General features: G+C 40.4%; 2 protein-coding genes across 13 annotated transcripts; both read right to left on the reverse strand.

Moving 5' to 3' along the window:
* Positions 1–5883: 5883 nt before the first annotated feature.
* Positions 5884–19200, reverse strand: LOC135227205 (tripartite motif-containing protein 5-like). Of its 6 annotated transcripts, none has more exons than XM_064288552.1 (8): positions 18996–19199; positions 17412–17911; positions 16718–16813; positions 13613–13843; positions 9192–9214; positions 7878–7978; positions 7585–7611; positions 5884–7316 (listed from the first exon to the last, which is right to left on the reverse strand). In XM_064288552.1, the coding sequence occupies exons 2-8, from the start codon at positions 17835–17837 to the stop codon at positions 6745–6747; spliced, it is 1476 nt and encodes a 491-aa protein (XP_064144622.1). In that variant the 5' UTR covers positions 17838–17911; positions 18996–19199; the 3' UTR covers positions 5884–6744. The 6 variants fall into 6 exon arrangements, 5 of the variants coding, with proteins under 5 accessions (XP_064144622.1, XP_064144623.1, XP_064144625.1 ...); XM_064288553.1 differs by having other exon boundaries at positions 17412–17914; XM_064288556.1 differs by having other exon boundaries at positions 7204–7316; positions 7530–7611; positions 18996–19198.
* A 15593-nt stretch (positions 19201–34793) lies between these two features.
* On the reverse strand, positions 34794–60468 carry LOC100666123 (tripartite motif-containing protein 5-like). Of its 7 annotated transcripts, none has more exons than XM_064288568.1 (8): positions 59959–60468; positions 51425–51482; positions 50043–50155; positions 48714–49284; positions 48043–48138; positions 47138–47368; positions 36467–36493; positions 34794–36148 (listed from the first exon to the last, which is right to left on the reverse strand). In XM_064288568.1, exons 4-8 carry the CDS (start codon positions 49134–49136, stop codon positions 35954–35956), a joined length of 972 nt encoding a protein of 323 aa, XP_064144638.1. In that variant the 5' UTR covers positions 49137–49284; positions 50043–50155; positions 51425–51482; positions 59959–60468; the 3' UTR covers positions 34794–35953. The 7 variants fall into 7 exon arrangements, with proteins under 7 accessions (XP_064144638.1, XP_064144637.1, XP_064144639.1 ...); XM_064288571.1 differs by lacking the exon at positions 50043–50155 and adding an exon at positions 38202–38224 and having other exon boundaries at positions 35971–36148; positions 59959–60466; XM_023540607.2 differs by lacking the exon at positions 50043–50155 and adding an exon at positions 38202–38224 and having other exon boundaries at positions 36032–36202; positions 59959–60466.
* Positions 60469–60948: the final 480 nt, after the last annotated feature.

Here is a 60948-nt window from a genome sequence, read left to right on the forward strand (position 1 = left end):
TCTAATGATGAGTGGGCATAAGAAATTAATTTTGGAAATTTTAAAACCTTTAAAGAAAGTTACGGTAAGACTGCAAAGTGAACAATTAACTGTGAGGGATGTTTTTGGCATGTGGGTGGAAACTAAGCTAAAATTAAGAACTCCTAATAATACATTTGGAAACACATTGATTGACAAATTTAATGTCAAGGAAAAAGTTATTGAAAATGACACCACATTAGGAGCAGATTATCGAGATTCTTGTTATCAAATTCTAATTAGTTCTGAACTTAAGGTAAAGGCCATATTACATTTAAAAAGCATTTAGGAAATGATAGAAAATCTGAAAAGGAGCAATACTGAAAGTGTAATAAATGAAAGCAATTCAGGAAATGCTCTCTTTTCAAACGATGGTGTTGATGATAGAATTATTCACAAAATTAAAGAAAAAACTTAAATTGAGATCAGGCTTTTTTTTTTTTAATTGTACTTTAGACGAAGGTTTGCAGAACAAACTAGCTTCTTATTAAACAACTGGTATGCATATTGTTTTGTGACACTTGTTGTAACCCCACGACATGTCAACACTCTCCCCTTCTCGACCTTTGGTTCCCTGTTACCAGCTTTCCTGTTCTCTCCTGCCTTCTCATCCTTGCCGATGGGCTGGTGTGCCTCTTTAGTCTCGTTTTGTTTTATGGGCCTGTCTAATCTTTGGCTGAAGGGTGAACCTCAGGAGCGACTTCATTAGTGAGCTAAAAGACTGTCCAGGGACCATACTCTTGGGGTTTCTCCAGACTCTGTCCGACCAGTAAGTCTGTTTTTTTTTTTTTTTTGTATGTTAGAATTTTGTTCTACATTTTCCCCAGCTCTGTCCAGGACCCTCTATTGTGATCCTTGTCAGAGCAGCCAGTGGTGGTAGCCAGGCAACATCCAGTTGTGCTGGACCCAGTCTGGTGGAATGTGCTATTAATATTGACTCTATATTAACAAGCTTTGATGATGTACAAAGGGTTGAGAGAAAGAAAAGTATTCTCGAATTTTGGGAAGAAAACACTTCACAACATCCCCAGTTATATGAAATTGCTATGGTAGTTTTGGGGGCACAAGCTACTCAGATCAGTGTTGAGAGAGCTTTCTCAGGTTTGAAATTCATCTTGTGAGACAACAGAGCTAGCTTATATGAAAAAATATTAGAGGACATTCTCGTAATTAGATATAATTATGATTTATTGCAATCACATTTTCTAAATGAACTGCGTAACTTCATATGAATTAAATATATATTTGTAAAAAAAAGTTTATTTTATGTAATGTTATGCCAATTGTTCAGCTTAGGACTGAGGTGAATATTAAAGTATAAAATATTTTATTGCACTTTGCCTTTATGTACTGATGCGTTAGGTATGATAGCACACTTTGTATTTCTAGTATTTCATGAATAAGTTCTTATCAATTTTACATGACTATTAAGTGTTAGTGGTGAAATGCTGCCCACATCAAAATCAAGTTTGTTTCCAGTGCATTTTATAGCGTTGAGAATTTCCTACTAAAAACCGTATTTGGATCTTCAATTTAATATTTACACAATGTTAGCAGTATTTTATCACAATACTAATGTCACTCAGTGCTGCAGCGAATTCTAGTATACTTAAAAATATGTAGCCTTTAAAAAATAATATATTTTACAACATGGTTTTTTTGTATTGAAATGTTTTGAGACAGTGACTAAAACTGAACATCATTGTTACATTAGATTTAATTATTAATAAATGTGCAGAAATAGTTTAATATTTCTACTTTCAAAACTAATTATAAAATCTTAGAATGAATAAAACTCAAGTTAATGTAAAAATGCAATATTATTTGCAATATAAGGAACAAATTTGGTAGCCATATTTCTTCAAGTGAAATTCCTCCAGGTTATCCACTTGCAGAATATAAAGTTGAGATTGAAGAAGGAAAAACCGGTTCGAACAGATTCAGTCACGATCAACAAAGCAAAAGCAGAGCAGAACAAAATTTTTTAAATTTTGGTGAAGTGGAACAATAACCAGAATGGAAAAAAATTACTGTTCGAAGGCTGGACAGCCATATGCCATTTCAATAATTTCTACGTGTACAACTGAGTAACATTATGTTCTTCAAATAGTCTCATCTTCTCTGAATTTTTCCAGCACATTTGACTTAGATTCACTGCTCACTAAGCTTCTCATCTAACTTTTTGTGTTGCTATTGTTAATTGGATCTCACACGGATAATTCTTTAAAAGAGCACAATGCTCAAGGTAGATATATTTTATTGAGATAAGCTTCAGTTCAAAGAAGACTTCAGGGGATAGTTTTGGTTTAAGTTTTAAAGTTTAAACATTATCTCAAGGAGATAGTTCCAGGGGTTTATCCAGCCTCAATGGCTCCAGAAAGTCTTACATTGAGAATTGAAAAATCTGTTCCACATTCTTACCCCTTTTGATCAGGATTCTTCCATAGACTCTTTGATCAAAAAAACCAGTAATGGTAGCTGGGCATCATCCAGTTCTCCTGTTCTCATGGCAAAGGAAGCAGTTCATGGAGATAACCAGACAGGTAATCCATTTCTTCCTTCAATTCTTGACTCTCCTTTTGCTCTGTTGCTCCTGTAGCCTGGATGGCTGCTTGCTAGCTTTTAAGGCCCTAGGTACTACCTTACAAACTAGGAGGCAGAACAGAAGCACTGAAAAATAATATTAGGCCAATCGATTGGAATGTTCCTCAAAACTATGACCCTAAGTTTCTAGACCAAGAAAACAAATTCCATGAGGTGTTTGGTTGTACTTAAGCAGCTTCAACAGCTGCTCTTTTTTTTTTTTTTTTGTAAAAATTTACATCATAACATTTGAACACTTGGCAATTTTTAACAATTTTTCAAATCTTTTCTGTTGAGTTCCTAAAGTATACTCAGAAAATTACTTCAATGCCTGGTGTTTAATTCATCTATACTGCCACACTCTGTTATCACATTCTTACTTTATTCCCAAGTGTTAAAAATCCATATACACAAAGGGAGCTATCTTTGTCAGATTCCTCTTCAACAGGAGTTTAGGGAGTGGAGTGGGGATGTGGAGCCCTAAGGAAGATTTATTATTCCTGGGTTCCTTAGAACATGGTAAACTGGTGGAGTATACCACTGGGCTCAGCACTGGAGATAAATTGAGAGTGGTAGAAAAGCAGCATGGTGCATTTGGGTTGCCTACTGGCCCAGACTATATGGTGCCTTGCTATGCCCTGATTTCCCCCACTGGTTTGTCTCAAATCAAATGCATCAGAGGATATTCCCAGAGCATCACCTCTTCCCAACCCATTTATCAGTAATGAACCAGTTTTCATTTATAATTTTTTGTGCTATCTTTGTCTTTAGATTTGTGCAGAATGATCACATTCTTTCTACCATAAATTATTTTATTTGCTCTTATATTCTTTCAAAGAGCAAGTTCGCTTTGTATGAGGAGAGACAAGAAGGGTTTGGGATAACTCCCCAAACCTGAAATCCTTGGACCGACTGCAAAGTACACATGCTACTGCAGCTGCCTCCACCTCTAAAACCACCCTATGGTACTTTGATAGCAAAAGACTTAGAGGGAAGGAGCAGGCTCAGGGGAGCTGAGAAACTACTGAAATGGCCAAATAATCTATCAATCACAGCCTAGAGGCTTTCAGTTTCCAAGCCCCATAGATGTCAGTGCAGACTAAGATATTTTGAACTCAGCTGTGTAAAGCAGAATCAATGGTTTAATGAGCAGGAAAACATGAGGACTCCGAAAATGTGAGGGCACAGACACCAACTATTAAAGCAACTCTTTAGCTTTTTTTTTTACAACATACTAAACACGAAAAATGCAGTCTTATCCCATAGTAAATACAAATATTCTAAATTGTATGAGTTTATTAACAATGACTGCTTGGTATAATAGCATCTTTGACAAAAAGATAACTTGAAGACGATAAGTTTTGTTATTATGTCTCCAATATTCTCAGGACCAACTGAGATCACTTACCAAACCAAACCCACTGCCGTCAGTTCAGTTCTGACTCATAGCAACCCTATAGGACAAGGTAGAACTTCCCCACAGGGTTTCTAAAGCTGTAAATCTTTGTAAAACAGACTGCCACATCTCCCACAGAGCAACTGGTGGATTGGAACTGCCGTCCTTTCAGTTACTAGCCAAGGGATTTAATCACAGTGTATGAGTAGGCCACAGTGAAAAACCAATGCTGAGCAGAAAAATTTATGCTGTACTTCCCACCCCAGAAGGAATTGATGAGAGTCACCAGGAATCAGAGGGTGCACTGATCAAGAGAGGAACAGTGGAAGTGAGAACAGGTTGTCCGTACTGAGATACAAAAGATCTGATATGGAGAAAAGAGGAGACCAGGATGAAGAGACTGCCCAACTGTCCACAGGCAAAATGGAAGGTCACTGGAATCCCAAACCAGTACAGATCCTGTGTCACTATTCAGTGAGGATGTCAGATCCCCAGATTGAGACACTTCTGATCACCATCTGGTGATGACTCTAAGAACCTCACCTGTATGTTTCCATGGATGATCCTGCAGGGAGAAGACTCCTTACTACCTGGGATTCTCCTGAGCCCACCCAAATATCTCACTGTGGACATGCACCTAATTAACATTTCATCGCAGTCCTTTTGTTTGTTGTTGTTAGTTGTCATCAAGTCAGTTCCAACTCATGGTGACCTTCTGTACAACAGGGTGAAACATTACCCGGTCCTGTGCTGTCTCCATGAGTGTTGGTATGTTTGAGCCCATTGTTACGGCTATTGCGCCAATCTCTCTCACTGAGGGTCTCCCTCATTTTTGCTCAGGAATATAAGATAATGTAATTGCTACTAAGAGCTTATAAGGATATGGGGAGGAGAAAGCACTAGTACTGATAACTGGGTGGAGCAAACCTACACATGGTACCTGCTGGACTTTTGAGTCCAGGACCCCTTCTTTCACCTCTGAGAAGAGGGATGTAACCGAAACCAACTTATAGGCTTCATACTCTTTTTAGCAGAGAGCTTCACTTCTTGAGCCAGAAGACACTATTAAAAATAGGATGCCCGTCAGTGTGTAGATCTCTTCGGTTGTGTATATAACCTATGTATATACATACATACAGTTTCAGGTCTTTACATCCTGTAACCAGCTTTCATCCTTAGGTGAGAAATGGTCATTCCAGTAAATGAAAAAAATATGAATATCCCTGGAGAATCACTTGTCAATAATTCAAGGCAGCACAGATTGTGCCTCGTGAGTAGTGTCTCTGTCACTGTAGTAATGCAGTGGCCAGAATGCAGGGGCTAAACGGAAAATGTATAGGAATAGATTCCCCCCAATTTCCTCAGATGAGTGCTGATACAGGAGAGCTTGTGTATACACACAGAAAGAGACTGGAAATATCCAACATGGAATCCCTTCTTTTCTGAAATGTCACACAAAGATAGGCAAGTTGAGAATTCCTGTAGCCACCCAGGGGCCAGATTAGAACCACTTGGCTAAGCATCATCGATAATTCTTTGGGAAAGAATTCAAATAAAAATGCCAAAAGACAAGGGGATACCACCAAGCCATGCATCAACATCCCCTGCAGAAACAATTCCCCGCCTGTCTCACTGAAAGGAGAGAACAGGTTTTCTTCATTCCTAGGAACTACCATAAAAAAAAAATAGCAGTCAATTAAAAGCAGAGCTGGCTTAGTCTTGGCAGTAGTGTCAGGGACCTGAAAAATACGTTTTCAGAAGAACCAACTATGGTTTCCCTGAAGACACAAACCTGTTCAATGTGACATTGCTCTTGCTGACACAGCTTATATTTTTCAGTAATAAGTAGGGCAAAACTTTATTGAAAGTTAAGAAACTTATATAAGTGCTTTACATTTAATGATATTTAATTTTTCACAATGATATTACATATTAGATGAGCTTTTATACCAAAATTATTTTGAGAAAATAAACAGAGCCATTTAGTAACATTTTCAAGGTTACACCACTACTGAATGAAGAGACAGGATTTAAACTCAGTCTGGACACCAAAAAAAAAACCTCTACTCTTGGTGCATATACTATTTATGGTCTTTTTCCTTGGCTCCTTTATGTGTATGGAATCATGCGTAAACTGACAGAATGCTAGAGACTTCTTATTTAGTGAATGACTACTATATGCTGTTGCCGTCAAGTCGATTCTAATTCACAGCAACCCCATAGAACAGAGTAGAACTGCCCCATAGAGTTTCCAAGGCTGTTGTCTTTATGGAAGAAAACTGCGACATCTCTCTCCTGTGAAGCCACTGGTGGGTACGAACCACTGACCTTTTGGTTAACAGCCAAGTACTTTAACCATTGTGCCACCAGCATTCCTTAATGACTCCCATGCATGGTCTTTAATAATACAGAAAAGTTGTTGAAAATCTTTGCCTCATCTTTTCAGGTCAGTGGCAGAGGGAATGAAGAAACGATGAGTGGGTGGGTGTGTTACCCAAATGATAGCAGTCATTTTTCCTAGGGAATGTGGAAAATGATAAATACGCACTCTCTGCTAATGCTAACAAGATATTGGAAATAATAATACACAATGAAAATTGTATATTTTATTGATGCGTGAATGATGTTTGAAAGGAAAGAATAGAGGCAAAGAAGAGAGAGTCGGAGCGGAACAGACGAGCTCAGGTTCAGGAGATGCACGGCAGGGCAAGGGCAGTGCATAGAAATAGGTGAGGGTATAAGATAGTTCAAGAGTCTGGTAAACAAAGAGACATGGGTAATGTACATTTCATAGGATTGAAATATGGAAAAGTAGGCTTAGGAAAGCGACACTTAGAGAATTTGTAGATGAGAAACCCGTGGTTTGTGACATTAAAAAAAGACAAAGAGCCAGCCTCATAGTCTAGGAAAATGCCAACACGGTTGGGAGGAACAGTCAGAGGGAGGGTTAAGATTGAAGGATTATTCAAAGATGAATTCTCAAATGTATTATACATAGATCCATTCTGTAACCATATAACCCAAAAGCCACATTGAGGACTGTACCGAGAATAAAGAGTTCGATGATCAGCATATGTAGCACGTGTACGGCAATCTCTAAAACATACCCCCAAGATCCACTCAGTTTTGTTAGACACATCTACCTCCCAGTAATGTTTCCCTGACTCCATATACGGGAAGCCCAGGACACCATAGTTATCATAAATGCCAATATTAAATGATTCGAATGGCATCCGGTAGAGCACCGATCTCACTTGTCTCCAATCATCAGTAATCGTCACGTTGGCATTAGGCATCATTGGTCCCAGTGTTAAGGAAACTGTAGGAAAATAACAGGGTCAGATGAGGGATATGAGTTAGGATTATTTGTGACATTAAGAGAGGGATTTTGAGGAAAACTTGAGAGGGAATTAAACAGAACCTTGTTCAGGGGTCATAGGGAAAGGTAGAACACTCAGGAAATGTAATATGTAGGTGGTCACTGGATGAGGACACATGGGCATCAAAGACTGTGACCTACTAGAAAACGTACAGTTATGAAAGGTGGTAAGAATGGGTGGCTTGAAGATACCATGATTTCTTCTTACCCCAGTAGTTTTGGGCATCTGTCAGCTCTGAAATGACAAAAGATACCATGATATTGAATATAAGCAATAGAGTCAGCACTGACATCTGTCTCTCTCCAGATTAAGACAGGGGACTATGATGAGACAATGAACTTATGACTGACAGCAATAGACATCTGACCATTCCCCTTCAAATATGACTACATCATGAGCAAACATTATCGCTCCTCCTGCATCTCCTCTGTACCCTGTCTCCCACTTAGCCCTTGCCACCAAGAATCCCACATCCACACCCTTCTCCCAACTCTCCTCACCTCTAAACACCTTCAGTATATCCCTCAGATCTGGAGCTCGGAATGTTCTCCTTGGTTTCTTGGGAAAAGTTTTTGGCCTCTTCACGGTGAAGGTCTCACTCCTAGGGAAGACAAAAGTTGACTCCCTCACCTCTGACCTTATCTCCTTCCAACACTACTGCCTTCCTTTCTTTCCACCGTATTGATGCTCTTGAAGAACCCTTGATTCCTTAAGAGCCTGAGAGGGGAGAAAGGAGACAATCGACACTAGGCTAGAAGACTTGTGCTCATGTCTACATTATCATTTACTCTTTGTAAGACCTTGGGAAGGTTGACCTCTCAGTTGTATAGTGCCTTCCTTCTAAAATGAAATTATTAACTCTTCTCTCTCTACCTCCTAGAAATCATATGAAGTTATATGAAGCAATGGATCAAAATTAAAAAACAAAAAACACTTTGGTACCTCTACAAAATAAAATTTAATATGTGGAAAAGTCATAGCCATGGATGTGAGTTCCCAGGGAAATGGTCAGAAAGTGAGGTTTATACAACCTGGCTCCTTGGGGTTTGGGACATATGAAGTGTGGCAATCCTATCTGATGAGGCCCAAGAGTCTTCAAAGTCTGTTCCTCCAGTAGGAAGGCCCTCACAATAACATTTGAGGTTTCAGGTTCTCTGGGAAAAAGTTACAAACACTTGGGAAGGAGGAAATTATGAACACCAGCCAAACTAAGAGTGGTCTGAATATAATTTGCAATAAGCTTGATGCCTTCAAATAGCTGTACTTTATCGGACACGAGGGGGCTACCTTGCCATACAGACTTCTAAGATAAGTGACCAAGATTGATCAATTGCTCATATCAAGCCAAAATAATATTTCCCTAGTCTGGCAACTGTTTTTGAAAATCTAAAGGAAAAATATGAATGAAGTGTCGGCATGGACATTTTGGAGATTTGGTAGGTAAGGAGGATAGGAACCTACTGTGAAAAGGCAAGCACCAGTGAAATATGGGAACTTGAGCTGGATGCAGAGACAGAGGTGATAAAAATGAGTGAAGTCACAGGGGTCTAATATTGCAACATCTTACCCCTATTACCCTTACCGGCTCAACTCTATGACCCCCATATCACACAAATTCTTTACCATAGAATCTAGTCCATTCCCAATAGTTATGGAACACTCAAACCTGATTTGTGACTGGAAATTTAAGATAAAACTACATCCAATTTTTCCTGTTTGGAGATTTTTCATTCTTCTTGACCATCACACAACTTTCATGGTTACAAGGCTTTCTTCACAGCACAAAAGGATCACTCCTGGTCACCCAAACATACCTTTTTATAATGTCATTCACACCCTAGGGAGAGGGGAGAAAACTTTGAGTCAAGGAGTGATGGGTACTCCCCATTTATAACACTTCATCTCACCCCCAACAACCCCTGATGTGACAGAAATAGAGAAACGGTTCCAGAATGAGGGCTAATACCTATAAGTAAGACCATCAATGAAGATTCACGGGAGATTGTCAGATTCCTTAAACTGTAGAAATAGTTTTAACTCTTGTAGAAATACTGGAAGACGTTTCCAATACGAAGTGGAATACAGTACGAAAAAAAAACAAAAGGCCCATCATTCTTTTTTCATCCCAAATGCTTATGGTAGGTACCTCACACGAAATGACTAGAATAATACTTTGTTCTCTCATTTATTGAATACACATGCAAACTGAAACACTATGATTTGCTACATATTATACTAGGCTTTAGGAGCACTGGTGACACAACGGTTAAGCAATCAGCTACTAACTGAAAGGTTGGTGGTTTGAACGTACCAGGTGCTTCATGGGAGGAAAGACCTGGCAATCTGCTCCCATAAAAATAACAACCTAGGAAACCAGTTCTATTCCACAGGGTTGCTATGAGTCGGAATTGACTCAGTGGCACAAGACATAACAACATACTAGGCTTTGGAGAATCAAAGATGAGTAATTAATAACAACGGTCCTATAAAGCTTTCATGGTTCTTGCTGAGGGCACAAGCAAACTTGTATATTTACACAGCTATTTCTCAAGCCTTGTTCTTCTCATTCTGTACGCTAACTGCAAGTAACCTCATCTATTCCTCTAAATTCATCACACACATGTGCTGTTAATTCCAATTCTCTATCTTATTCTCAGATTTGTCTCTTAAATGCAGGCCAATGGATTTAGTAGTGAAGAAGCTAAAGACCAGAAAATTCAGGGTGTCTAACACCAAAATTACTGACTGCCAGCCATGTTGTTTCCTCTCTTAAACCCATAACGTTACCAAATCCACTTATTTACAGTCCTAAAAACAATATCTTACCCTAAACTCCAGTTTCTACCAACTCAGATCAGTCAACATCCTTAATTGCTTTTAGCCATCTGCTCTTCGTCATTGTCATACTGTTTAATTTGTTTGAAGAGATATACGCCAATATATTTAATCACCTTTACTGTACTTTCCATCTTTCATGTATCCAAAGACTAGGCCAACAATGTCTTTCACAGAGCATATGTTTTTAATTTTAACTAAGTCCAACTTAGATCATTTTTTTCTTTCATAAATCACAGTTTTTGTCTTTTATCTAAAAATTCATCACCTACAATTTATCCTATGTTATTTCATAGAAGGTTTAGAGCTTGGAGTTTTACATTAAGGTGTGTGATTCAATATTGAGTTAACTTCTGCGAAAGGTATAAGGTCAGTATCTAGATTTATTTATTTATTTATCCATAGACTTAAGAAAATATTTGTAAAAACACAAATCTGATAAAGGACTTGTACCCGAAATATACAAGGAACTCCTAAAAGTCAACAATAAACCTCCCCCCCCCAAAAAGAAAAACTAAACCTATTGCCGTTTTGTCAATTCTGATGCATAGCAACCCTAGAGGACAGAGTAGGACTGCCACATAGGGTTTCCAAGGAGTTCCTGGTGGATTTGAACTGCTGACCTTTTGGTTAGCACCACAGCGCTTAACACTACGCCACCAGGGTTTCCAATAAAAAAAAAAACAGATAACCCAATTTAAAAAATGGGCAAAAGATCTGAACAGATACTTCACCAAAGAAGATATACACATGGCAAATAAGTATATGAAAAGATGCTCCACATCACATATCCTTAGGGAATTTCAAATTAAAACAACAACAAATGCCACTACATACCTACTGAAATGGCTACCATCCAAAACACTGACAATACCAAATGCTGGTGAGGATATGGAGCAACAGGGACTATCACTCACTGCAGGTGGAAATGCAAAATATTATAGCCACTCTCAAAGAGAGTTTCTTATGAAGCTAAACACAACCTTACTATACAATTCATCAATCATATTCCTCTGTATCTATCCAAATGAGTTGAATATGTACACCTACACAAAAACATGAACACAATTTTTATAGCGGTTTTATTCATAATTGCTGCTGTTCACAACTGTTTGGTTGGAAATAACCAAGATGCTCTTCAGTGGGTGAATGAATAAACAAAAGTATATCACATGTTGTTGAGTTGTTGTGTGCCGTCAAGTCATTTTGGACACATAGCCACCCCATAGGACAGAGTAGAACTGCCTCAACTGCCCAGTAGTGTCTTCTAGGCTGAAATCTTATGGAAGCAGATCACCAGGTCTTTTCTCCCGTGGAGCAGCTAGTGGGTTCAAACCACTGACCTTTCAATTAGCAGTTCAGTGCTTAGGCATTATGCCTCTAGAGTTCCATGATACATCATATAATGGAATACTATTCAGTGATAAAAAGCTACTAACCTTAACTACATATTGGTAAATGAAAGAAGCCTGAATGAAAAGGCTAAACACCATATAATTCCAACTACATGACACTCTGGAAAAGACAAAACTATAATGTAAAAAGATAAATGGTATCCAGGGGCCCATTAGAGAGAGAAAGGAATAAAAAAGAAAATATACCAAACTGTACATTTAAACATGTGTTGTTTATTGTGCGTCAATTATACTTCAATAAAGTGGTTTAAAAGAAAAAAATGGAAAGTTCTAAATAGGCCTAGGTCTCAGAGTGCCTTATTAGCACTTCAGATGATTCTGATATTATACAACAAATCTAAGGATATCTTTTTTAGCGTAAAAGGAGCTCTGGTGGTAAAGTGGTTAATTGCTTGACTGCTAATCAAAAGGTCGAGGTTCGAACCCACCAGCTGCTCTGTGAGAGAAAGATGTGGCAACCTGCTTCCATAAAGATTTATAGCCTTGGAAACCTATGAGGATGTTCTACTCTTGTAGGGTCAGTATGAGTCAGAAGTCAACTCAACAGTAATGGGTTTGGTTTGGTTTTCTAGGGTAGTCTGACAAGAAATAAAAAGAAGACAACCAAGGGGGCTAAAAAATAAAGCTGACAGGACAGGAATTCCAGCTTTGGCTGAGTAAGATCAGTAGGCTGTTGACCAAAAAGTAACTATAAAGCTAGACAAAACTGACATCAGCAACCATTTCAACATTTGAGGCATATATAATTTAAGTATCATTAAATCTTGAAAAATTGCTGAACTTCTGATAAGATCAGTGAGAATATCTGGTATTTTGACTTGAGGTTGCTCCCATCAGCCCATCAGCCCCCCTTCCCACTTAGATGATGCAGAGATTCTCTTAGGATAGGGAAGGCAATCAGGATGAGCAGCTTCTCCCCCACAGTCAAAGGGAACTCTTTCAAGTTGGAGCACTGGAAAAATCCACACAGTAGTGTTGTTGATAGCAATCTCAGAGGCATGTGAATGGGATGGGTCAATAACTCCACTAGCCTATTGCTGCAGTCATGGTTGGGACACGTATATTCCTGTCTGAGCTTGCATGCATACTCAATGGTGACTATAGAAGGGTCGAATCACCCATATAATACTGGTCAATGCTAATAATGTACATACGTGCATATAAACATGCATAGGGGATTGAAATTACCCAGCAGAGATCAAAAGCCATGGCGTATTTAAAGATGGCCTGAACTTTGAATGTGCTCCTTTACCCAAAGACAGATCCATCAGGGTAGAACAGGAGCCTTACTGCCTCTTTGTGGTTGAGCATAACTACTATTTGAGTTGAATGTGCAGCCAATGGTACACTGATGCCAGACTTTAAAAAGGTACTGAATCCATGCTTAAAAAGTACACTTGATTTTTTTTTTCTTAAATTGAGCAGAGACATCATTAGTTATGCCTCCTGGAGAGGTCAGATACCACAAATTTAGCCCTGAGAATAAACAAGGAATTCAACTGAATTTTAAAGAAGAAATAATACCAATCCTTCACAATCTTTTTTTTTTTTTTTTAAATAGTGGAGAGGACGAATCCCAACCAGGTTTATGTGTATAAAAGGGAGGGAGAAAAAACAAACAAACAAACAAAAAACTGTTGAAACTCAAAGAGCTTTTGTTTATCTGTGACTAAGCAGCATGAACAGGAGTCTGACAAATACTCAACACAAGATCACAGATAATGGGCTCAGTGAATAACACTAGATACAATGGATCTTCTCTCCAAGGTCAAATTTTGCACTGCCCTTCAAAATTTAATGATAATTGAGTTTTTGCTCAATATTCATGCATTCAGTTTTTCCTACTACCTCTGCAATCGAAATAGGGAAAGGGCACTGCAAGGCCAATGAAACCTTAGTGTTGTTACCAGAGGGAGCCCAAAAACAGAGAAGTCTTCATTTTTCCTGAATCTCAGATGTGGGAGGGACACCTTCCCAAGTCTTACCTGCAGCATCTCTACTGAGGACGCCTGCAGTCGATGCTCCAGATCTGAGACGAGCTCTTCCACCAATTGGCTCTCCTGGGCCAGTTCATTCTCACCCTCTGCCAGGTTATCCATAATATTCTCCTTCTCTTTCTGCAGCTTTTGTAGTTCACACTGCTCCTCACTGTCCAGAATATCTCTCAGCTGATTAAACTGTGCTTGGACATTTTGTCTCTCAGTCTCTATCTGATTCTTCAGGGATGAGAAAGAGAAGCAGTCAGTTGATCTGGCAGAGGGCTTACTTTGCAAGGGGCTGGGAGCCAGGAAGAGAACTATTTTCTTTGGGGAGATCTCACAGGGAGCAGAGACAGAAGCAGGGGAGCAATTCTTGAGGAAACTGCTTTACTTTTTCCCTTCCTCGTATCCTAAAACAAAGGCCACAAGCCAGCCTGACTGAGGCCCACCCTGAGCCAAAGTGAAGTACCTGGGTGAGGCTCAGCTTTCACACAGCTGCCCAAAACACTCATGCCTCCCCACAGCCCCACCCCAACACAATGTTTTACTCTGAGGTTGGAATCATGGCCCATGCCCCATAACTTCCCTCAGAAGACTCAGCCTCAAACAGCGTGACACTGATGGACACAGGATTCACCAAGCTTCCTTACCAGAGACTCCCTCTATATCTCAAGCTCCAAATATCTGTATTCATACAACCTTTTTGGAAAACAGCATGGCACTTCCTTAAAAAGCTAGGAATAGAAATACCATACCATCCAGCAATCCCATTCCTAGGATTAAATCCTAGAGAAATGAGAGCTGTCACATGAGTAGACATAGGCACAATCTTGTCCGTTACGGCATTATTCACAATAGCAAAAAAGATGGAAACAACCTAAGTTCCCATCAACAAATGAATGGATAAACAAGCTATGGTACATACACACAATGAAGTACTACACAATGATAAAGAACAATGATGAATCTGTGAAACATCTCACAACATGGATGAATCTGGAAGGCATTATGCTGAGTGAAATAAGTCAGTCACAAAAGGACAAATACTGTATGAGACCATTATTATAAAAGCATACGAAAATATTTCCACACAGAAAGCAACAATCTTTGATGGTTACGAGGGAGGGGAGGGGTGGGATGAGAAAAACACTAACTAGATAGTAGATAACTGGTAACTTTGGTGAAGGCTAAGACAGTATACAATACTGGGGAAGTCAGCACAACCTGACCAAGGCAAAGTCATAGAAGCTTCACAGACACATCCAAGTGTCCTGAGGGACCAAGCTATTGGGCTGAGGGCTAGGGACCATGGTCTTAGGGGACATCTAGCTCCAATGGCATAACAGTCTATAAAGAAATGTTCTACATCATACTGTGGTGAGTAGCATCTGGGGTCTTAAAAACTTGCAAGTAGCCATCTAAGATACTGGTCCCATCCCTGCTGGAGAATGAAGAAAACTGAAGATACAAGGGAAAGATTAGTCCAAAGGACTAATAATGTACCTCCACCAGACTGAGCCTAGAACAACTAGATGGTACCTGGTTACTGTTACTGCAATTTCGCAAGTTAGAGCCGCCTGCTGCAAACAGCCAATTCTTGAGACAGGGGTGAGGTGGGTAGCAGGAGCTTTATCACATATACCGATATATGGAAACAGAGGGGTATGATCTCCTCCTAAAGCTGTCTGTCTCAAGGAACTGTAGTCTAGCTGGAGTTTTATAGGGAAAGGGGGGCATGGGTTTTAGGAGCTTGTGGAATGTCCATTCCCTTTCTCTTTGGTTTCGGTGGTCATATTTCAAACATGTTGATTTTTTTCTTGCCATTATCCCATCAGCCCACGGGGTGGCTGGCACCATCCTTGTCTTGTTTGACAGGCTTAGATTGATATCACTTGTTTTTCAAAGTCCTAGGGGAAACATTAGTTAGCATTTAACTTTTAGGGATATTAACACCAGACTCATACTTAGAAACAGAGACAGGTTAGGGAAAGGAAAAATGGCTCAGGTTTTGTTCAAGATATGGCTGAGCAGCCTTTTTCATTACTACCACTGACTGCTCTGGCAGGGATCACAAAAAAGGGTCCTGGACAGAGCAAGAGAAAAATGTAGAACAAAATTCAAATTCACAAAAAAAGAAAAGAAGACCAGGCTTGCTGGTCTGACAGAGACTGAAGAAACCCTGAGAGTACGGCCCCCAGATACCCTTTTAACTCAGTACTGAAAGCACTTCTAAGGTTCACCCTTCAGCCAAACATTAAACAGGTCTACAGGGCCAACAAAAACTCTGGTGGTGTAGTGGTTAAGAGCTACGGCTGCTAACAAAAAGGCTGGCAGTTCAACTCTACCAGGTGCTCCTTGGAAACTCTACGGGGCAGTTCTGCCCTGTCCTATAAGGTTGCTATGAGTTGGAATCAACTGGATGGCAATGGTTCTTTTTTTTTTTTTTTAATAAGGCCAACAATAACACACGTGAAGAACATGCTTCGTACTTCAATCATGTATATGACACTAATGGGCACATCAACCACAAAGTAAAGATGAAAAGGCAAGAAAGGACAGGAAAACTGGAACGAACAGAAACAGGGAACTTGGGGTGCAGAAAGAGAGTGTTAACACATCGCAGCATTGGCAACCAAAACAATTTGTGTATTAACTGTTTGATGAGAAACTAATTTGCTCTGTAAACTTTCACCTAAAGCACAATTAAAAACTGTATGTATATATATATATATATGTTTTCATTTGTGACATATTCACTTTCGTGCCCTACCCATGATCAGGGGAGAGATGAAGAAGTTGTTGTTGTGTGTCATTGAGTCGATTCTGACTCAAAGAAACCCTATAGGACAGAGAAGAACTGCTCCATAGGGTTTCCTAAGCTGTAATCTTTATGGGAACTGATGGTGAGGTCTTTTCTCAAAGAAGCGGCTGGTGGGTTTGAACCGCTGATGTTTCAGTTAGCAGCTAAGCACTTAACCATTGCACCACAAGGGCTCCTAAATGAAGAACAGGACTAATCGAATGCTTTCCATCCAGACTTGTTTACTGTCAGGGAATAAAGAAGAAAAACTCTGCCCAGACAGAACTCCCTCGAGGGGAATCTCCTCCTACCTTCCAGGAAGCCCTCTCTTCTCTGATGTCAGCTCCCAGCTTCTCAGCTTCCTTCTGCTTCATTCTCAGCCTTTCAAGAGCTGCCTTGAGTTTTGCCTGTAAAAAACATAATCATATCAGAGTCAAGCGATGAGTTTTCTTTGTGCTTGGATAGAAGATAAATTGAGGCAGATAGCTGGCTGCTCTCAGAAGAGGCTAGAGTTTGCAGAAGCTGCGAGGCCGGCAACTAGAATCTATGGCTTAGAAGAAAAACTGAGGATGTAAATATATTCTTTAAGCCCCAGGTGATAGAAGTCAGCTACGTCTCATCAAAAGTAGCCTGATTCTCTCTAATCCTAGAAAAAGAGCCCTAATCCTGCAGCAACGAAAGTCCTTTTCTCTTGCCCCAGCAAGCCCCCAACTGCCCTCTAGCTGGGCAATCAGAGTTTAATCTGGCCACCAAATCTCCACCCACCCAGCAGGTGATATAAAATTATCTACTTCTGGCCAAGGGTCTATACTCTGGACTTATTCATTATTTAAATGATTGTAATACACAAAAATATCCTTCAAGCCTCAGAAGGTGAGCATAGCATATGGAAAGAAACTGCAAGTCTCAGCTCTATGATGACAAAGTAATTAAAGTAGGGTGGAAAGTAGAAGTTCCCATTAGGTATCATGTTCTGCCTTGTCTTCTTCCATTCTGGTCTCTTACCTGGTTCTCCTGGGCAACCTCCTCCACAAGGAACGTATGATGACCACGGTGTTCCTCAGTTCGCTCACAAAGCCAGCAAATAACCTTCCCGTCCTCCTTACAAAAGAGCAATAGTTTCTCTCCATGGCGCTCACAGACATCTCCCGTTTGCCCCTTCTCCTCCAGGCTCACTTTGACCTCCCTCAGTTTCTCTACTATGTTGGCCAAATGCTGATTAGGCCGTAGGTTGTCAGCCTGGTATTTGATCCGGCACATAGGACAGGTGCTCTCCCCTTCTGAGCTAACCATGGATGTCTTACTGTTCACAGTGATACAGGCTTGGCAGAAGCTGTGGCCACAGTCTAGGCTCAGGGGTTCTCTCAGAAGCTCTAAGCAAATGGGGCAGGTCACCTCTTCCTGCAGGTTCACTAAGATTGCAGATGCCATTGATACTCTTCTCTGGCTTCTTTCTGTTCTGACTCTGGAGGCTCTCCTTGCTCACAGAGTCCTGGGTAGCTGGGCTGCTTGATGGGGGCAAGTTAAGAAACAAACACAGGAATAAGAAGGATACGGCTGTGCAGAAATCAAGGGCAGGTCAAGACCAAATACCAAAATACAAAAAACAGAAGAGAAACACAGAAAGGAGTTCAGTTCCCTGGGTTAAAAAGGGCCTTCAACAATAATTTCAAACACTTTACTCCCAGTTCATGTCACATAGCAAATTCCAACCTTTCTGTGCAAGGATTATTATTTTCCTGTACTTTCACCAAAGAGAAGAAAAACCTGAGATCCTTCCTATGAAGATCCTTGTGTGATACACTACCAATTCTGTTGATATCTCACACGTCAAACAAATCTATAATAAGAAAATTACCAAAACCACTGCTGTTTCAGGGTTTTTACACTTGCTGATCTTTGCTCAGCATGGAATGTTTCGCTTAATATCAGTATTACTCTTATACTACAGTCTGGAGCCCTGGCGGCTCAGTGGTTAAGAGATCAGCTGCTAACCAAAAAGTCGGCAGTTCAAATCTACCAGCTGCTTCTTGGAAACCCTATGGGGTAGTTCTACTCTGTCATATAGGATTGCTATGACTGACTCGGCAAAATGCGTTTGGTTTTGCTCTTTATATTACAGTCAACTCTGGGAATTTAACAGAGGGATTGTGGAGAGCAGGGCATATATGAGCAAGAGAGGAGTGAAAGGACTAAGACTCTGTTCTCTCTCTCATGGGCTGTCATGTCTGCTGGCCTGACTAGGAGCCTGGGCTTTCACACAGGGGAACACAGGGGCTCCACCTCACAAGGCTTCTCTGGGGGGAGCGGGAAAGGACTTTCTGCCTCTGAAAAAAGAAGATTCTAGCTGCACTCAGCAAGGTGCAATATCCTAACTATAGAATAAGAAGAGGATGGGGAAGATTAGCCTGGAGACATAACGGCCCCTCCAGGAAAAACCAAGGTCCTTCACTTCTTCAAACCCCCCTTCTTTCAGGCCCGCCCCTCCCCCAGGCTTAATGGGCCCACCTATTGGCCCTAGGAGCAGGAAGCCTGGAAACACCCTTTTGTTCCCTTCAAAGCAGCTTCAGAACCATAAATAAAACTCACCAAGCAAATTCAATTATTTCTTCCAGAAGTTTCCGACCCTTTGCCTCCACAAACCGCCCCATGCACCTTCAGTCCCCAGTGCAGAAGTCCAGATTCGGGATAGAAGAGAGAAAGCAGGCCAGGGGCAGCTGTGGTTGGAAGTCACAGGGCAAGAGAGGAGCCAGAGCTTCACAAAGAGAGGAGCTGAGGGAGAAACGAAAGTTAAAATCTTATTGACAGGAAAGAAAACAAAGCAGAAGTGAAACGTGCGACCAATGAGAGGCTGCCACTAGGACTCCTGGGGCTAGGGTAATGCTTTAATGTGTTCTGGTGCCTGGGCCAGACAAGTGCCCAGTGACTACACTCTTTTTGTTGTGGTTGTTTATTTAAACTTAATGAAATGAAGCTGATAAAAAGAGACAGCGCTAGAACATAGGATTCTGGGCTCAAATCTTCACCTAATCTTCTGATGTATGCCAATACAGCAAGATCTAAAATTCTAGGAAATAAGTTGGGTATTATACTCCTAGTTGGCAAAAAGAAAAAAAAATGAAACACTAGAGCCTATGTGGTTCAATCATGGCAGAATCTGACTAGAACCCAGACATGGTGATTTTCAAGTCAGAGTTTTTAAATATATCAAACTATAGCGATCCAACGTGGCCACTTTCTCCGATTGAAAGGATAGACATAAACCTGCTCAAAAATAGATATATTTAGGTGTAGTAAATGTCCTAGAAGGTCCAACCTGAATCTTCTGTCATTTCTTCTTTTATGTGTATTATCTTAAAAAAAAAAAGAAAAATTTTTTTTTTTGTTTTCGCCCTACTTTATTTCAGTTTGAGCTTAATTCTGGGTTTTGTTTGTTTTGTTTTCTACCATCTTGAGACAGATATTTAGAGCATTTATTTTCAGCCTTTCTCCTCTAAGATTTGCATCTAATGGTGTAAATTTATCTCTAATCCTAATTTTAGCTGTACCTCCCAACTTTTTTTTTTTTTTTGAGGTGTGTGATTATTATGTTTTTATTTTTATTGTGCTTTAAGTGAAAGTTTACTACAAATCTAGTCAGTCGTACAAAAATTTATATACACCTTGGTGTATACTCCTAGTTGCTTTCCCCCTAATGAGACAACACACTCCTCTCCACCCTCTATTTCCGTGTCCGTTCAGCCAGCTTCCGTCTCGCTCTGCCTTCTCATCTCCCCCTCCACACAGGAGCTGCCCACAGAGCCTCATGTGTCTTCTTGATCCAAGAAGCTCACTCCTCGCCAGTATCATTTTCTATCCCATAGTCCAGTCCAATCCCTGTCTGAAGAGTTGGCTTTGGGATGTTTCCTGTCTTGGGCTAACAGAAGGTCTGGGGACCATGACCTCTGGGGTCCTTTTAGTCTCAGTCAGACCATTAAGTCTGGTCTTTTTGTAAGAATTTAAGGTCTGCCTCCCACTGCTCTCCTGCTCCCTCAGGGGTTCTCTGTTGTGCTCTCTGTCAGGGCAGTCATCTGTTGTAGCCAAGCACCATCTACTTCTTCTGGTCTCAGGCTGATGTAGTCTCTGGTTTATGTGGCCCTTTCTGTCTCTTGGGCTCATAAATACTTTATGTCTTTGGCGTTCTTCATTCCCCTTTGCTTCAGGTGGATTGAGACCAATTGATGCATCTTAGATGGTTGCTTGCTAGTGTTTAAGGCCCCAGGCGGCACTCTCCAAAGTGAGATGCAGAATGTTCTCTTAATAGATTTTATTATGCCAATTGACTTAGATGTCCCCTGAAACCATGGTCCCCAGACCCCTGCCCCTGCTACTCTGGCCTTTGAAGTGTTGGGTTTATTCAGGAAACTTCTTTGCTCTTAATTTAGTCCAGTTGTGCTGACCTTTTCTATATTGTGTGTTGTCTTTCCCTTCGCCTAAAAGAGTTCTTGTCTACTATCTAATTAGTGAATACCCCCTCTCTCCCTCCCTCTCCTACATTCTTATTCCTATCCAGTTGTATTATATCCCCAATTTTGTCTCTACAAACTCCAAACTCTCCTCAGGCCCTGAGTTCTATCTGCCCCCTACCATGGCCTAGGAGTTCTTCAGATAATCTTTTCAACAACAGTTATTTTTAATAAGGCCAGAATAATTTTTTCCTCTTTTCCCTGCATCCCTAGAGAAAAGCTTGGTAATTGTACATCATCATTCAAAAGTATAACTGGAACATTTTACATTTCCTGCACAAGCTTTCTTGCCATTTCCCATCTTGTTCTTGCTCTTGTTCCGACTGAATGTTCTGATGGTGCAGTTACAAGATGGCGAAGCCTCCATAACATGGGTCCCTGACTGACACTGTGGGGCCATCAATCTTCACACTGTGATGTTAGAGATAGGAAGTGCTGAGAAATCAATTTTTATAGCAATGAAGTGGAGATATTTTGGTATTGTTTGTGACCCACAGAATATCAATCAACCCTGGCTTAAAAACATTTTTTTTTTTTTTAACCTTTCCTATCTCTGAGGCAGGAACTGATAACATATTGGTGTAATTGCTACAGTTTCATTTTCTTGATATGAATAGTTTGCTCTATTAATTAGGAAATTCATGGTGCTTTTCAAGTTTAATGAGGTTGTTGTTGTTTTGTGCTGTAGACTCCATTCTGACTCATAGTGAGACCCTACAGCACAGAGTAGAACTGCCCCACAGGGTTTCCTAGGAGCCCTGGTGGCACAGTGGTTAAGAACGTGGCAGCTAACCAAAAGGTTGGCAATTCAAATCCACCGTCTGCTCCTTGGGAACCCTATGGAAATCCTAAAGGGTCGCTATGAGTCAGTATTGACTTGACAGCAAAGGATTTGGTCTTTGGTTTTGGTTAGTCTTTACAGGAACAGATGGCTGGGTCTTTGGCCGTGCTGCTGGTGAGTTCCAATCCTTTTTGGTTAGCAGTCAAGCGCTTTAACCATTGTGTCACCAGGGTTCATCTCAACTTTATACACATTGTATTATGAAAAGTGGCAGTTTTTCCTTTACCATCTTGTTGTCACATAATATTATTGAGTACCCCCTCTCCTGATCTTGAACTTCATTCATCCTCTGAATATAAGTTTTATAAAGAAAAGAGGGAATCATTTCTATTTGATTCCTTATTCTCTCAGATCTATTACAAGGTGTTCTATATAGGAAGTGATAAACAGATATAATTTTAACTGAATATAGTGATGATAATCGTGCTTCTAGACTATTGTTGTTGGCAGTGAATTTAATTACCATGGTACATAATAAGATTCTGCTATTATTAACACCTGACAGTTTTTAACCAACGCTTTTCAAATTCTGTTTTCTCCTAAGGTTTACTCAGAGACAATCCCCCATGCCTGGTGTTTAACCCATTTACACCTCTAAGCACACTCTTACATTGCCCAAGAATTCCTCAAACAGGAAAATGTAAAAATCCACCGGCCCAAAGGAGAAGAATTTTCCTTAGATGATGCTTCAACAGGAGTTGTAGGGAATGAATGGGGAGTATAGAACTCTAAGCATTTATTTTTCCCTGTTATTGTTGTTGTTCAATGCCATGGAGGCAATTGCAGCTCACACAACTCCATGTGATGCAGAGTAGAACTGCTTCATAGGGTTTTCAAAAACTGATCACCAGGCCTTAATTCCGAGGTGCCTCTGGGTGGGTTTGAACCACCAACCTTTCAGTTAGTAGTCCAAAGCTTAACGATTTGCACCACCCAGGGACTCCTTATTATTCTCTAACCAAAATAACCAAACTCATTGCTGTCAAGTTGATTTCCAACTCATAGTGACCCTACAGGACAGGGTAGAACTGCCCCGTAGGGTTTCCAAAGAGTGGCTGGTGGATTTGAACTGCTGACTTTTTGGTTAGCAGCCAAACTCTTAACCACTGCACCACCAGGGCTCCATTCTCTAGTCCCTTACAATGTCTTAAAGTAGAATATGGAACATGCCAACATCCTTAGCTCTTGAGATAAATTGTGTGTAGTGATGTTCTAGGCTTCCTACTAGCCCAAGTTTTCTGGTGCTTTGATAGGCCCTTATTTCCTCACTGATTTCTCTCTGCCTCAAATCTAATCCATCAGAGGAGGTTTCTAGGACATGAGCACCCTCTCACCCTGGACCTCTGACTCCCTCCCACATTTTCCAGATGATTTTTTTTTTTATAATCTCTTACCAGATAAGCCAAAAACTTCACACCCTCCGCTAGCCTCAATTTTCCAACTGTAAAGCTATTCCTAAAACCCAAAGCTGTCCTATCTCTACCAGAAATATATGATGTATACAGGGGTTTGAGGTTTGCCACAACTTGGGGAAGAGAACACAGAAAATGCTGTTGTTTAGCAAAGGAGGAGCTGTGAAAAGCAGGGAGCATCTAAAGATTTTCCTGCAGGTAACTGAGTAAGGAGAGTAAGAAAAATGAGGAAAAAAGGGAGTTCTAGAAAAAAACAATTGGAAAATAAAGTTTAAACATCCCTTTATAATAGTTTACAAAAACAAACTACTTAGGAATATATTTAACAATGCAAGAACTCTACACTGAATACTGTCAAAAGAAGAGAAAATCGGAAGAGTCTTATACGTACTGAAGAAACTCAATTTGTATCATGCATCTTCCCACAAAGAAAACTCTAGGCGCAGGTGACAGCAACAGCAAATTCTCTTAATTATTTAAAGAAGAAAAAAACACAAATCTTACCCAAAAAACTCTTAATAAACATAGGAGGAAGGGAATGCTTCCCAAGTTATTTTATGAGGTCAGTGTAACTTACATACAGAAAACAGACAAACACATTACAAGAAACTTGGCAAACAAGGTCCCTTATTAATTTATATGTGAAGAGATCTTTAAAAATTTTAGTAAATCTAAATCCAGCAATAAAAAAAAGTATATGCATCATAGAAAAGTAAAGATTATCCGAAGAATTCAAAGTGCATATTTAAATAAATATAATTCACCATTTTAACAGGAAAAAGAGAGAAACAGATGGTCGCTTGAACACCTATTCAAAAAAAAAATTAACAATTCAACGTTCATTCTTAATAAAACAAAGAAAATTAATCTATGATGAACGAATTCAGAAGAGTGATTTCCTCTTGGGTGAATGAGGTGGGAACGAACAAAGACATGGTATCAGAGAAGCTTCTGTGTTGGTGGTAATATTCTATGAGAGTGCTCTGAGTTACAAGGTTGTATGCATTTGTCAAAACTCCATGAATTCTGCTCCTAAACTTTGTGCATTTTGTTCTTACCTCATGGAAGGAAAGATGGACTACAAATAGACTGAGGACTCTTCTTGGGATGTTGAAACTGTTCTAAATCTTAACTGGGGTGGTAGTTACACATGTGTGAAAATTTTTCAAAGCTCATCAAACTGTACACCAAAAATGAGTAAATCTTATTACATGTAAACTGTGCTTCCAAATAGTAATCTTAAAAGAGAATTAAAAAACTTTTTAAGTAATTCTAATATGCATCTCTGGTTGAGAGTCACTGGCCTTAAGTAGGGTATATTGGGCTTTATGGACCTTGGACTGGGAGAGCTGCTGTGAAAATAAGATAACCTTGAAACCATACCTAATAGAGAAAAACTTGGTATAGAGGAGTCCCTACCAGAAGTCATCGCCTTCTTGAGCACGTGATGATGGCACCCAGGATACGTAGTGCCTCCCTAAACAGCAGGTATCTGTTTTCACGAGGCAGATAAGACTATAGATTCATTTTCTGTACTATCTTCATCCATTTTGGAAGCCAGTATATTAACTCTACAAAATGCCTGGGAAACTTCTAGTCTCCTCCTATGTGCTGTAGAGCATGTAATTAAAAAAAAAAAAAAGAAAGAAAGAAAAAGTGGCACTTTTGGAAAATGTTCTCCAAGGTAAAATTGTTCCTCATGCCATATTCCATCACTGGACCCATGATTCTGGATTGAGGCCAGTTTCTGGCAGAAGATTGTTTAGAAGTTTAACAACTTTCACATAAAAACACTTACATATAAAGCCCTTTGGGCACATACTTTTACCACTTTTTAGTTTTCAGTGATAACTTCCCTTTTGAGGTCTGGCTCCTCTCCTTAATTCAATGTTGGTAAATTATATGATTCGGAGGGTAAACCATTAACCATTTTTGTTAGAACATTTGTTCATATATTACTTTAGCATTATTCATTTTTAGACATGACATAAATTTTCATGATCCCCCTTTTTTTTCCTTTAAGTTCTTTCTCTGTGGGTCTCATGCAATTACTATCAAGTCATTTAATGTATTTTATTATACACACATATACACAAATGAGTACAAGTAAAACTGGGGAAATCTAAGTAAGATTGAGGTATTGTATCAATATCAACATCCTGGTTGTGATATTATACTATAGTCTTACAAAATATTACCTTGGGGGAAACTGGGCCAAGTGTACAAGGCATCTCTTTGTACCATTTCTTACAAATGCATGTTAATCTACAATTATCTCAAATTTTTAAGAAATAGAACAATTGCCAATTGGGAAGTCTCTTGGGTACAAATGTTTCTCTGATTTTGCATTCTCTGCTGAGCTGTGCTTCTGTGTGACTGACACTGCCTAGGCAGAAGGCATGAGTAAGTGTGGTGCATTCAGGGACCTGTATATTATTTTCAAGGGACTGGACTTGGAGCTCAAGGAAGATGAATGAACAGAGGAGAGGCAGCAGAGATAGGCAGGGGTTCTATCATCAAGACCCCTTTCTACAGACAGAAAGGAAGCTGAGGATTTCTCTCTAGGTTCATGAAGTCACTACACATACATAAGTATAGAGTGAATATCAGCTTTCCCAAATCCCTCTGGCTTTAAGCTCATCATGCTTCCTCTGTCCCAAAGAAGCAAGGCAGACAGGACTGTCTTCTCCACTGGCCTCCATTACACAACTCACCCAGAAGCCTGCACCTCCAAAATATCATTGCCTTATGCATTTTGGACACTTATAATTTTGTACATCCTTTCATGTTACTATAAAGTTGGTTTGTTTCTTCCTGAGTGTGAGACATTTTCATATTTCACAAAACTATTTTAGCAATTCTATAGCTTATTAGTATAGAGCTGTATAACAATAAAAATTAGTTATCAGTAATGAACCACTTTTTATTCACAATCTTATTAGTCATTTGTGCTATCTTTTGTCTTTAGATTTATATAAAATGATCACATTCTCTTTCTGCCATAATTTATTTTAGTATCTTTTATTTGCTATTATCATCATTCAAAGAGCAACTCTACACTACATGTAAGGAGACAAGTTGAAGACAAGAAGGGTCTGGGAAAACTCCCCAAACCTCCTTTGCCCAGGTTTGCAGAAGATCAACTTTGCAGTAGCCTCAGCCAATGACACCAGCTAGTGGTAGTTTGAAAGAGGGAAGGAGCAGGTTCCCAGTAGAAAGGAAAACACTGATATGGCTAAAATATCCATCACAACCTTAGGATTTTCACACTCAAGGCTCCATAAATGCAGTTCCAGCCTCATCAATGAGGGAAGGCAACTAAGGTATTTTGAAGTCAGCAGTGCAGTGTCATCAGTTCCTTAATGAACAGAAGGGTCTGAGGCTTCTGAGAACAAGTGAGGGCACAGATGCCATGTGTAAACCCTCCTCAGTTTGCTTTACCTTTTTTATAACACTTTAAACACCAAAAATGCACTCATGGGAGGCGGGGCCAAGACGGCGGACTAGGTGGACGCTACCGCGGATCCCTCTTGCAACAAAGACTCGGAAAAACAAGTGAATCGATCACATACATAACAATCTACGAACCCTGAACAACAAACACAGATTTAGAGGCAGAGAATGAACAAATACGGGGAGGCAGCAATTGTTTTCAGAGCCTGGAGCCAGTGTACCAGTCAGGTGACCTTCGGCACCCGATTAGGGGCAGAGCCCAGGGGGGCAGACGGCACAAACAAGGGGCCCAGCCCGGACCCCCGAACTCATTCCAGGAGGGGGCCCAGCCATTTCGAGCAGGCGGTGTGGCGGCGCAGCTGGTGGGAGAAGTTCCTGGAAGGCAGCGACCGGTCTTGGAGCGAGGAGAGCAGCGTCCCAGCCGGGGAACCGTCCCGTAGGGATTTTGGCGGGCTGTGGGCACGGCATAAGCACAGGGAGCAGCTCCATCCCCCTAAACTGACCCTGGGGGGGCCCAGCCAGTTCACGCGGGTGGTGTGGTGACGCAGCCGGTGGGAGAAGTCCCCGGGAGACAGTGACGGGTCTTGGAGCGGGGAGAGTGGAGCCCCAGCCGGGGAACCGTCCCGCCAGAATTTTGACTGAGCGCAGGCACGGCATAGGTGCGGAGAGCTGCTTCACCCCCTTGAACTAGCCCCGGGGAGGGGCCCAGCTGGTTCACGCGGGTGGCGTGGTGACGTGGCCGGTGGGGGAGGTCCCTGGGGGGCAGCGACTGGTCCTGGAGCAAGGAGAGCGGTGTCCCAGTCGGGACGCGCAGTCGCGGTGCAAGGGCGGGGAGCTGCTCCACTCGCCTGAGCTGACCCGGGGGGGGGCCCAGCCAGTTCGCGGTGGGCGGCACGGCGACAGGGCTGGCGGGACAGGGAGTCCCAGGGAGGCAGCAACTGATTTTGGAGTCGGGAGTGCACCGTCCCAGGCTGGCAGCAGCGGAGGATCTGACCGTGACTCCAGTGGGCCAGACCTCCCGGGGGCAATCTCCACACAGCCAGCACACAAAGGCGACACGCCTCGCGGAAATCTCAGATATAATAGTCATTCCAAGCAAGACAAGCAACTCTGGCTATATTCTGAGGTGCTACTCTCCTACCTCTCTGATCCCTCCCCCACCCTCCCCAGGCGGCTTCATTAACATCTGAATAGCCTGAGCCAGAGGGAGAACTCTGATAGGAATCTCACTGCATTTTTTTTTTAGCGGATTTTCTGGAAAAACTAGTTTCCCAGTGATGGCTTGGAGACAGCAGTCCATATCAAATCACATAAAGAAGCAGACCATGACAGCTTCTCCAACCCCCCAAACAAAAGAATCAAATCTTTCCCAAATGAAGATACAATCCTGGAATTATCAGATACAGAATATAAAAAACTAATTTACAGAATGCTTCAAGACATCACAAACGAAATAAGGCAAACTGCAGAAAAAGCCAAGGAACACACTGATAAAACTGTTGAAGAACTCAAAAAGATTATTCAAGAACATAGTGGAAAAATTAATAAGTTGCAAGAATCCATAGAGAGACAGCATGTAGAAACCCAAAAGATTAACAATAAAATTACAGAATTAGCCAATGCAATAGGAAGTCAGAGGAGCAGACTCGAGCAATTAGAATGCAGACTGGGTAATCTGGAGGACCAGGGAATTAACACCAATATAGCTGAAAAAAAATCAGATAAAAGAATTAAAAAAAATCAAGAAACCCTAAGAATCATGTGGGACTCTATCAAGAAGGATAACTTGCAGGTGATTGGAGTCCCAGAACAGGGAGGGGGGACAGAAAACACAGAGAAAATAGTTGAAGAACTCCTGACACAAAACTTCCCTGACATCATGAAAGACGAAAGGATATCTATCCAAGATGCTCATCGAACCCCATTTAAGATTGATCCAAAAAGAAAAACACCAAGACATATCATCATCAAACTCGCCAAAACCAAAGATAAAGAGAAAATTTTAAAAGCAGCCAGGGAGAAAAGAAAGGCTTCCTTCAAGGGAGAATCAATAAGAATAAGTTCAGACTACTCAGCAGAAACCACGCAGGCAAGAAGGGAATGGGATGACATATACAGAGCACTGAAGGAGAAAAACTGCCAGCCAAGGATCATATATCCAGCAAAACTCTCTCTGAAATATGAAGGAGAAATTAAGATATTTACAGATAAACACAAGTATAGAGAATTTGCAAAAACCAAACCAAAGCTACAAGAAATACTAAAGGATATTGTTTGGTCAGAAAACCAATAATATCAGATACCAGCACTATACAAGGTCACAAAACAGAACGTCCTGATATCAAATAGGGAAAGCATAAAAACAAATTAAGATTAATTAAAAAATAATAATAATACACATAACAGGGAATCATGGAAGTCAATAGGTAAAAGATCACAATAATCAAAAAGAGGGACTAAATACAGGAGGCATTGAACTGCCATATGGAGAGCGATACAAGGCGATATAGAACGATACAAGTTAGGTTTTTACTTAGAAAAATAGGGGTAAATAATAAGGTAACCACAAAAAGGTATAACAACTCCATAACTCAAGATAAAAGCCAAGAAAAACGTAACGACTCAACTAACATAAAGTCAAACACTATGAAAATGAGGATCTCACAATTTACTAAGAAAAACGTCTCAGCACAAAAAAGTATGTGGAAAAATGAAATGGCCAACAACACACATGAAAAGGCATCAAAGTGACAACACTAAAAACTTATTTATCTATAATTACACTGAATGTAAATGGACTAAATGCACCAATAAAGAAACAGAGAGTCACGGACTGGATAAAGAAACATGATCCATCTCTATGCTGCCTACAAGAGACACACCTTAGACTTAGAGACACAAACAAACTAAAACTCAAAGGATGGAAAAAAATATATCAAGCAAACAATAAGCAAAAAAGAAGAGGAGTAGCAATATTAATTTCTGACAAAATAGACTTTAGACTTAAATCCACCACAAAGGATAAAGAAGGACACTATATAATGATGAAAGGGACAATTGATCAGGAAGACATAACCATATTAAATATTTATGCACCCAATGACAGGGCTGCAAGATACATAAATCAAATTTTAACAGAATTGAAAAGTGAGATAGACACCTCCACAATTATAGTAGGAGATTTCAACACACCACTTTTGGAGAAGGACAGGACATCCAGTAAGAAGCTCAATAGAGACACGGAAGACCTAATTACAACAATCAACCAACTTGACCTCATTGACTTATACAGAACTCTCCACCCAACTGCTGCAAAGGATACTTTTTTTTCTAGAGCACAATAGACCACATATTAGGTCATAAAACAAACCTTTGCAGAGTCCAAAACATCGAAATATTACAAAGCATCTTCTCAGACCACAAGGCAATAATACTAGAAATCAATAACAGAAAAACTAGGGAAAAGAAATCAAATACTTGGAAAAGGAACAATAGCCTCCTGAAAAAAGACTGGGTTATAGAAGACATCAAGGAGGGAATAAGGAAATTCATAGAATGCAACGAGAATGAAAATACTTCCTATCAAAACCTCTGGGACACAGCAAAAGCAGTGCTCAGAGGCCAATTTATATCGATAAATGCACACATACAAAAAGAAGAAAGAGCCAAAAGCAGAGAACTGTCCTTACAACTTGAACAAATAGAAAGTGAGCAACAAAAGAACCCATCAGGCACCAGAAGAAAAAAATTAATAAAAATTAGAGCTGAACTAAATGAATTAGAGAACAGAAAAACAACTGAAAGAATTAACAAAGCCAAAAGCTGGTTCTTTGAAAAAATTAACAAAATTGATAAACCATTGGCTAGACTGACTAAAGAAATACAGGAAAGGAAACAAATAACCCGAATAAGAAACGAGAAGGACCACATCACAACAGAACCAAATGAAATTAAAAGAATCATTTCAGATTATTATGAAAAATTGTACTCTAACAAATTTGAAAACCTAGAAGAAATGGATGAATTCTTGGAAAAACACTACCTACCTAAACTAACACATTCAGAAGTAGAACAACTAAATAGACCCATAACAAAAAAAGAGATTGAAACGGTAATCAAAAAACTTCCAAAAAAAAAAAGCCCTGGCCCGGACAGCTTCACTGCAGAGTTCTACCAAACTTTCAGAGAAGAGTTAACACCACTACTACTGAAGGTATTTCAAAGCATAGAAAATGACGGAATACTACCCAACTCATTCTATGAAGCCACCATCTCCCTGATACCAAAACCAGGTAAAGACATTACAAAAAAAGAAAATTATAGACCTATATCCCTCATGAACACAGATGCAAAAATCCTCAACAAAATTCTAGCCAATAGAATCCAACAACACATCAAAAAAACAATTCACCATGATCAAGTGGGATTTATACCAGGTGTGCAAGGCTGGTTTAATATTAGAAAAACCATTAATGTAATCCATTACATAAATAAAACAAAAGATAAAAACCACATGATCTTATCAATTGATGCAGAAAAGGCATTTGACAAAGTCCAACACCCATTTCTGATAAAAACTCTTACCAAAATAGGAATTGAAGGAAAATTCCTCAACATAATAAAGGGCATCTATGCAAAGCCAACAGCCAATATCACTCTAAATGGAGAGAACCTGAAAGCATTTCCCTTGAGAACGGGAACCAGACAAGGATGCCCTTTATCACCGCTCTTATTCAACATCGTGCTAGAAGTCCTAGCCAGGGCAATTAGGCTAGACAAAGAAATAAAGGGTATCCGGATTGGCAAGGAGGAAGTAATCACTATTTGCAGATGACATGATCTTATACACAGAAAACCCTAAGGAATCCTCCAGAAAACTACTGAAACTAATAGAAGAGTTTGGCAGAGTCTCAGGTTATAAAATAAACATACAAAAATCACTTGGATTCCTCTACATCAACAAAAAGAACACCGAAGAGGAAATAACCAAATCAATACCATTCACAGTAGTCCCCAAGAATATAAAATACTTGGGAATAAATCTTACCAAGGATGTAAAAGACCTATACAAAGAAAACTACAAAGCTCTACTACAAGAAATTCAAAAGGACATACTTAAGTGGAAAAACATACCTTGCTCATGGATAGGAAGACTTAACATAGTAAAAATGTCTATTCTACCAAAAGCCATCTATACATATAACGCACTTCCGATCCAAACTCCAATGTCATATTTTAAGGGGATAGAGAAACAATCACCAATTTCATATGGAAGGGAAAGAAGCCCCGGATAAGCAAAGCACTACTGAAAAAGAAGAAGAAAGTGGGAGGCCTCACTCTACCTGATTTCAGAACCTATTATACAGCCACAGTAGTCAAAACAGCCTGGTACTGGTACAACAACAGGCACACAGACCAATGGAACAGAATTGAGAACCCAGATATAAATCCATCCACGTATGAGCAGCTGATATTTGACAAAGGCCCGGTGTCAGTTATTTGGGGAAAAGATAGTCTTTTTAACAAATGGTGCTGGCATTACTGGATATCCATTTGCAAAAGAATGAAACAGGACCCATATCTCACACCACGCACAAAAACTAACTCCAAGTTGATCAAAGACCTAAACATAAAGACTAAAACGATAAAGATCATGGAAGAAAAAATAGGGACAACCCTAGGAGCCCTAATACAAGGCATAAACAGAATACAAAACATTAGCAAAAATGATGAAGAGAAACCCGATAACTGGGAGCTCCTAAAAATCAAACACCTATGCTCATCTAAAGATTTCACCAAAAGAGTAAAAAGACCACCTACAGACTGGGAAAGAATTTTCAGCTATGACATCTCAGACCAGCGCCTGATCTCTAAAATCTACATGATTCTGTCAAAACTCAACCACAAAAAGACAAACAACCCAATCAAGAAGTGGGCAAAGGATATGAACACACATTTCACTAAAGAAGATATTCAGGCAGCCAACAGATACATGAGAAAATGCTCTCGATCATTAGCCATTAGAGAAATGCAAATTAAAACTACGATGAGATTCCATCTCACACCAACAAGGCTGGCATTAATCCAAAAAACACAAAATAATAAATGTTGGAGAGGCTGCGGAGAGATTGGAACTCTTATACACTGCTGGTGGGAATGTCAAATGGTACTACAACTTTGGAAATCTATCTGGCGTTATCTTAAACAGTTGGAAATAGAACTACCATACAACCCAAAAATCCCACTTCTCGGAATATACCCTAGAGATACAAGAGCCTTCACACAAACAGATATATGCACACCCATGTTTATTGCAGCTCTGTTTACAATAGCAAAAAGCTGGAAACAACCAAGGTGTCCATCAACGGATGAATGGGTAAATAAATTGTGGTATATTCACACAATGGAATACTACGCATCGATAAAGAACGGTGACGAAACATTTCATAACATGGAGGAACCTGGAAGGCATTATGCTGAGCGAAATTAGTCAGAGGCAAAAGGACAAATATTGTATAAGACCACTATTATAAGATCTTGAGAAATAGTAAAAACTGAGAAGAACACATACTTTTGTGGTTATGAAGGGGGGAGGGAGGGAGAGGGTTTTTTATTGATTAATCAGTAGATAAGAACTGCTTTGGGTGAAGGGAAGGACAACACTCAATACATGGAAGGTCAGCTCAATTGGACTGGACCAAAAGCAAAGACGTTTCCGGGAGAAAATGAATGCCTCAAAGATCAGCGGAGCAGGGTCGAGGGTCTGGGGAACATGGTTTGAGGGGACTTCTAAGTCAATTGGCAAAATATTTCTAATATGAAAACATTCTGCATCCCACTTTGAAATGTGGCGTCTGGAGTCTTAAATGCTAACAAGTGGCCATTTAAGATGCATCAATTGGTCTCAACCCACCTGGAGCAAAGGAAAATGAAGAACACCAAGGTCACACGACAACTAAGAGCCCAAGAGACAGAAAGGGCCACATGAACCAGAGACCTACATCATCCTGAGACCAGAAGAACTAGTTGGTGCCCGGCCACAATCTGTGACTGCCCTGACAGGGAGCACAACAGAGAACTCCTGAGGGAGCAGGAGATCAGTGGGATGCAGACCTAAAATTCTCATAAAAAGACCAAACTTAATGGTCTGACTGAGACTGGAGGAATCCCGGCGGCCATGCTCCCCAGACCTTCTGTTGGCACAGGACAGGAACCATCCCTGAAGGCAACTCATCAGAAATGAAACGGACTGGTCAGCGGGTGGGAGAGAGATGCTGATGAAGAGTGAGCTAATTATATCAGGTGGACACTTGAGATTGTGTTGGCAACTCTTGTCTGGGGGGGGGGGATGGGAGGATAGAGAGAGAGGGAAGCTGGGAAAATTGTCACGAAAGGAGAGAATGAAAGGGCTGACTCAATAGGGGGAGAGCAAGTGGGAGTAGGGAGTGAGATGTATGTAAACTTATATGTGACAGACTGATTGGATTTGTAAACGTTTACTTGAAGCTTAATAAAAGTTAATTAAAAAAAAAAAAAAAAGGCCAGAGGTTAGGGCCTCAGGCCATCAGCATGTAGGAATGCTCTGGGCCTTGCCAGATCCCAGCTGGGCCTGCTGTCTGCTTTGGGAGCGAGTCTGCAAAAACCCAGGAAAGGGGTACAGACAGTGTGTGCAGTGGTTTTGTGCACTTGGGGCACTGGGGCCAGCAGGCAGCAGTCCCAGGTGGGTGGGTGTTTCAGTTGACAGCAGGAACTCCCTTCTGGCTGCAAATCCTGAGCCAATCAGCTCTGCCTGTGGTTTGAAAGGACACTTGCCTGTCCAAAGTATTTAAATCACAACACAGCCTGGAGACAAAGAGAGCTGAGGATGGAGGCTGCAGAGGGAGTGGCCTGGGGAGCCCCCTCCAAAATGACTCCTGGAGACTGAGGAGCATTTGGTTGCTGAAGTTTCACATTGAGTCAATTCGCACTCACAGCAACCCTATAAGACAGAGTAGAACTGCCCCCCATAGGGTTCCAAGACAGTAACCTTTATGGAAGCAGAATGCGACATCTTTCTCCCCGGGAGCAGGGAGTGGCTGGTGGGTTCGAACCCCTGACATACATACATATATAGAAAGTGTAAAACAGAGCTGGAGTATTGAAAATGGTGTCTGGGACCACAAAAAAATGAGACTTCATTAGTCATCTATAGTCCTCTTGTAGGCATGCACCAGTTGCAGGGGACACTGACACAGATTATATTTTTCAGTAGTAAGAAAAACAAAACAAAACAAAATTTTTCAGTAGTAAGTACAGCAAATATTTATTACGACATTGAGATAGACAGGTGTTTTACATTTAATGATATTTAGACTTGCACAACGATTTTAAGTATTAGGTACAGCTTTTATTATAAAATGGTTTTAGAAAATAAACATGGCCATTTAAGCATCTTAACGACTTGACGGCACTGGGTATTCAAGGTTACACAGCTAATATGCAGAAAGAGTTTGAACTCAGACAGTATGAACAAAAAACTTCCACTCTTGGTAAATATATTACTTATGCTCTTTTCTCCTTAACTCTTTGGTGAATATGAGCATCATGGGTAAACTGACACAGTCCTAAGGAGTCTTTCTTTAGGGAATGACTTTTATACACAGTCTATAATAACATAGAAGGATGGTGGACAAGTTTTGCCTCATCTCAGGTCAGTGACAGAGGAAATGAGGGATTTTAGAGTTGGCAGAGGTATTACCCAATCCTGGTCTTACCTTAGGAAGGATTCATCATTTTTGCTTGTGAATATGAAATGTGATTAGGATTCTTTCCTAATCAAACAAGATATGGGGAAGAATAAGGCACAAGGCAAATTGGACATCCCATTGATGAATAAAGGACATTTAAAAGGGAAGAAGGGAGACAGCGAGGAGATGGTCAGAATGGTGGCAAAGAGCTCAGGTGCAGAAAATTAGCACAGGAAAAGGGGCACAATCCAGAAGTGGTGAGGCTGTGAGATAGTTCAGAAGCTTGGTAAGCACAGGGACATGGGAACTTCACATTTCATTGGATTGAAATAAGGATAGACAGTCCCAGAAAAGCAACAGTTAGAGAATTTGTAGATGAGGAACCCATAGTTTGTGACATTGAAAAATGAGACAGTGCCAAACTCATAGTCTAAGAAAATTCCAACACGACAGGGAGGTACAGCTAGAGAAAAGATCAAATTCTGGGATCCAAGGCAAAGGTTCTCAAAAACTTTATACCCAGATTGATTCTCTAACCCTATAACCCAGTAGCCATACTTGGGTTGATATCTGAAGCAATCATCTTGAAGATACACACCTTGTTTAGCACCTAACATACTGAATTCAGGGCATCAGTCAGAGCATACCCCCAGGATCCAAGAAGTTTTCCCAGATACCTCCACCTCCCAGTAATGTTTCCCTGATTCAATATACGGGCAGCCCACGATACGATCATCATCATTACTGCCACTCCAATAAAAGTTTCTTGACTTTGAATTGGGCACAATTCTTCCTTGTCTTCCACCTTCAGAAATGACGACATTTGAAATAGAGTTGATTGGATTCAGTGTCATGTTTACTGTAAAGCAATTACAGGGTAGAGGGATATGAGGTAGATTTATCTGTGACATTAAGAGAGGAATCATGAGAAGAACCTGAGAGGGAACTGGGAATAATTCTGCTCAGGAGTCACAGGGAGAGGTAAAACACTGGGAACTTGAATATGCAGGTGTGTGTTGGAAGGGGACACATGGGGCTCAAAGAGTGAGACCTACTAGAGAACAGAAAATTGTGAAAGGTGATGAGAACAGTATGGCTTGAGGATACTGTGATTTCTCCTTACCCCAGTAGCGTTGGACATCTTCCAGTTCTGAAATGATAAAAGATTCCATGATATTGAATACAAGCAAGAGAGTCAGCACTGGTATCTGTTTTCTCTTCTGATTAGGGGAAGAAGGGGAATCTATGACAAAGAGTGAACAGGTGAATGAGAGGAACAGATACCGGACCATTCCCTCTTAACATGACATCATCAGCACATAGTAATCCAATACCCTCATCTCTACTCTCTCCCCTATTTAGCCCCCCCCCTACAAAAATCCCAGAGTCACACACTGCCTCGGGTCTTACCTCTCATCACACACAAAATCAAACTCATATCTGGAACTTGGAATATTCTCCTTGGTTTCTGGGGCAATGTTTTTGGCTTCTCCAGGATTGTGTTCTTACTCCTAGAGACAAAAACTGACTCCACACTTTTGACCTTATTTCCCTCCAACACCACTGATTTTTTTCCTTTTCACCACACTGATGCAACATCGACCACAGACCCTCTGAGAGCCTGAGAGAGAGAAGGGAGAGTCCTGACATTGAAGCCAGAGGATGATGTGCTCATATACACCTCCCTGGAGCCCTAGTGGCAAAGTGGTTAAGAGCTTGGCTCCTAACCAAAAGGTTGGCAGTTTGAATCCATCAGCTGCTCCTTGGAAACCCTATTCTGTCCTATAGTTGAGTCAGAATCAACTTGATGGCAACAGGTTTTTGGTTTTTAGACACCTCCCCACTTTCCCTCTAGGGGACCGGGGAAAGGTCTTGACCTCTCAGAAACACAGTTTCTTCCTTGTAAGAGGAAATCACCTTTTACTCTCTACCTCCTGGAAATCATATGCAATAATATAAAATAATGAATTTTTTTTAAAAATCAGTACTTATAAAAAATTGAGAGTAAAATCACTGCCATGGATGTGGCTTCCCAGGCAGAAAGGTTGTGGAACCTGGCTGCTGGGACTTGACAGATATTAAGTGTGGGAATTCTGTGTGGAGAGACCCAAGGGTATTCAAAGACAGTTGACCCAAGGGAGGCTTTCAGAACATCTAAAGTTTTGGGTTCTCTGTGATAAAAATTACTAACATTTTCCAACAAGAAGTTATGAATACTAAAGTAATAGTGGTCTGAATTTCACGTGTTTCTAAAGAACTTGATGCTGTCAGGTAAGGGTATAATTTTAGCCATAAGGACACCACATTTTCATACAGGCTTCTAATGTGTGGGACCTAATTATCAACCCTGTGGATTAGAGCCAAAATATTATTCCCAAAGACTCAAGTCCGCTTTGGAATAGAACTGCATAGAAAGACATCATTTCTTTTATTCCCAGGGGAGAAACATAAATATAAAGGATTTATCCTCATAAGATATTCTGGCTACTTGACAGATGAAGACGACGGGACCCTCCTGCAATAAGGCAAATACCTATGAAACACAACAAGCAGAGCTGGATGCAGTCACATGTGGTGAACAAAATCCATGAATTCACAGGATTCTGATCTCTAATCTTCCTACAGGCCCTAACTCTATGGCCTACCACCACCCCCACCATCAGTACCAAAGAATCTGGTCTATTCTCAATAGTTATGGAGTATACAAATGCTGATTTGTGATCAGAATTTTAAGATAAAACTACATACAGTGTTCCTTTCCTTGGAGATTTTCATTTTGATTGACCATCAGACAGCCCTCACAGCTACAAACCTCTTTTCACAGAACAAAAGGACCACCCCTGGTTTCTTGCACATACCCTTGAATGACGTCATTCACATCCTAGTGAGAAGGGAGAAAACAAGAATCAAGGAGTGATAGGCCATTCCCACTTACAAAGCTTATCACATCCCTTCCACTCCCAGACGTGGTAGGAATAAACAGTCCCAAAGTGAGGGACAAAAGGAAATATAAGACCCAGGCTGACCATCCCTGAGGTTTCATGTGATATTTTCACATTCCCTAAAAGGTTGAAACAGCTTTGACATTTGTAGAAGTACAGCAAAAGACTTCCAGTAACTGGAGAAGAGATTTATTTATGAGGAAAAGAAGAGGCTCATGATACTTCTCCCAAATGCATTTGGCTTCCCATGAAATGATTTGAATAATTCATGGACCTTTAATTTCTTCAAAAGATATGTAAAGTGATATACTATTATCATGCCAGGCTTTGCATAAGCAAAGGTGAATTATTAGTAATAACAGTCCTCAAGAAGTTTACATGTTTTTTGCTGAGGATACAAGCAAACAAGTATGTATATTAATGTAGGTGTTTCTCAAACCTATTTCTTCTTATTCTATACATTAACTATAAGTGGCCTCATCCATTCCCTTAATTCGACACACATGCATGTAGTGTTGATCTCCAATTCTCTACTTTTCTCAGACTTTGTCTAAAATGAAGAATAAAATATATTCAGTAGTGAAGAAACCACAGGAATCAGCAACTCAAGATGTCTAAGTGTTAAATTACTGTTCACCAGACCTACTCTGTCTCCCTCTTTTACCCCACTGTCCATAATTTACCAATATCCACTCAGTCACTGTTGTAAAAAACTACAATATTTTATCCTAAACTCCAGACTCTACCAGGCCAGGTTAGTACATATTCTTCATTTCTTTTATCCATATTCTCTTCTTTTTTTTTGTTGCAGGTACCACTTCATTTGTTCGAATAGATAATTACAAAAATGTTTGCTCTCCTTTACTCCGACTTACCATTCCATGTCACCAAGACTAGGGCAATGGTTAGGTCTAGACATACATACACACACAATTTTTTTTCTTCCTGTATTAGGGCTTTTTATTGTATATGACATGAATTCAATAAAAACTGCTTCAAGGGGAAAAAAGGATTTGCGGAATTCAACTCTGACTAAAGTTGTAACTTTAGTCAGAGTTGAATTTTGAAGTTCAAACTTTGTCATAAGGGTCTGGTCTATATTCTTCTCCAAATTTCACTGATTCCTCTACATTGACTTTATTCTCAGACAGTATATGAAGGAAGCATGAATCTCCTGATACAAATTCCAGCAGAAAAGAGAACTTCTTTTCCAAGTTCCAATAAGATTCTGATGTTATATTTGCAATAAAATGTAGCATTAAACTGAATTGGATCAGGCACCTAACTTAAAACAATCACAGTGTTGATGATGATTAACACTGGATGTGCATAAACTAATTTAACTAGAACTGAGCGACACACCCATCCTTGATGCTACTGATTTTATTAGCCCAAACCATCCACACGGACTGAAGTGAGACGTGTGTGGTTCTTCAAAGGGTATTCCAGGAGTAGGGATGTCAGTTAGCTGGTGGTATAAGCAGCTCCATGCTACTGTTCCCCCCACAGAAACATCAAAAACAAACAAAAAGCTGGACATATTGTGCCTCAGTAGGAATTAAGGCAAATCCATCTTTAGTGTGAAGTTTTTAATTTATCTGCTTAGCAGCTAGACTGAGTTTAATGTTTACTATAACTACAAGTTAGAGGCTTACATTTCCTCTAGTGTTCTTGCTTTTGTCTCTCCTGTTTTTTGTTTTGTTTTTTCCACTTAGAAATTCTTTCTTAAACAGTCTGTTTCTTGCAGCTCTCTCAATTGTAAATTCACTGTTACTATACTGGAGCCCTGTTTACACAGTGGTTAGGTATTGGGGAGGGGAACAGTTTCATATTCTTGTAATTAAATCTCAGCTTTGTTCTGTTTTCAGTGAGCCTGAGTGCCTGGGTTATAACATTCAGAATAGTTTCTTGGTCTTTTTTTTTTTTTTTCTCCCCTTATATGAGACTGGAAGGCTAAAGTTGGCTAAAAAAAAAAAAAAAAAAACCCAAAAAACCAAACCCCTTGCTGTCCAGTTGATTCTGACTCAGAGCGACCCTATAGGACAGAGTAGAACTGCCCCACAGGGTTTCCGAGGGGCACCTGGTGGATTCTAGACTTATATAATTACCTTTCCCCTAGACCAGATAAAGCTCTGGAAAAGTAGTTTTCCTTGAAGGCAGTCCCAAGAATGAAATACTCTGGGTATATTTCAAAATGGTTATTCCCCCCACCCTGGCATATTCCAGCTTTCAATAACAACAGCAACAAAATGAAAAGGCATACTAAAAGGTAAAGAATAGCACAGCTTAAAGAGACAAGGCAAACATCAGAACCAGAATCAGATATGACAGAAATTTCAGAATTATCAGGCCCCTAATTTAAAATATAGGAGCCCTGGTGATATAGTGGTTAAAGCACTCGGCTGCTAACTGAAAGGTCAGTGGTTCAAACTCACCAGCTGCTTCACGGGAGAAAGACACGGCAGTCAGCTTCCATAAAAATTACAGTGTTGGACACCCTAGGGGGGTATTCTACTTGGTCCTAAGATTCAGAATTGATTTGATGGCAACTGGTTTGGTTTTGGCTTATGCTTAATATTATTATACAAAAGGCCACTATAAGTAGGAGCCAATTTGACGGCACCAAAGGACAACATGCTTAATATACTAAGCTCTCTAATAGAAAACTTAAAAGGGGAAGAGGTACTGTAAGTAGAGAGATGGAAACTATAATTAGGATCAAAAGAAATACTAGAAATAAAAAACAATATAACAGAAAAAAAATTTTTATTTTTTTTATAACAGAAATAAATGAAGAAAGCCTTTAATAGGCTCAATCTTAGGCTGGACAGGGCCAAGGAAATAACCATTAAGTTTGAAGGTATGTTACTAGAAACTTCCAACATTTCTAAAACTGAAATGCAAAGAGAAAACAAAATAAAACAAAAATGGAACAGAATTCCAAGAACTGTGAGGCAATAACAAAAGGTACAACACATGTGTAATGGCTGCACAAAAAGAAGGGAGGAGAAAAGAAGCAAATGAAATATTTGAAGTAATAACATCTGAGAATTTTCTAGAATTAAACACAGACACCAAACTACAGACTCAGGAAGCTCAGAGAACACCAAGCAAAACAAATCCCAACAAATTTACACCAAGGCATATCATATTCAAACTACAGAAAAAAAGAAAAAAAGAGAAAATCTCAAAAGAAGCCAAGGGTAAAGGGGAAACACCTTACCTACAGAAGAACAAGGACATATACTACAATGGAATTTTATTCAGAGCTATACAAGCAAGAAGATAGTGGAGCAAAATATTTAAAGTATTGAAAGAAAAAAAAAATCACCAACATTAGATTTTGCACCCCGTAAAACTGGCTTTGAAAAATGAAGGAGAAATAAAGACTTTTTCAGACAAAAACTGAGAGGATTTGTTACCAGTAGACCTGCACTGCAAGAAATGTTAGGATAAGTTCTTCAGATAGAAGGAAATGATGTATGTCAGAAACCTGTATCTACGTAAAGATAGGAAGAGAGTTAGAGAAGGAGTAAAGGAAGGTAAAACAAATCTTTCTTTAGCTAAGAATAGTGGGCATATCTGGCATTTTGGCTTGAGGCTGCTCCCATCACCACTTTTGCAAATGAGATGATACATAGATTCTCTGAGAATGGGGCATGCAATGAGTTTGCACCACTTTGCTGTCATAGCTGAAGGGGGCTCACTAGATTTGGAGCACTGGGTAATACTCACACAGTGACATTGTTGGCAGAGGTGGCATTCTCAGAGACAGGTGATTGAGACAGGCCAGTAACTCTACTAGCCTAAGGTTGCAGTCGTGATTGCGGAAACTATATTCTTGTCTAAAGTTGGATATATCCACAGTGGAGAACAGAGAAGGGTCAAGACAACCACAAAATCCTGGCCAATCTGAATGATGCAGACATATGCAGACATATGCATAGGAGGTTTGAAATTACCTAACAGAAACTAAAAAACATACCAGATCACAAAATGGCCTGAACTTTGAACACGCTCCCCTAACAAAACACAGATCCATTAGATGAGAACAGCAACTTTATTGCCTCAAGTGGCTGGACCTAACTTCTCTGTTCATGCTTAGTGATCAGACAAGCACTGGCACACAGGGCAACCCTTGGATGCTATGCTTAAAATTTATACTTTTTTTCTCTGAAACTGAGACATCAGCAGCGATGCACCAAAGGGAGGACAGGTTTTATAAATGTGTCCCAGGCAAGTAACTAAAAGAAAAACAAAAACAGCCTTTGGGGAGGGGTTCAGAATCCAGCAATGCAATGACATAGTATTAAAATGTCTATTTTTCAATAAGATTTATGAACTACACAAAGAAACAAGTAAATACGACCCATACTCATGGGGAAAAATACCAGTCAATATAAAATGCCTCTGAATGACCCCAGATGTGAGAGTTAGGTGACAACACACTTCAAAGCAGCTATTGTAAAAAGATTTAAAATCTAAAGGAGTCAATGCTTGAAGAATTAAAGTAGGATAAAAATGAATTCACACATAGAGATTCCCAAGAGGGACATAAAGTTATATTTAAACATGTAAATTCTGTAATTTGTAAATCAAATGACAAAAATGAAATATTTACTTGAGAAGCTCAACAGCAGATTAAGATGGCAGAAGAATATCACTGAACCTGAAGGTCCACCAATAGAAATTTTCGAATCTAAAAAGCCCCCGCAAAAATAAAAATTGCTTTTGAGTCGATTCCGACTCATAGCGATCCTATAGAACTGAATAGAACTGCCCCACAGGCTTTCCAAGGAGCAGCTGGTGGATTTAAACTGCCAACCTTTTGGTTAGCAGCCTTAGAATCTAAAGCACAGGGAGAAAAAAGAAAAAAGCCTCAGAGAACTGCAGTATAGCGATAAATGTACCAACATTTTTATAAATGGAGTCCCAAAAGGAGAGAAGAGGAAAAAAAAAAAAATTGAAGAAGTAATAGGATAAATTCAAATTCTATAAATATAATATTTTTTTTTATCTAAGTAAGAAGCTCAATGACCACAAACTAGATATATACAATGAAATCTACACCTATGCACATCATTGAAAACAATGACATAGGGGAAACATTTAATACAGAAAGAGGTAAAAAAAAAAAAAAAAAAAAAAAAATCATCACACACAGGACACCAACAATATGATTGCTTGCTGAGTCATCATCTGGAAGCAATGGAGGCTAGAAGACACTAGATTGGCAGATTCAAAGTGCTGAAAAAAAATCTAAAAACCAACAATAGAGAATTATATATGAAGCAAAATTTGCTTCAAAAATGAAGAAGAATAAACACATTCCCTGATAAAGACAGAGAGAGTCTATTGTTGGCAGAGCAGCATTATAGAAGACGTTAAAGAAAGTCCTTCAGCCAGAAATAAAATTCCTACTCAAATCCATAAGGAGAATTGAAGACTAGAAGAAATGGTATAAAATCTAGATTAATATAAAAGATGATAGCAATGAGTTTCTGTTTAGGGGGATGGAAAATGTCAATGGATGTTGGTAATGGCTGCATTTGAATTGTACATGAGAAGTGTTGAATTGGTAAATGTTGTGTTACCTCTATTTTTACAACAATAAAAAAGACTATAAATATTTTTCTCATTTCTTTTGTTAGCCACTTTAAAAAACCTAAAATTATTAAAGCAATAATTAAAAATACAATTGATAATTATACATATACATGTAATATATGGATCCTTGGTGGCAGAGTAGCTGCCAACCAAAAGGTTGGCAGTTCGAACTCACCGTTCCTTGGAAATCCTATGGGGCAGTCCTACTCTGCCCTATAGGGCTGCTATGGGTCGGAATCAACTCAATGGCACCTAGTTTACATGACATATATATATGATAATAATGTCACAAAGAACAGGGAGGAAATGAAACAATATTGGAGTCAAGTCTCTATATTTTATTGGAATTAACTTTATTGATCTGAACTATACTGTGATAGGATAAGATGCATACTGCAATTACTAGAGCAATCACTAGGAAAACAACTCAAAGAAACAGAGTTTAAAAATCAGAGAAATTATAATAGTACCATTAAATATATATTTATTTAATATAAAGGAAGCCAGCTAAAGAGAAAGGGATGAAACTTCCAGGAAGATGGAAATAAGAGCAGAAGTAAGTTCCCGATCTTTCCACAAGAATATCAAGAAATATAAACTTTGTGTCTGAATCAGCAGAACCCTGTACAGGTGAGCAGGGAACTGCTTCAAAGACATCCAGAGAGGCGTATGCCAAAGATGAGAACAAAGAGGTAGGAGAAGCATTTCCTACATGGTCCTTACATTTTCCCTTCCTAGTGCCACATACCCACAGCTCCAGCATCCCCTCCCCAATTGCCTTCTTTGCAGAAATGGAAAAGCCAACCCTCAGAAACAGCAAAGGACCCCAAATAGCCAAAGCAACCTTGGGAAAAAAAAAAAAAAAAACAGAGTAGGAGGACTCATACTTCTCAACCTGAAAATATAAAGCTACAGTAATCAAAGTAGTCTAATACTGGTATCACGATAGACATATAAGCAAATGGAATAGAATTGAGAGTCCAGATATAACCACATGCAACTATGGTCAACTGGTCTTAGACAAGGGGGCTAAAAATCCATCCAATGGTAAAAATAGTCTCCCTTAATAAACTGTGCCAGGACAATTACATTTCCACAGGCAAAAGAATAAGCCTGGATCTACACCTCATGCCACATACGAAAACTAACTCAAAATGGATCAAAGATCTAAAAGTAAGACCTAAAACCATAAAACTCTTAAAAGAAAACATAGGGACCTAGTCTTCAACAATGGATCCTCAGATATGACACTGAAAGCACAAGCAACAAAAGGCAAAATAGATAAACATGATCTCTTCAAAACTGAAAACTTTTGTATATCAAAGGATTTATTTCATCAACAAAATGAAGAAAACAACCTACAGACTGAGGTAAAACTTTTGGGAACCATATATCAGATAAGGGTTTAATAGCTACAATACATAAGCTCTTACAACTTAACAACAAAAAAACAGCCCAATCAAAATATAGGCAGAGGATTTGAACAGACATTCACCAAGGATATTCAAATGACTATCAAACACTTGAAAAGATGCTCAACTTCTACACTGTCCTGTAGGGTCAATATGAGTCAGAATTGACTCAACGGCAATGAGCTTGGTTTTTTTTGAGGAGGGGGGTTAGGCTTAAAAAAGAGCCAATTCGAGAGCAGAGAGGGGATCTCACTACCACCAAGAAAGAAGAGCTAGTAGTGAAGCGTGTCCTCTGGACCCGGGATCCCTGCACTGAGAACGTTCTAGACCCAGGAGACAGAAAGCTGTAACACTGGAGGCAGTGTAAGATGGTGAAAAACAGTGGCAGGGAAACAGGCAGCAGGACCAGAAGATCAGGAGGAGACAGCACGGTGGGCTTTCCGGCCCACAGAGCGAGAAAGATGAGCTCTCTCAGGCTGAGGCTTACTAGCAGACTGGGGTCCTTTTTGGCATTTATTGGCAGAGCTAAAGAGCTGTGTAATACTTGCCCAAGCAGGGCAGAGGCCAAGCTGGGGGCTAAGGGGTCAAGGGTCGGAGAGGCCAAGGGCCACAGAGAAGCTTGCCTGCAGGCATGGCTGAAAAGAAGCTGTCCTGACTGAAGAACTGTATCCTGAGTCATGCCTGATCCTGAAATGTAGCCTGTTACTTCCCTACTAAACCCCGTAACTGTATTGTCTGTTAGGTTCTGTGTGGTCACTGCAACAAATTATCGAACCCAGCAGAGAAGGAGAGAGTACCGTGGGAGGGACTGATGGCTGGTGTCAGAATTTGGTAAAAAAGTTGGAAGATGGAGACATGTCTGACCTCTGCCTCACAGGAACCAGCCTGGGGCTGCTGATCTTGATCCTGCCTTCTTCCTTTCCTTGTGAAGTTAGAGGAAGTAAGATCTGCCAGTCATGCCATTTTTACATACAGAAAGGTTAAAAAATAGACAAAATCAATGAAACAAAAAAAGTTCTTTGATAAGATCAACAAAATTGACCAAAAAACTGAGCAAGAAAAAAAAAAAAAAAGGAGAAAAAAAATTACTAAAATCAGTAATGAAAGAGAGGACATCACTAAGGGAGTTACAGAAATGAAAAGGAATATAAGGAAATACTGTGCCCAATATTATGTCAACAAATTAGACAACTTAGATGAAATGGAAAACTCTTAGAAAGACATGCATTACCAAAAGCTGATATAAGAAGAAATAAAGAGAGGAAAAAAAAATTGAAATAAACCTTTACTAGTAAAGAAATTTTAAATCTTTCCAAAAAGGAAAGCTTGGACTAATATAGATTCACTGACAAATTCTGTTGAATATTTGAAGGAGAAATAATACCAACCCTTCACAAATTTTATTTCAGAAAACAGAGGAGGGGACAGATCCCAACTTATCCTACAAGGACAGAAGGGGAAAAAATATCTTTGGAATCCAAAGAGTATTCGTTTGCCTGCGATTAAACTGAGTGAACAGGTGTTGGACGAATGTTCAACATTAGATCACAGATAACAGGGGCTCAGAGAACGTCACTGGATACAACGGATCTTTTCTCCAATTTCTCCAAATTTTTTCACTGTACTTCATAAATCAATAAAAAGGAGATTTTCCTTTGGTATTCATGCAGTCAATTACTCCTATAATCTCTGGAATACATGCTGGGAACTGGTACCATAGGACCAAATGAACTTTAGCGTCACCACAAGAAAAAGTTCAGTGACGCAGAAAAGAAGACATTTAGTCTTAATTTTCTCAAATCTCAAATACAGAGGTTCTCTCCCAAGTCGTACCTGCAGCATCTCCATTGTTGTCCCTTGTAGCCGATGCTGCAGATCTGACATGAGTTTTTTCACATCATCACTCTGCTGGCCCAGCTCATTTTCAGCCTCTGACAGGTTCTGCATAACACTCTCCTCCTCGCTCTTCAGCTCCTCCAGCTCCTTCTGCTCCTCATTGTCCAGGATACTTCTCAGCTGACTGAAGTTTTCCCGGACACTCTGTCTCTCAGTCTGTATGTATTTCTTCAGAGATGAGAAGGGGCGGGGGGGGGAGGCGTGTAGTCTATATTAGCAGAGGGTTTATTTTGCAATTGACTAGAACCCAGGAATGGAACTATTTTCTTTGGTAAATTCTCAAAGGAGTGGAATATAGAATCAGGAAAGCAACTGGGGGGAAGCTGTTATTTTTTTCCTATTATTTTCCCTCCCTCACTTCCCAAAACAATGGCTACAAGTCAGCCATATCAAAGCCTATCCTGAGCCAAAGTGAAATACCAAGATGAGGCTTATCTTTCACAGAGCTTCCCAGGGCACTCATGTCTCCTTGCATGACTCACCACTTCCCCACACCCCCACCACCAGCTCAATGTTTAACACTGAGGTCAAAACCCTGGGCCATGTCAAATGTCTTCCATCAGAGGAGTCACAGCATTAGATACTATGACAGGACTGGGACACAAGATTCACCAGCCTTACTCACCAGAAAGTAACCTCTGTATCTTTGGCTATAAATATTTGCATTCATTTCTAACAGATTCACTCTCCACCCTCTAACCTTCCATCAGGGAAGGGACAGAGAACAGCAAGTGTTTAATGAACTCGTTAACTATCAGCAAACAAAGAGGTCAAGGCGTTCTTGTGACTAGGACCCTGCCAATGAACCTCTCAGAACTTCCTCAGGAAGAGACTTTTCCTACCTTCCAGGAGTCCCTCTCTTCTCTGAGGTCAGCTTTCCACTTCTCAGCTTTCTTCTGCTCCTTGCTAAGACTCTCAAAGGCTGCCTGAAGATTCTTCTGTGAAAATTGAATCACATAACAATCAAACTATGAGCTTTCTTAGCACCTGGATAGAGGTTAAATTGAGGGAGAAATCAGACTAATCAGAGAAGAGACAAGAGTTTACAAAAGCTGTGAGACTGGCTTCAGTATCTATGACTTGGAAAAAAAAAATCTAAGAAGATGAATGTACTCTTTACATCTCAGATGACAGAAGTCATTTTTACCTCATCAAGAATAGCATTATTCTATCTTGTCCTAGAAAAAGAACCTGAAAAGTCCTTTCCTTTTGACCTATCAAGTTCTGCAGCTGCCCTCTAGCTGGGGCAATGAGAGTTTCATTTGGCCACCAAATATTCACCCAACTAGCAGAAGGTACAATATTATCTACCCCTGGCCAAGAGTCTGTATTCAAGGTGTATTATTTAAAAGGGTGAAATACGCAGGAATGTCCTTCAGGCCTAGGAGTGTAGGGTATGGAAATAAGTAACAGACCTCAGGTCTATGGTGACAAAGTAATTAAAGTACAATGGAAAGTGGTGATTTCCATGAGGTTCTATTTTCTACCTTGTTTCCCTCCACCCTGGTCTCACCTGGTACTCCGGGACAACCTCCTCCACAAGGAATGTGGGGTGACCACGGTGCTCCTGAGACCTCTCACAAAGCCAGCAAATGAACTTCCCATCCAGTTTACAAAAAAGCCTGAGTTTCTCTCCATGGTGGACACAGTAATTTTCCTTCTCTTCTTTTTCTAGACTCATCTTCACCTCCTTAAGTCTCTCTACCATGCTGGCTAGATGCTGATTAGACCGTAGGTTCCCAGGCTGGTATTTGATCCGGCAGACAGGACAGCTGCTCTCATTTTCTTGGCTGACCATGGACTTCTTATTATCTGCAGTGATACAGGCTTGGCAGAAGCTGTGGCCACAATCTAGGCTTATGGGTTCCATCAGGAGCTCCAAGCAGATGGGGCAGGTTGCTCCCTCCTCTAGGTTCACCAGGATTTTTGAAGCCATTGCACTGCTCCCCTGGATTCTTCCTGTCCTGACTTCTGAGGCTCTTCTTGCTCAGACTCTTAGGCTGCTCGACAAATTCATAGAAATATAGGGGGAAAAAAAAAGGAACTTGTGCAGAAATCGAGGACAGCCCAAGAAGACTGAAATACTGAAGGACAAAAAAGAAGAGGGAGAGAAATAGGAAAGTTCAACCACCTGGCAAAAAAGGCTTTCAATAATAATTTCAAACACCTTATTCTTACTTCATGTCACATAATAATTTCCATCCTTAGCTGTGCTAAGGAGTATTTTCCTTTATACCTACTGGGCATAAGAACAAACTTGTGGGATCCTTGTGTGGTCCATCATCTATCATGTCTTTATTTCCCATGCCCAAGACACATCTTCAATGTTAAAAGAACCAAATCCACTGATGCCTCAGGGCTTTTACATTTGCTCTTTGCTCAGTGTGAAATGTTCCTGATATCAGTATGACTCACTCTTATACTTCAGTCAACTCTCCCCTTACAAGTCCTGTTATCCAAAGGGCTCACTCTGACTAGCTCATTTGCAGTGTAACCAGTCCCAACATTTGCTGTACATTTGCAATTTCTTTTATTATCACTATACAATAAATGATACAGTATGTGTATGTACATGGTTACAGCAAACTCAGGTGTAGAAATAGAGGAAGTAAATTACTTAAAAAGATTGTTTATCTTCAGTACATAGAGGTGAGATAAACCTATCATATTTAGGGTCCTTCTTCAGAAATCTGTCTGCTACCCTAGAAGTTAAACATAGATGAACAGAGATAACTTAAAGAACGCAATTAATACCCATAGGAATAAGAGTGTGGATTGGAGAAATCCAGACCATTCAGGAGGTTCTGAGTAATCTCGTGTTTGTAAAATGGTGTAATTTCACCTTGACCCGGAAATACGGCAAGGATGTTGTTGACAGGAGTCTAAAGGTGTGTATGTATTTGGATGGTAGGGAGGGAGGTCATGAAGATACATTCATAGGATTACACATGAGACCTGAGAAACAGAAACAGATGAGATGGCTGTCAGTCTTGAGAGAGAAGTTTCAAAATATTAGGTAAGATCATCCAACAAATTATAATTGATGATAAATAGTATAAGAATTGGACTAAAATCCAAAAATACAAAGATAATACTAAAAAGAAGGTTTAAATCATTATGGACCTAGCAGTCACCTGGACAGTCATAGTAAATTAAATAACCAGCTATATAAGTACAAAAGGGCATATGTGATAAACATGCCTAGAGAGAGGTACACGTTGTGAAATCAAATAGTGGTACAAATAAGAGGCTATCAAAAATTCAAAAAAGAAAACATAAACTGAAAGCTGAAGAATATCAAGGAACTATGGGATAAGAAAGAGGAAGAATGTTTTAGGTAGGAGAGATTACACAAGTGAATGCAATGTTCATGGAAAACATGGCATCTTCTATGAGTTTTAAAACGTCAGTGCGGTTAATATATGGAGAGCTACTACGCCTTTGGTACCACATGAAACAACAGTGACCAGAAGATATAGCACTTCCCAAATAATACATATTGTACATAATCTTTCCTAAAAGCAAGGAGAAATTGTCAAAATTTTCCCATGAAAAGTAGAGTGAAGACGTAACAGGATTTCATTTGGGTTGTGAAAGGCTAGAGGGATCCAGCGTGGAAGTGGAAATACCAGTTAGAATGCACGTACAGTTGCCCAAGGGACAGATAGATAACGGGAGCTTGCAGGGCAAGTTGAAGGAAGAAATGGAGAGATGAGAGTGAGAAATAAGGTGAGGTAAAAGTGACAGGGTTGGGAATCAGATTGGATATGTGGGAATAAAGAGTTGTCATCAGGCCTGAGCCACTTCTTCTTGTAAAAAGACATTGGCCTTATCTTCTAGGAATTTTTTTTTTTTTTGCTACAAACCCAATGAGTTAAGATAAAGAGGAATGTCAGTTGCTTTGCTGGCCGCATTACTGAGAGTAAAAATGGCCTAATATGTACAGTGCATTTAGACTGCGAAAACCTTGAATGGACCTTAAATGTCAGTTGGTTGAGTAAGGCCTCAGCATCTACAAGGAGTTGTGGCTCTCATAATCAGATAGTTCCTTGGAGGTCTCTGGATTTCTGACTTTTAGAAGAAAATCTCTCCTGCCTGACAGAGACTGGAGAAACCCCGAGAGTATGGCCCCCAGACATCCTTTTAGCTCAGTAAGGAAGTCATTCTTAAGGTTCACCAAAGACCAGACAGGCCCATATAACAAAATGAACTAAAGAGACATACCATTCCTGGAGCAAGGACTAGCAGGCAGGAGGGACAGGAAGGCTGGTGATAGGGAACCCTAGGTCAAGAAAGGAGAGCGTTGACATGTCGTGGGGTTGTTAACCAATGTCATAAAACATTATGTGTACTAACTGTTTAATGAGAAGCTAGTTGGTCCTGTAAACCTTCATCTAAAGTACAATACAGGAAAAAAAAAAAAAAAAAAAACACTCCTTTTGAGCATGCAGCCTACCTAAGCTGAGATAGTTTCACATGCATCCACGTGCTTTTGTACTCTTACAAATGAGCCGTCATGAGAAGAATAAAGGGCCTCCCATTGCACTATAAGGACCCTCGCTGAGAATTCACTGAGGTAGCCATGCTGGCATGTTGTGTCTCCTGCCCTGTATCTCCTAAGCTAAGCAGAATTGGCCAGTTTATGCCCTACTGGGTTGTGTGAGTGGAAGCAGCAATCCAAACCCAAACTACTGCTAGTGGTCAAGGAGTGGGTATCACAGTGGTGCTGACTCTCATAACCTGGTCACAATAGAGTCAAATAACTGTGAAGCAAAAAGAAAAGAATGGGCAGATCTAACTAGATAGTAGTGTACTGATGGTTCCCAAGGTTTCACGGTGATAGAAAGATAGGTGGTATTTAACAAGCAATTAATCTTCCACTTCCTCTGAGAAGGTGAGGGAGCAGTGGTGAAGACTGTATGGAGATAACTATGTGTGTGGGGAGATAACTATAGGCCTGGAAAAACAGCCCACTTCTCCCATCATGCATGAAATGAACCTACTGAGGAATAAGGATGACAGTGCACAGGTGGCATAATGAACCCATGGTACAGTTACTGAAAATCAGTCTAAGGCCATATGCAGACAGCCCCTGGCTGCAGGGATTATGGGCCAGATCAGGCTCTGATGACTGGCAAGCCCAGGTTATTACATCATATGATTATGTTCTCCCTGGCTTTTGACCATTGTCATTGTTGTTAGGTGCCACTGAGTTGGTTCGGACTTTTGAAGACCCTATGTTACGGCAGAACTAAACACTGTGTGGTCCTGCACCATCCTCACAAATTGCTATGTTTGAGCTGAATGCTGCAACTACTGTGTTAATTTATCTCGTTCAGAGTCTTTCTATTTTTCGCAGATCCTCTACCTTACAAAGCATGATGTCCTTCTCCAGGGACTGGTCCGTCCCGATAACACATCCAAGGTACATAAGACAGAGTGTCACCATCCTCACTTTCAAGGAGCACTCTGGCTGTACTTCTTCCAAGAAAGATTTACTCATTCTCTGGCAGTCCATGGTATATTCAATATTCTTTGCCAACACCATAATTCAAAGATGTCAATTCTTCTTTGGTCTTCCTTATTCACTGTCCAGCTTTTGCATGTATATGAGGCAATTGAAAACACCATGGTTTGGGTCATGCGCACCTCAGTCCTCAAAGTGACATCTTTGCTTTTTAACACTTTAGAGACGTCTTTTGCAGCAGATTTGGCCAATGCAATATGTCATTTAATTTCCTGACTGCTGCTTCCATGGGCATTGATTGTGGATTCAAGTAAAATGAAATCCTTGACAACTTCAATACTTTCTCTGCTTATCATAATGTTGCTTACTGGTTCAGCTGTGAGGATTTTTGTTTTATGTTGAGCTGCAAGCCATACTGAAGGCTTAGTCTCTGATCTTCATCAGTAAGTGCTTCAAGTCCTCTTTCCTTTCACCACACAAGGTTGTGTCATCTGTATATCATATCATAGGTTGTTAACGAGTATTCCACCAATCCTGATGTCACATTCTTCTTCATATAGTCCAGCTTCTAGGATTATCTACTCAGCTTACAGATTGAGTGTAAGTGTGGTGAAAGGACACAACCTTGACGCACACCTTTCCTGATTATAAACCATGCAGTATCACCTTGTTCTGTTCAAATGACTGCCTGTTAGTCTATGTACATGTTCCAGATGAGCACAATTAAGTACTCTGGAATTCCCGTTCTTCTCAATGTTATCCATAATTTGTTATGATCCACAAAGTCGAATGCCTTCACAAAGTCAATAAAATACAGACAAACATCTTTCTGGTATTCTCTGCTTTCAGCCAAGATCCATCTGACATCAGCAATGTTATCCCTCTTTCTACATCCTCTCAGAAGAGGATATAGAATCCAGCTTGAATTTCTGGCAGTTCCCTGTAGACTTACTGCTGCAAACTTTTTTGAATTATCTTCTACAAAATTTTACTTATGCGTGATATTAATGATATTGTTCAATAATTCCACATTATGTTGGATCACCTTTCTTTGGAACAGGCACAAATATGGATCGCTTCCAGTAGCTTGGCCAGACAGCTGTCTTCTAAATTTCTTGACATAGATGAGTAAGCATCTCCAGCGCTGTATCCATTTGTGGAAACATCTCACTTGCTATTCTGTCAATTCCTGAAGACTTCTTTTTCGCCAATGCCTGCAGTGCAAGTTGGACATCTTCCTTATGTACCATCAGTTCTTGATCATATGCTACCTCCTGAAATGGTTTTTGACCATAGCTATGATTAAACCATACGGGCAGGGACTGTAGTTATCTTTCATCCCACCAGATCCAATCACTGTGGAAAAGCCCCAAGAGCCTACGGTGTAAAGAGCCAAATAGCATGCATTCTTTTTTGGGGCTGTGGATCTTGTGTTCATAGTGGGGCTAAGAAGAGCTGATGCCAAAGGAGCCTCAACTGCAATAGACACAGAAGAAAAAATGTCGGAGGAGCCAGAGCCCCACATAGGGGGAGTGGCCCTCTATTAACAATGACCGAGGGCCCTGCAGTAGGTGGAGAGGTAGATAAAGGAATTTGAGTGGCATCTACCTAACAGAATTCCCAGGTCAGCTGGCTTCCATAAATGTCAGATGATTGCACAGATGATTACATTTGAGTCTTCTTCTTTCATCTGGACTTATAAGAATGAAAACTCAAAATGTCAAAGGGGCAACAAAGACAAGCCACAAACACACTAAAAGACAGTAAGTTGGTGATTTTAAAACCAAAAACATACGGATAGAGACAGAACTTTGTTCTTTTGTGACAGGGACAAAACTATGTCTTGAGGCTTGATGAAGCCTCAAATTTACTGATGGTTCTAGTTTTTTTTTTTTTTTTTTATATGGGAAAGGAACACTTAGGCTGGGCAATGCCATCTAGTACCATTCAGCATGTACTCCCTATAATTCTACCATAATAAAAGATGAAACAGGAAAGTAACAAAAGAATTCTAAAACTCGGTGATAAGTGTCATGACACAGGTGAACTGAGCAAGTTCAGAAGACAGGTGCCCAACAAAACTTTGGGTGGGGAAGGGGGCAAGGATGATATTCCAGAGGCGACAATATCCAAGTCAACTAAGTCAAAGAAAGATGCGGTCCGATAAGAAGTTAAGTGAGAAAAGAGTTTTGACTGGATTTACCATCTGCTTGAGTCAGCCTGGGATGCAGCTGTATCTTTCATGAGAAATGGGATGATTAATCAAAACTCTTCCTTTAACATCTAGGTCAACTGGCATAACAAAGTGTATTAAGAAATCATTCTGCTTCCCACTTTGGTAAGTGGCCTCTGGCGGCTTAAAAGCTAGCATGTGGCCGTCTAAGTTGCATCAGTTGGTCTCAACCCAGCTGGAGCAAAGGAGAATAAGGAACACTAAAGACACAAGGAAAATATAAGCCCATGAGACAGAAAGGGCCACATAAGCCAGAGACTCCATCAGCCTGAGACTGGAAGAACTAGACAGTACCCGGCTACCACCAATGACTGTCTTGACAGGGAACACAATAGAGAATCCTTGATGGAGCAGGAGAAGAGTGAGATGCAGGCCTCTAATTCTAGTAAAAATACCAGACTTAATGGTCTGAGACTGGAGGGGCCCCAAAGGTCATGGTCCCTGAACTCTCTGTTAGCCCAAAACTAAAAACATTCCCGAAGCCAACTCTTCAGACAAAGATTAGACTGGACTTTAAGTCATTTTATGTCTTAAAAAAAAAAAAAAAAATTTTTTTTTTTTTTTTTTTTTTAAGACATAAAATGATACTGGTGAAGAGTGTGCTTCTTAGCTCAAGTAGACACATGAGACTACGTGGGCAGCTCCTGTCTGGAGGTGAGATGAGAAGGCAGAGTGGGATGGGAGCTGGCTGAATGGACACAGGAAATACAGAGTGGAAAGAAGGAATGTGTTTTCATATTGTAGGGAGAGCAGCTAGGGTCACATAACAATGTGTGTATAAGATTTTGTATGAGAGACTGACTTGAATTGCAAACTTTCACTTAAAGCACACACACACACACACACAAAAACTCTCACCTACTTTAACTCCCTTTATCACGGGTGTCAAGATCTTGTAATCAGGCTACTTGTTCTGTTATCTTTTTATATCATTAATACCAATCAAACGACTAATCATATCTTATTAAAAGGTGCCACTTCTAGAAATTCTTCCTAAATGTTCCTCATGCTCCTTATCTCTCAGTAGAACTCTACTTTCGTGGCAGATAGGGCGCAAAGAGAAGGATAAGCAAGGTTAGTGATTTTTAGGGAACTACAATAGTTTTCTGAGTCTGGACTTAGGGCTTTAATAGAATGAGGGAGCTAAGAAAAGGCTGTGGAGCTGACAGCCCTCACACCATCAAGGATCCTAAAGATAGAGAGGACAGGGTACATGAAATTTATCTGGAGATCCTTGCAGAAATACTACACTGATGCAATGACAGGCATTAATAAACTATTAGGTTTCAAAGATCCTTCTAACTTTCCCCTATTGCTCTCTCCAAAGGACTTATTTCCTCCCAGAGCAGGTCCAGGCAGTAAACTGTCTTCTCTGCCAGCCCCTGTGCAGAACTGACCCAATAGCTTGGGTTGTGGCCCTTGGAGCCTCTATAGGCTCCCTCTCGAGGGCTTCCGTCACTAGGACCCTCAGGAAGTCCTAGCCTGAAACTAGGCTCTCTCGAAGAGGTGAGGACTCAACCAGCATCCCCAGAGTTAGGTAATAAAAATTTATGAATGGAAGGCAATGGAGAAACTGCAGTGGGCAGTCTGATGTCTTCCTCATTCCTGGCCAGGACCATTCTATTTGGCGTCCCCTATTTTTTTATCCCACATAGGGTCTCTCTGAGTCGGAATCCACTGGACAGCAAAAGGGTTTGCTTTGGTTATCCCACATCAGAGAGCCCTGGTGGCACAGTGGTTAAGAGATCAGCTGTTAACCAAAAAGGTCAAATCCACCAGCTGCTCCTTAGAAACCCAACGGCTCAGTTCTACTCTGTCCTATGGGGTCACTATGAGTTGGAGTCGAATCGATGGCAAAGGGTATCCTCCATCAGACTGAAGTCTTCCAAGCACTCCCACCCCCATCTCTCACATCAAGCTGTGAATCCACATACAGATACTCCTTGGATTACACAGACTACGCCAAAGTTTGGTGGGGAAATGTCTGCCAACACGGTATTTCTCAAAATCCATATTACCAGCCAAAAATTTAAACACAGCTGATTAATCTGCATTCGTTCCACTACTGAAAATAAATGCCATCAATAAAAAATTCACAACACAAAAAAATTAAGTCTTCACATTTTTTAATGAGATGGAGAAACAAATCACCAACTTCATATGGAAGGGAAAGAGGCCCCGGATAAGGAAAGCATTACTGTAAAAGAAGAACAAAGCAGGAGGCCTCACTCTACCCCATTTTAGAACCTATTATACACCCACAATAGTCAAAACAGTCTGGTACTGGTACAACAACAGACACATAGACCAGTGGAACAGAATTGAGAATCCAAACATAAATCCATCCACATATGAGCAGCTGATATTTTACAAAGGCCCAAAGTCAGTTAAATGGGGAAAAGACAATCTGTTTAACAAATGGTGCTGGCATAACTGGATATGCATCTGCAAAAAAATGAAACAAGACCCACACCTCACACCATGCAAAAAGCCAATTCAAAATGGATCAAAGACCTAAATATAAAATCTAAAACGATAAAGATCATGGAAGAAAAAATAGGCACAATGCTACGAGCCCTAATACATGGCAAAAACAGTATACAAAACATTATTAACAATCCAGAAGAGAAACTAGATACTGGAAGCTCCTAAAAATCGAACACCTATGCTCATCCAAAGACTTCACCAAAAGAGTAAGAAGACTACGTACATACTGGGAAAAAGGTTTTAGCTATGACCTTTCCGATCAGTGTCTGATCCCTAAAATCTACACGATATTGCAAAAACTCAACTACAAAAAGACAAACAACCCACTTAAAAAATTGGCAAAGGAAATGAACAGACACTTCACTAAAGAAGACATTCAGGGAGCTAATAGATATATGAGGAAATGCTTACCATCATTAGCCATTAGAGAAATGCAATTCAAAACTACAATGAGATTCCATCTCACTCCAACAGGACTGGCATTAATCCAAAAAACACAAAATAATAAATGCTGGAGAGGTTGTAGAGAGACTAGAACACTTACACACTGCTGGTGGGAATGTAAAATGGTACAACCACTTTGGAAATTGATTTGGCACTTCCTTAAAAAACTAGAAATAGAACTACCGTATGACCCAGAAAGCCACTCCTTGGAATATATCCTAGAGAAATAAGAGCCTTTACACGAACAGATATATGCACACCCATGTTCACTGCAGCACTGTTTACAGTAGCAAAAAGATGGGGGCAACCAAGGTGCCCATCAACAGATGAATGGATAAATAAATTATGGTATATTCACACAGTGGAATACTGTTGTTGTTGTTAGGTGCCTTCGAGTCATTTCCAACTCATAGCAACCCTATGCACAACAGAACGAAACACTGCCTGGTCCTGAGCCATCCTTACAATCATTGTTATGCTTGAGCTCATTGTTGCAGCCACTGTGTCAATCCACCTCACTGATGTCCTTCTCCAGGGACAAATTCCTCCTGACAACATGTCCAAAGTATGTAAGACGCAGTCTCGCCATCCTTGCCTCTAGGGAGCATTCTAGCTGTACTTCTAAGACAGATTTGTTCATTCTTTTGGCAGTCCACAGTATATTCAATATTCTTCGTCAACACCACAGTTCAAAGGCGTCAATTCATCTTCAGTCTTCTTTATTCATTGTCCAGCTTTCATATGCACACGATGCAATTGAAAATACCATGGCTTGGGTCGGGAGCACCTTAGTCATCAAGGTGACATCTTTGCTCTTCAACACTTTAAAGAGGTCCTTTGCAGCAGCTTTACCCAAGGAAACATGTCTTTTGATTTCTTGACTGCTCCTTCCATGGCTGTTGATTGTGGATCCAAGTAAAATGAAATCCTTGACAACTTCAATCTTTTCTCCATTTATCATGATGTTGCTCATTGGTCCAGTTGTAAGGATTTTTGTTTTCTTTATGTTGAGGTGCAATCCATACTGAAGGCTGTGGTCTTTGATCTTCATTGGTAAGTGCTTCAAGTCCTCTTCACTTTCAGCAAGCAAGGCTGTGTCATCTGCATAACGCAGGTTGTTAATGAGTCTTCCTCCAATCCTGATGCCCCGTTTTTCTTGATATAGTCCAGCTTCTTGTATTATTTGCTCAGCATACACGATAGAATAGGTATGGTGAAATGAAATACTACGCATCGATAAAGAACTGATAAATCCAGGAAACATTTCATAACATGGAGGAATCTGGGAGGCATTATGCTGAGTGAAATTAGTCATTTGCAAAAGGTCAAATATTGTATAAGACCATTATTATAAGAACTCGAGAAATAGTTTAAACAGAGACAAAAATAATCTTTGATGGTTATGAGGGGGAGAGGGAGGGGGGTAGGGAGGGAGAGGGGTTTTCACTAATTAGATAGTAACCCAGTAAAAGTAACCCAGTAGATAAGAACTATTTTAGGTGAAGGGAAAGACAACACAATAAGAATAAGAAGGCGATGGGGGAAGACTCAGCCAGGAGAAATAACGGCCCCTCCAGGAAAAAAACAAGGCCCTTCACGTCTTCAGAAGCCCTGGTGGTGCAATGGTTAAGAGCTCCGCTGCTAACCAAAAGGTCAGCAGTTGGAATCCACCCGCCGCCCCTGGGAAATCCAACGGAACAGTTCTACTCTGTCCTATAGGATGGCTATGAGGCGCAATCCACTCCAAGCCAACAGGTTTTTGGTTTCCCTTCCTCAGGAGCCCTGGTGGCACAGTGGTTAAGAGCTAGGCTCCTCACCAAAAGGAAACCCTATGGGGCGGTTCTACTCTGTCCTATAGGGTCGCTATTAGTCCGAATCCACTCCATAGCAACGAGCTTTTTTGTCTGTTTGTTTTGTTTCACGTCTTCAAGCTCTCCTACTTTCAGGGCCGCCCCTCCCCCAGGCTCAATTGGCCCTTCAGTTGGCCAGGGAGCGGGAAGCCTGGAAATGCTCTTTTGTTTCCTTCGAAGCAGCTTCAGGACCATAAATAAAACTCATCAAGCACATTCAAATTTTTCTTCAGTAGTTTTTGACCCCCTGCCTCCACAAACTGCCTGCCCCACGCACCTTCAGCGCCCAGTGGAGAAGTTCGGATTCAGAGTAGAAAAGAGAAAGCACACCAGGGGCAGCTGTGTGGTCCGGAAGTCACCCGGGAAAAGAACAGCCAGAACTCCGCAAAGGAGTTCCCACAGACCAGCTGAGGAAGAAACGAAAGTTAATTTTTTATTGGCAGGAAAGAAAACAAGGAGAAAGAGAAACTTGGGGCCAATGAAAGGCTGACACTAGGACTCCTGGGGCGAGGGTAATGCTTTTATGTGTTCTGGTGCCTGAGCCAGCCCAGTAGTTAAGAGCTCGGCAGATTCAGGTCAGCAGCTGCTCTTTGGAAACCTTGTGTAGCAGTTCCACTCTGTCCTGTAGGGTCGCTATGAGCCGCAGTTGAGTGGAGGGCAACAGGTTTGGTTTAGTTTGGTGCCTGGGCCACCTATACATCCAGTGACATTCTTACTCCTATTCAGTTGTGCTGCAACCCCAGTTGTGGCTCTACAAACTGGAACCTCCCCTCAGGTCCAGAGTTCTAGCTGCCCACCACCCCGACCCCCCCACCCCCGCCAAATCTCCCTACCATCGCCTAGGAGTTGTTTGGTGAATCTTTTCAAAAAACGGTTATGTTTAATAAGGCAAGAATAACTCTTTCCTCTTCCCTGCATCTTTAGGGAAAAGCTTGGTAATTTTACTTTATCGTCATTCAAGAAGTGTAATGCGGAGGGGGAAAGCTTGCACTGGGAAGAGGAAGAGGCAGGGGGGTGGTGACGTTCCTCAATAAGACAGTCCCAACAAAGGAACAGACAGGGGGTGGTGACATTCCTCAATAAGATGGTCCCTACATAGTTAAACTTTCCGCCAAGGAAATGATCTTTACAGGGGTCTTTGATTTGATAAAGTCCCTAACTTGATAAGATCTCTAACTTCGTAATTAAACCCTAAGCCAAGGAAATGGTCTTCATAGGAGGGGTCTTGTCCTGGCTTTTAAATGTTAACACAGATCAAGAGAAAAAA

This window comes from Loxodonta africana, chromosome 7 (genome assembly GCF_030014295.1).
Source record: "Loxodonta africana isolate mLoxAfr1 chromosome 7, mLoxAfr1.hap2, whole genome shotgun sequence".
Classification (NCBI taxonomy): domain Eukaryota; kingdom Metazoa; phylum Chordata; class Mammalia; order Proboscidea; family Elephantidae; genus Loxodonta; species Loxodonta africana.

Bases quoted from the DNA above. Each gene is read 5' to 3' on its own strand.
- LOC135227205 (XM_064288552.1), bottom strand. From the start codon at position 17,837: ATGGCATCTGCAATCTTAGTGAACCTGCAGGAAGAGGTGACCTGCCCC. The intron at 13,844-16,717 runs GTAGGAGGAGAT...TCATCCCTGAAG, and splicing joins AAGAGAGGGCTTCCTGGAAG to AATCAGATAGAGACTGAGAG. The intron at 7,612-7,877 runs GTGAGGAGAGTT...TTGTCATTTCAG, and splicing joins TATACTGAAGGTGTTTAGAG to AGCTGACAGATGCCCAAAAC.
- LOC100666123 (XM_064288569.1), bottom strand. From the start codon at position 49,136: ATGGCTTCAAAAATCCTGGTGAACCTAGAGGAGGGAGCAACCTGCCCC. The intron at 47,369-48,042 runs GTAGGAAAAGTC...TCATCTCTGAAG, and splicing joins AAGAGAGGGACTCCTGGAAG to AAATACATACAGACTGAGAG. The intron at 36,149-36,466 runs GTAAGGAGAAAT...TCATTTCTGAAG, and splicing joins AGATGTCCAACGCTACTGGG to GTGGAAGACAAGGAAGAATT.